We start from the raw sequence: 72,089 nt of genomic DNA, 5'->3' as shown, positions 1-72,089 counted from the left end.
GCTCTTGTAGACTATTCATGTGCATGCTACTGTAAAAATTCTCTTGCAGAACAATGGATCCTTGATTCCGATGGGTGGCTAGAGTTATGAGAGTGACTTAAGTGAGGGAGTATTGAGGAGGTGGAATACATGAATGCATGCAAACGATGTTTTGTTTCCCTTTATGGATTTTCCAGGTGACGTTCCTCGTAATCAACTCCCACCTCGTAGATACTTAGTTAACCACTTCTTGTGCTACTCCTCCTCTGTCTTTGAGTTTACTGCAACCACGTGTGGGACGACACCTAGTTTTGTATGTGATTACTGAACAAATGTGGCCAAGTTAACTGGACACCTTTTCACTTATAAAACAACTACCTCGTAACCTTTACAACTTTTGATCAAATGATGCATATGAGTGAGTGAGCAGGATAGTTACCTATGGTCTCGATGCCATGCTGAAGTTGTCGAAGATCAGCGGTGATGCATTGTTTATTTTCTACATGGTCACCCTTCTTCCTCCTCTGCTGTCTGTTGATGGTTTCTTGGATTTTGCAGGTGTCTGTGACTAAAGATATGATGTTTCTATTGTTGTGGAGCTCCTTGATCATCCTAGTTAAGACCTGTAGTTGATTATTGATATTCTACGGGATAGGCTGCTATATGATTTAACCAACCTACCATTCACCCTCAAATTGCTTCATGTACGTTTTCAGGGGATCCTGTAGGAATACATTGGATCTTGTAGAAAACACAGTCTTTACCTAAACTGAAGCAATGAAGTGAAAAAAACAATGGAATTGATGGAGGGATGCATGGTAAGGAGTGGAGGAGATGAATATATGTGAGGTAAGGTTCCCTTTGGATCTTGTATTTGCTCCTTGATTTTCATTCTCACCCATCTACAAATAACAATTATGTCTTTTTTCTCTTTTCCTTTTCCTTTTTCTTTTGAAAAACACCTAGGCTGCCTTAGAGAGGTTTTCACCCTAGACGTTTTCCCTGGGCACCTCAAGGAAGGTTTTCACTCAAGGATCTTCTTATTCTTTTTTTTTCATTTTTTTCATCATTGGGCCGCCTCATGAGGTTTTCAACCCAAAGATGGGACTCAGGCACCTCATTGAGGTTTTCACCTGAATCCTTAGTCTTTTTGTTTTCTCTTTTCCAGTGACCTGATGAGGGAGGAGCTGGAAATTGCCCCACCATCATCACTATCTTATTGATATTGTCATTGAACTCATGTTTTGATAAATTCCACTTGTTATAGACATTTTTGTGCCTCGCGTCAAGGAGCATGGAATGTCAATAATTACAGGGATCCTCAGTCCCTAAACATGTTGTTCTTACCCCTAAAAGAACAAGGTCATCAATCAACAGCACTTCCAATCAGTTCTCCACCTGAAAACACTTCAAAACAGGCTTATTTTGAATCATGTCAGCTGCTTAACTGAGCTTCTGCGCTGTAATGCAACTGTCCCACTCTGTACCTGCGCTGGAAGTCAAAAACAATGAAGGCTACCTGCGCTGGGCGGGATTGGCCAAGTGGCACAGTCATCCTGCAAGGTGTCAATTGCCCAGGAAGCTTCCAAACTGACACTTGGGTCATGAGATTCACCCTGTGATGAGTAAGAGGTACTTGATCACCATGTGTAAGCAAGGATCTCCAAGTGGACACAGGAACTGAAGATTAACTGAAGATGGAGAGGACACTAGTCAGCTATATGCCAGCCTCCAGCTGACTCATCCTTTCCTCTTCCCTCCTATATATAGAGCTCTTCTATGAGGTCTAAGGAGGCTGGAATTTTGTATAAGCAAGGAAGTGTTGTTGGTATACCGCCAGGATTATTGGGTGATTGTTTTACTAGAGGTGAAGAGGAGAGTTCTTGTTGCCGAGGAGGTGCTGCTGGATTGGAGCCAACATCATTGGTTGTAACTTCCTCTGGAACCCTGTTACTTTCTATCAATAAAGTTTGCATGTTCTCCTATATACTTGTTTTACATAGATGCTTTGTGTTTACATGTATATTTGATGCAACCTAATCCATGCTTCAATTATGAGTGCTTGTATCTTGTAGTTTGCTCTCTTTTGTTGTGCAGGTTCTGTGTGTAGCTGGATCGGCTTGGAGAGCAAAGAGCTGGGAGCAGGATACAAAGAGAGAAGGACAAGGATCGACTAAGCGCAAGACACCAGGTTGGTTGACCTTCTTTCCATTCTCTCTGTACTTTCATAAAGTGGAACATGAAAACTTTATCATTCAGTTGTTGCTAAAGACTGTCACCTTTAGAAAGGGTTAGTGTCATCCGCATCGGATACTTTTCCCCACAACAAACTGGCGACTCCGCTGGGGAAGCCTAGTATCTTGTTGTTGTTTGTAGTATTTTGCTATTCATTTCTTGAAGAAAAGAGTACCAAATCGAAAAGCTTTTGACTATATCAAAAGCAAAGTAGAGGGCCTGTTACTCTTGCTCCTTTGCTGAGCAAATTCAAGATTTAAAGAGCTAATCTACAGATGAATCTTTACTCTTTGTGATAGATCTTTATCCTCTTGATCATCCCTTAGCCTGTACTTGACCTATAGCTTTTTATTTCAGCAAAAACAGTGCATTTTTGAGCTTTTTATGACCCGGAATTCTTAGCAGACGTAACTCTCGTAAGTCAGTGCAGGCTGTCCACAGGCAGTCTGCATTACAGCGCAGGTAGTCCCTTCGGGAACTGCGCTGAGAGTCAAACTGGTGAACTAGCACCTGCGCTGGTCCAGTCAGCCTTAGTCTAGCTCAGCTCTTCCTCAGTGTCTTGGCCCTGTTTTCATTGTTTTGCTTGCTGATTGCTTGCTGGTCATTGTATTTGCTGTAGACCACTTCTCCTTGTCATTATTCCGCCTCAGTTGTGTGATGAAACTGTGAATGTTCTTTCAGTATTTCTTGTTTCAGTTCCAGTTTCCCTTCTTGAAAAGCGAACCAGTAGCTATGACCTCTTAGATCCTGAACTGTAAAAGTGTTTTTGTGATCTTATGAGTTAGTTTTATTACTGTTCATGGCTGTTTGAGTTTGTTTGCTGTTCATATTATGGTTTGAATTCACATATTTTAAGTGTTGAAACGAGTACCTGTAAGGTGTCTTTTTATTATAGACGAAACTTGTTTGTTTACGCTTCAAATTGAATTCAAAAGTTACACAACGGTTTCCTTTTGTTAGCATCAACGTTAAAGGAAAAGAAAAGAAATACATGCATCTTGCATTTGCATTTTGATAAGTTTGGGTGTCTGATCTAGGAGAAAGTGCATTAGTTTGTGCTTTGTGCTCTGTGTGGAAAGATATTGTGTTTCTCTCCCTTCAGTAGCTAGGATTTTCAAAGCTAAAAAGATTGTGAAAGCTTGCTTATCATTTTAGCTGCATTTAGGAATTTGTACCAATACATCTCATGGTGATCCTGAAAGACAAACTGATAAACAAGATCAACTTAAAATATATTGAATGAATCTAACAACGCATTGTAACATAACGCTCACAATAGAGGTCTAGGTAGAGACGTGTTCCGGCGTCGTTAAACGTAGTGACTGTCGATCTCTACGAAGGTGGGTGATTCCTCCTGAGGGACGATAGCACTAATACGGATTTGAGCTCCCGCGTACCGTCGCGTATATTGGGAGACCCCTATAGGCAATTATCCTTTATCCTTAGGAAGCCGTGTCGACCGCCCTACTGATCGCGATGCAGTGAACACAGCATTCACGAAGATCGACCACCCGTACCGTAAAACGTATTCTGTGGTTTCGCGAAAGGTTTGGCACACCCTCTGCCTAGATCTCCAGAGCAGTTTCTTTTGGCCCTTTTCAAACTCTATAACTGAAAAGGTCCAACCGAGCATTTTTCACTTTGGGCTCGTTAATACATCGAAGGCGACTAGAGTCATCTTTAGCTTTTTCTCGACTCTTAAAACATGAAAAAGCAAAGTTGTGTCTAAAAGCGTCTAATAAAATTCATTCAATACGGAAACATAATTCCCTTTTTGTATTTTAATTGATCAAGTAATCCGCAACCGTGGAGGAAATTCAATTAAAACGCCGTCATTCAGGGAGACTTGCGGGTCGACCATCTTTGTCTCCGGAACCGAAAGTAGTACGAGCAAAGCGATCTCGCTGGACCAGATCAAAATCTCCTCTTAAAGTTAGAACAGAAGTTCCAACAACATCTAAGATTCTGGTCACTCCCGATATTTCTGGAATCCCTGCCTCTATTGAAGAAGTTCAACGGCAACAGAAGGACAATTGTATTGATCCTAGTCTGAAAACAAGTACTTGTTTAACTGAACCAGTTCCATCTGAAACCGGTCCACAGAGTCTTGTTGTTCAAACAACTGTCGCTGTCGAAACAACCCCTTCTTCGGCACCAGAAATCTTTTACGGACCTGACGGTCTACCTCTTCCTCCTGGTTTGATCGCAATAGAAGAAATCGTAGAGGACCAGCAAGCAAATACTCCAATTCATTTTGGAGTAGGTACCCCTCTTTTTCCTTCTGCATCAGAAGTTTGTCTATCGCCACCGGAAGTTCCTGAAGAATCGTTAGGAAGTTTATTGGATAGACTTAAAATGTCTGAACAACCGTTGACATCTAGGACTGTGCCAAATGACACAGCGATAGCAGAAGCTCCTGCTGCCATTCCAACGATGTTTGCCGGTATACCATCCGTCCCAACTAGTTCTCATCAACTAGAAGGAGTCCACCCAGGGACTATTATGACAACTTGGTCTGTTCCAGTTTGTTCTACCGGTATAATACCCGGTAATTCTTATGTTGAAACTAGACAAATTGATCCCTTTGGGAATCAGTTTGGGCTATCCAGTCCTCAAAGGCAAGCTATACCCTTGAGCTCCGGATCGTTACCGTATGGGGGGCAATATGCCCTTGCACTTCCCCTTCCGGGGGGATATCCATACGGCAGTTTTCAACCACATTCAGGTTTGACTGAAGTAACGACGAGTAGTTGGGTACCTATGTTACCCCAACAACCAAGAGTTGTATATTCTATGCAACAATGTGTACCTATGTCTAGCATCCCGACGACGCCAGCAATTGTAACCGTGTCGCAAGTTCAATCGATGCCTGTTGTATGTCAACCACAAGTTGTAATGCAACAGCCAATTGACCCTGCAACACAACCACAATCGCCAACTGCCGGGACGACACAGATACAGACGGGAACTATAACCCCGCATCTTGGTCCGTCGGTTAGTGTTGCACAGCAAAACATGGCTTCACAACCATGGATGGCGCAATACCAACAACCTCAGTTTCAACAGGTGTATCAGGGGTCTGAGCAACAGATCTTTGCAAATAGTGGGCAACCCTATATTCAGAATGGGTTAAACCAACCACTTTACAGTGGCCAAGCCCACCAACCATATCAGTCATATCAACATCAGTTGCATTATACTGGTGTGCAAAGACCTACTGCTCAGACGGTTCCATCGTATCCTGGGTACGCCTCGCCAAACCTGAATCAGCAGTTGCCATTCGTGGCGACTTTAGAATTACCAGATTTACATCGATTGACAAACGATCCAATCGCCTATGCCCATTGGTGGCCAGCGATTCCTCACAAACTTCCTTCGGACATTCCTAAATTCAATGGAAATCCGGGCGAAGACCCGTCGAATCATGTGATGACATTCCATCTGTGGTGTTCGTCGAACACCTTGAATGATGATTCAATAAGGCTTCGCCTTTTCCAGAGGACATTGACTGGTCCGGCGGCCAAATGGTATATTGAATTACCTAGAGCCTCATTCGACAATTTTAGCTCCCTAGCCACGACTTTCTTAACCCACTTTCAGTTACCTATAAGGTACGAAACTGGAACTGAGATCTTGACCAATTTCAAGCAGACAACGGCCACACATATATCTGATCATATACATGAGTGGCGACGTCGTCGCAGAATGGTGAAAACCTATGTTCCAGATCAGCTATTAGCTGAGTGGTTTATAAAGTCGCTTCTGCCGGCAATTACAGAAGATGTGGCCAAGGGAGGTGTCGTAACAGAGGAGCAGGTTATTGCTCGTGCTCAATATTTGGACTTAGTATATACTCAGTCGGGCACGCTCTATGATAAGATACCTGACGCCCCCAGACTGGAATTTTCAATCCCTCCTCCTCCCGGATCGAATAGTGACTCTCATGCCGGTGATGGCGTGATTGGAACTGCAAACGCTAAGTCGACAAGGGATTCGAATAAGAAAGCCCGTAAGACTTCGAATCAAAAAGCAAATCAAGAGATTCTTGCTGCGGAGGTAAATGTTGTATCTACGGATAAAGGCAAAAACTCCGATCAACCAGGAAGCAAGAAGAATCAAAACAAAGAGAAGAAAAAACAAGGAGATTCGTCTCCTCGGAAAACTTCTTTTGGAAAAGGGAAACCCCCTTCGGGGTGTCATATATGCGATGAGGATCATTGGACAGCAGATTGTCCGTATAAAGCCGAGTTTAAAAAATTCTTAAAGAATTCACAAACCCCAGCTGTATTGACTGATCCGTTTCCCAATCCAAGTCAAAATCTGGTTGGTAATGGAGATACTTCCCGGTGCCAAGTACTAATGGTGTCGACCTCTGAACAGCAAAAAGAGGCTTTAATTTCGACAAAGTGCAAAAACTGCGGGGATCCGCAGTCATCGAACAGTGATCAACCAAGCAGTTCGACGACAACTTCGACAGAAGTTGTGCCACCATTCACTACGGGAAGAATTCCTATGATCCATGGAAACAATTGTTCTCTCCAAAATATCGGGTTCATCTTCCTAAAAAACCCTCCATCAATGGGTACTTTTGCCTTACCACCTCAAAGTAATCTGGCAGAAAAGGCTACAATGGAATATGAAACTTTCTGTTTCTAATGGATCTAAGGCTTCGAGGATAGTTCCTATCTCAAGTCAACCTCGTTAAAAAATGAAGAGATGAGGATAGTTCTTGTACTATGTCAACCTCATTAAAAAATGAGACAAGTCCCCTTTTCAAAATTCAAAGGTAAACCTTCATTCCAATCACCAAGTTGAATGCAATGAAGCTTGGGGGGCACCCTCCTTTGACATGCGTCATTATGATGCTGGGGGCATGCGTAAATCATCGAGCAGTTTTAGCGCATAGTTCATGCTCGTTAAAAAATAAACGCAAGATCCAAGCAGTTTTAGCACATAGTTCATGCTCGTTAAAAAATAAACATAAGTTGTGAGCAATCTTCCCCTAGAGTTCAAGCTCACCCAGAAAAAATGAACCGGTAAATAACCTTTTGAGATCGTAAATTCATCAGCCATAAAAGCCTTGGTCGTGTTTGTACACCGTCACCTCCACTTTTCATTTGGCCGATCATTCACCTCCATTTGTGTGTTTACCTCTTTTGAGAAACAGCTGCGAAGAGTGATTTCACCTAGCCATCCTTGTGACACTACCGTGATTGGAAAATTCCAATTTGTACCTGGAATCAGCTGCTACCCCTGTTTATCACTCGTTCCTCAAAAGACGAGTCTTCTTTGAGCTCTTTTCACTGACTCGTAAAATATGAAAAGTTTGCCGAGTTTTGGCCTTCCAGCTCGTTAAACGACCGGAACGCTATCCCTCCTCTAGATTTTAATCTTTTTGGACCTGAGGGATTATTACACAAAAAGATCGAGCGCTTGTTTTGTTCGGCTCGTTAAAGCAATCGAAAATTCATCCCTTCTGTATTGTTTTATACTTTTTCGGACTTAAGGGATTAGATGACGAAAAAGGAATTATGGAGTTGACTTTCTGTACCTTTTCAGACTCTCTAAAAATTAAAAGGACCGAGTTATCCTTGTCGTTAGACTCGTTAAATTCATTAAGTAGCGACAAACTTGTCTTTAGACGAGAACGAGTTTCCCTATCGCTAGGCTCGTTAAATCTTAGTGATGGGCTTGCCCGAAGGGCAGGTTATAGAACAAGCATATGTTATCCTCCTCAAGCTTGACAAAAATGAAGAGGTACTGGTCAGAAATGACTGGGGAAAAATTGGGAGAACATCAAAGTTTAGAGGTAGCAAGTCACTCTTGAACATGACACTTTTCCTCCGTATCACATCGGGTTGGGTTGTTTCATTCACCGGTCTCGTCACCATGGTCCTCACCACACCATCCATTTGGGGTAATGCTACCGATCCATCGCATCAGTGTCGTTATATGTTCAAGAGGGGTCATTCTGAAAGTGTCAACCGTGTCCCATCCACTGCCATACATTATCCTTCATCCATTTCATGATCGCCACCCTGAATCATATGTCACAATTTATTTCCACCTCCACTAAATCATTAGCTCCGTTCCGTGTCATTGATGTGGGATTCATTAAGGCCCTCCTTTGACGGATCGCTTCTTGTCGACATCAGCTCATTATCCAAGAAGTTGATCTAGGAACACCCCCATCAGTACTTTGAAGCTTGCATGCCTCAATGGCAAGTTTCTCACTTCCGGCGACAGGTATACCTCAATGACCTTCGACCAGAAGATTTTGCGTGGCGTTCGACACCAAGTCCTTTATTCACGCCACGTGAATTGTACTGCAGTACCTTGAGGGTCATTGTCATTATTGGTGATTCCTCTCGCGCTTGTTAACGGTTTTCATTATTGACCGGTAATCAAGCGATGTCTTTCCATGTTCGACTTCAGCGCAATTCTCACATGGATCGACTTGTACTTAGAGTGAAGATCGAATGAGTTTGAAGACCCCGGATCTAGTTTCATCCATCCGGGCTGCGATATATTCAGGAAATATAAAAACATTTGCAGTGTACATCATTGCAGCAGATGATCATCCTATCAAAGGATGATAATTTCAGCGGAAGATTATCAGTCTATCATCAGACGATCGTCTGTCATATGTACCAAAATGTATTTATAAAATCTGAGCATGGGAATGCCCGCCTCAGCTAGACCATGAAATTTGAATGAAAGATAATGTATTGTATTGTATTGTATTACAGGGCACTCTCCTCAGCACTGGAATGAACTTCGGACCCTCTAGCTAAAGCATTTCACCCGATAAACGGCCTCATACTTTAGGAGGGGCAACTGTTATAGACATTTTTGTGCCTCGCGTCAAGGAGCATGGAATGTCAATAATTACAGGGATCCTCAGTCCCTAAACATGTTGTTCTTACCCCTAAAAGAACAAGGTCATCAATCAACAGCACTTCCAATCAGTTCTCCACCTGAAAACACTTCAAAACAGGCTTATTTTGAATCATGTCAGCTGCTTAACTGAGCTTCTGCGCTGTAATGCAACTGTCCCACTCTGTACCTGCGCTGGAAGTCAAAAACAATGAAGGCTACCTGCACTGGGCGGGATTGGCCAAGTGGCACAGTCATCCTGCAAGGTGTCAATTGCCCAGGAAGCTTCCAAACTGACACTTGGGTCATGAGATTCGCCCTGTGATGAGTAAGAGGTACTTGATCACCATGTGTAAGCAAGGATCTCCAAGTGGACACAGGAACTGAAGATTAACTGAAGATGGAGAGGACACTAGTCAGCTATATGCCAGCCTCCAGCTGACTCATCCTTTCCTCTTCCCTCCTATATATAGAGCTCTTCTATGAGGTCTAAGGAGGCTGGAATTTTGTATAAGCAAGGAAGTGCTGTTGGTATACCGCCAGGATTATTGGGTGATTGTTTTACTAGAGGTGAAGAGGAGAGTTCTTGCTGCCGAGGAGGTGCTGCTGGATTGGAGCCAACATCATTGGTTGTAACTTCCTCTGGAACCCTGTTACTTTCTATCAATAAAGTTTGCATGTTCTCCTATATACTTGTTTTACATAGATGCTTTGTGTTTACATGTATATTTGATGCAACCTAATCCATGCTTCAATTATGAGTGCTTGTATCTTGTAGTTTGCTCTCTTTTGTTGTGCAGGTTCTGTGTGTAGCTGGATCGGCTTGGAGAGCAAAGAGCTGGGAGCAGGATACAAAGAGAGAAGGACAAGGATCGACTAAGCGCAAGACACCAGGTTGGTTGACCTTCTTTCCATTCTCTCTGTACTTTCATAAAGTGGAACATGAAAACTTTATCATTCAGTTGTTGCTAAAGACTGTCACCTTTAGAAAGGGTTAGTGTCATCCGCATCGGATACTTTTCCCCACAACACCACTTGTACATTTTCAATCGGTCTCCATTAACAAGCAATGGAATGGATTCTTCATCTATAGTCTTGATTTGCATTGAACCATTATCATGGCATCTTTCCACCACATAAGGTTCAAGCCATCTTGTCCTTAGCTTGCCCTTGAAGTCTTTATACCTAGAATCATATAAGAATGCCCAATCGCCCTCTTGACATTGCTTCTCCTTAATATGTCTATCATGCCAGATCTTCCTCTGAAGTTGAACTATCTATGTATGTAGGAGGGTATGCATTCTGAATTCATCCAAGCCATTTAAATGGAACAATATTTCTTTTTGTGCATGACTGAGATCCAAATCTAGTTGGGCTATCATCCTCAATGTGTTATATTCAAACTTAATGGAAAACAAATCCTTGTTCCCATAGACAAGCTCATAGGCTGTAAATCCAGTGCTGGTCTTCCATGTTATATTATAGCCCCAGGTGGCCTCAACTAATCTCTCTACCCAATTCGTCCTGCTACTGCTCACTACCTTGGTTAAGATTCTCTCTAGTGCCCTATTGGTCACCTCCATTTGCCGATTAGCTTGTGGATGATAGTGACTAGAGGTCCTATGCTTGATTTTTTTATGGCTGAGAAGTTCTTCAATCATGTTGGAGGTAAATTGGCTGCCTTGGTCTATGACTAGCTCTCTAGGGTACCCAAATTTGTAGAATACATTCTCCCTTAGGAACTCAACCACCTTCTCTTCTATTGTTGCCTTAATCACCTTGGTTTCAGCCCACTTAGTCAAATAATAAGTGCACACAATATTGTACTATTTTTTCTTTGATGGAGGGTTGATATGCCCAATGAATTCCATGCCCCACCTGTCAAATGGCTTGAAAGTCACTTGAGGTTGTAGGGAAGTTTCATATGTTGGAGTAGGCTTTCCCATCCTCTGGCACCGATCACACTGACTGATGTACTTCTTCACATCCTGATGAAGAGTGGGCCAATAATAGCCCACTTGTAACACTTTGAATGTTGTCCTCTTTGCTGCAAAGTTACCTCCACAAGGCCCATCATGACAGGTCAGAAGGATGTCAAAAAGTTCCTCTTCCCTTACATACCTTCTCAAGATTTTATCTGGGCTATGTTTGAAAAGATTTCCCCCAATCCAGGTGAAGGGGGCGCTTTTCTTGACTATATTTCTCTTTTATTTGGAGGGGCAAGTTGGGTGGGAGCTTTACTGATACCAAAAGGTTTGCTATATCAGCAAACCATGGGGAGAGAACTGAAATAGCAAACAAATGATCATCTGGTAACTGGTCATCCACCATTCCTTCTTCACCTGTAGGTAGATTCATCCTAGATAGAAAGTCTGCAACAACATTTTCCTTACCAGGTTTATCAACAATAGTTAGATCAAACTGCTATAATAAAAGCAACCATATTATAATTCTAGCATTCACATCTAGATTGTTAATTAAATATTTTATTGCAGCATGGTCAATATGCACAAATGTTTGGAAGTCTGTAATGTAATGCCTAAATTTTCTTAATGAATGCACAACAACCAAGAGTTCCTTTTCGGTCACAGTATAATTTAGCTAAGCCTTTGACAGGTTCTTACTGATTAAATAGATGGCATAGGGAAATTTATCCTCTACCTAACCTAAGGCTGCTCCTATGGTTTTGTGTGAGTAATCAGCATGAATATGAAAAGGAAGGGCCCAATTTAGGCCTCGAAGAATTGGTGTAATGGTTAACTTACCCTTTAAAATGTCTAAGGCCTCTTAACAACTTTTTTACCATATAAACTCAGAAATTTTGGCCAACAACCCAAATAAAGTAGAGGCCAACATGTTGAAGTCCTTTATGAACCTTCAGGAGTATCCAGCTAACCCTAAGAAACTTCTGACATCCATCTTATTTTGAGAAGGTGGGACCCTTTAGATGATTGCTATTTTGTTTGGGTCCACCTGCAGTCCTTGTTCAGATATTGAATGACCTAGCATGGTCCCTCCAGTCATTAAGAATTCACATTTTTTAGGACTGAGAGACAAGTTCATTTCAATGCATTTGTGCAATACTTTACCTAGGTTAGTCAGAGCTTCTTGAAAATCACAGCCATAAGGTGTAAAATCATCCATATAAATTTCCACCACATCATGTAACAATTCAGCAAAAATACTTAAGACTGCTCTATGGAAAGTGGCAAGAGCATTGCATTGGCCAAAAGGAAGGACCCTATAGGCAAAATTACCCCAAGGATAGGTGAATGTGGTCTTATCCTAGTCTTCTGGGCAAATTTGGATTTGGTTGTACCCACTGAATCCATCTAGGAAAGAAGAAAACTTCTTCCCTGCCAAGCCTTCTAGCACTTGGTCAATGAAGGGCAAGGGAAAATGATCCTTCTTTGTGGCTTTTTTCAACTCCCCATAATCAACTCAAATCCTCCACTTAACATTTTTCTTGGGAACTAACACTAAAGGAGAGACCCACTCACTTTCAGAGATAGGCTAAATGAATCCTGCATCTAGCAGTTTTTGTAGTTCTTCTTTGACTATATCCTTAAGAGTTGGATTCATCATCCTTTGTGGTTTTTGGACTAACTTGCAAAATTCTTTGATGTATATGTGGTGAGTACACACTGAGGGGTGTACTCCCTTCATTTCCTTGTAACTCCAAGTGAAGGTTTCTAGGTTTTCTCTCAACATGTTGCATAGATTTTCCTCTTTGAGAGCAGAAAGAGATGGATTAATTTTCAAAGTTTTCTCTGGGTCGAATTCTATGGTTTTCACATGGAGTGGGTTGGAATTGGCCAAGCATAAGTCAATTGGATCATTGTTCTGGGTTTCCCTTACTTCTTCTTCTAATGGTAATGAACTAGGAGTTGGACTTTGGAGCAGGTGTTCAATTAAGTCATCCTCATCTTGTTGTCCTCCTAAGCATAAAGTTGGGTTGAATAAACCTCATCTTCTTCCTCATCCTCCAACCATAAAGGTAAATCATGCTCTAGAGAAGGTTGAGTAGGAGGGTATAGGACTAACTGTTTGGACATATGCCCATTCTTAATGGTCATATTCCTAGCTCTCCAGCTGATGTAAGTATTAGCTATGGCCAAACATGGCCTCCCAAGGATGAGAGGGTAACCAGTAAGCTTAGCCTAAGGTTGGAGAACTAGAAAATATATAGGGTACTCCTAGGAGTTAATGGAGACCATCACATCCTCCACAATTCCCTAAGGGGTGACTGTGAAATGGTTTGCAACTTGCAAAATGGTTGTGGTCTTCCTCAACTACCCTTGGAGGTTGAGCTTGAGCATGGTGTCCTTGGTCTTCACATTAATGGAAGCCCCAATATTGATCATAGTGTGTGGGAAAATGGTGCCATTTATGTGCACATCTACTACAGGAATTCCAGTGTCCAAATATTTCAGACATATTACCTACCCCAACATTAAGTCAGCCAGCTGCCTAATGAAATTAATGGTAGGGGCATCCCTTTTCTTCTTCCTGGATGGTTCAAGAATTTCTCCTTAATGAACTTATTGTAAATGGGAACATATTTTATTTCTTGGAGAAGGGGAATCTTTACACATATATTTTTCAATTCTCCCAGAAGTTCAATTTCTTCTGGGGTAGGCTAGAGTGGTTGGGATAATCTCTCAGGAAAGGGTGGATTTACTTTAAGGTTTCTTTCCTCTCTTTCTTCATCAACCTCCCTATGTGGAGAGGGGGGTTGGTTATCTGGGATAATTCTCCCAGATCTTAGGTTGATCTCCTAGATTTTTACAACATTAGTTGGGTATGATGTCTCTCCACTGTATACTTATTGAGCCTACCTTTTGTTTGGGTTCGGATTTGGCTAGGCAAGCATATGGGGTTGCTTGGGTGGAGCATAGTGTAGAAGTTATGGTTAGTTAGGTGGTGGAGGCAATAGAGCTGGAACATTGTTGTATTGGGCCATCCATCCCTTGAGTGGGAACAATGTAAACTTTGAAACGCGAACCCATATTGTTACCCATTTTGTAGAGATAGCAAAAATGTGACCCAATTTTGAAAAGGGGTGATGCAGAACACACATGTGTTTTTTAGAGCTTAGTTTTTGGCACTATAAATTCTTTTGTGTACATTGTGTTTTATAATGGTAGTGTTTTTTATGTTGATTTAAAAACGTGGTAATTCTACAGCAGGCCCTTTTTTTAAAAGGTTTTATTTTTTTTTATTTTCTAATGTATGAAATGTAAATAATTATTTTGTAAATTTAATAATTTTTTAAGTGGTCTTTTTCTTCATATTTTCTTGTTTTTATTTAAATTTCATTTTTTTGTAGTGAGGTTTTTATTGTTTCGCATATTTAAAGAATAAGGTCAATATTTCGAATTTTCGATATTCTACATATTTATACATCATTAATTAATTTTTCAATCCACAAGAAATAATTGTTTCTAAAAAACAATATTTTTTAACAATGGACATAAAAATAGACATTTTTAACATAAATATAATTAAAAAACTACACATTTTGATAATTTTTTGCTATAATTGACATGTGAAAATCACAATTTTTATACGAAAATTTTAACTAAAAATAGTTAAATAATAGTGCTTTTTTTATGAATTTCATGTCAAAAAAATAATAATAATCACTTTTTTCTTCAAAAAATAATTATTAACTTAAAAATTAATGCGAAAATCACGTATTACAAATATTGAACGCATAACAACCTTAATTGAGTGTATATTCTTCTCATAAAATGTCAAAGTGAAAACATTGCAAGTATAACTACTTAATAGTTACAAAAAATGAGCTTCATTTCGAAGCATAACTTAAATTTAATCAACAATGTCACATAACCCAAACTTTTCGTCCTCTAGAGTTTCATCATTGTCTTCTTCCACAATATTTTCTGCTTCCTTTTGCTCATTTTCATCCTCTAATGGATCTTTGATGTCTGCGAATCTCGCAATGTATGTCTTTCCAAACATCCCATGTAATGGTGGTTGAGGTTCCTTTGCCTTTTTTGCCACATGTGATTCACTAAAGTCCCCTTTCTTCAACCTAATTTCTTGCATTGCATCTGGAAGAAGTTGAAGAGAATTAACTCTTTGTTGAATGAAATTGCACTATAATGGATCTTTTTCAATTGCAATGAAATTTCTTCCTTTTTGAAGGTAGCATGCTAGTGTTGTACCTAATTATCAAGCACAAAAGAAATAATGAAGTAAATTAGTACAATGACATATTAATTAAAAAAATAAAATATTGAAATTCAATTCTATATAAGAAAACTTACCTGAGCCAGAAAATAAATCCAGGACCCAATCTCCTTCATTTGAACATATGTCTATAAGATAGTTAATAATAATTGTGGTTTTTGATAAATGTTAACTATCTCTCCTTTTGATTCTTTGTCTTCATATGTTAGTTTTCTCACAACAACATCATAAGTCAGTATTTGGCTATGACTCTTTCTATCTACCCGATTAAAAATCATAGACATATAGCTATCATCTTTTGCCCAACTATCAATATGAATGAACTCACAATCATTTATGAATACTTGATCATCACGGTTAAGAAGATTTGACTTTTGCCTATAACATGAAATAGTAAAAGTTCAATCAACTTGTACAGAAATGATTTTTTCAACATTAATCAAATATACATTTTAAACGTCTTACCATGTAAGCTGCATCTGTGAATTTGTTTTTCCTTTGAAGCTTGACAATATTATTTCCAATTGTGTGTCTGAATGAAATGTCACAAATCTCCATAATGGTGATGACGTGACTTTTACAAATCCTGCAACCACTTTACTCAGAGCTTGATAAGTATAAGGGTCACTATCATAGTGAATGTTTGGAATATTGAAACCATAGGGAATATCTGCAATAACTAGGGCACACTCCCTTTTAGGTATGAGTTTAGCAATGTCTTCACAGTCACCTTGTATTACTTGATATTGAACAGTGTCTAGCCCATTCCAAATGAAATGAGTAAGAGTTGGATCAAGTTCAACATTCTTAACATGTTGCTTCCTCAGTCTTTCGATCTTTATTTTTTCAATAAAGGTTCTAAAGCTAGTTGGCGCTCCATTATCATCCTTCTTCATCTTTTATAAAATAAACAAATATATGTGTAAGTTATAAATTAAAAATAGTACATAGAGGAATAAAAATGAATGTGTAAATCAAGATACCTTTTTAAATGCAAGATAAAAAGCTCTTAATGTTGATGTAGAACTTGAATCTGGATAGTTGCGTACAACATCATCCCAACTATCTTCATTCAATAATCTAACCACTTGTTCTTGAATTTTCATGTAAACTTTGTAATTGCATAGATAAAGTAACAAAAATTCAATATAATGATATGTATAACAAATACTACCAAGAGCAACATGTTTTATTTAAAAGAAAATTATAATCTAGAAATAAATAAAAATAATTCAACAAACTTACTTTTGAAATTCCTCATACATTTCCTCCAATGATAATTCCCCTGACTTCACATGAGATAATATTTTTTTGATATTTTTCTCATCTTTCACTCCTTGCATTGCTCTCCAAGGTGTGATAGTCATATCTTCTGGAAGCTGCTTCAATTCAGGACCTGATTTAATGCCGACACATATCAATGGCTTAGACTTCTTGACCTCCTAGTTTTTAATGCCAATGTTTTCCCACATGCTAAAAATGTCATCAATCAACTTCCAAACATCTCCAATTCTAAATGCCAACTGAAAAATGTTATCAACACCTCTAAATATATCACTAGGAAGATTATGTTTTCCACCTTTTGAATTGGGTTTCTCTTCAATTTGATAGCCTATTTCCATACAACATTCCCTTTGGAAATCTGCAATAACATTTATCCTATCCCCACCACATTTTTTTTTAAATTCATTATGAATAAATTTAACCCTTTGGATGAAAGTCATAGACATCCTATATTCATTATTTGAATTATGATCCCATGCCACTAACTTTGCTTCTGTATCCGATAAACCAGCATAAATGATACATTTCATTGTTTCAAAACATGGGTTATTAGGATATTCCTCCATCAATTGTCTTTGAGCTTCTACAGAATGGTTCCCCCCAAGCACATAATAATTCTATTCAAAACATTTTGACTTATCAAATGCTTCTTTGTTGGGAACTTGAACTGGATCAATAAGAACCACATGAGCATATGGATTGTACCTCATCAATGTCTTCAAGTTGTGAAATGTACGACCACCATCAAATAAGTTTTTCTTTGTCAAATTATGTCGAATGGCATTTTTTTTTTGTTTTGATAATGCCATCCTCTAAATCAGCTCCTGGCATAACGATTTCTCTTCTTTCTTTTGAAGTTTCACTAGGTTCTTGACTGCTTGTGATGACTACCTCAAAATATTCAACTTTACTTTTCTTCGTCGTAACATTCTCAACAGATTTATTCTCCAGCATTGTTACTTTTGGTCCTTTACGGCTCTTCTTAGTTCCAATGTCATCTTCAGTAACGGAAACATATGCTTCACTGTCAGTTTCAACTTCATCGCCCTCAAAAGTAACTTGTCTACCCTTGCTAGATTTATCCACTAGAGGCCTTTTTCTGATCCTTTTGATGTAGTGTTGTAGCATCATCAATTACTACATTTTGCTTGTTTTCCATATCTTCTTCTAACACTGAGTAAAAACTGCTCACAACTTTCATGATATCGTGCTCTATGAAATGAATGCCTCCCAACCTAATTGAAGAACTTCCAACAAAATTCTGCCAAACAAAATATCATATGTCAATAAAAACAAAATTAAAAAAATATAGCGAGACACTTTTAAGAAAGCAAAATACAAATATAAATAACAATACTTACGATGTTTTGTTTCATCTCATTTACGATTTGTTTACACAACTTTGTAGATACCTCTCTCATGTCATACAACGAATATGTTAGTCGATATTTAATCCTTTCTTGTGACTTGGGAGCTTTTGTAAGTATGTAAACAACTTCAGTGTCCGCTACCGAACACATATCTATGACTCTTCCCATCAGCTCAAAAATTTCATTTTCATTCGGTATATATATATATATATTCACATTTTGGCTTTCTCTTTCTTTCACATACCAGATTCTTGATGGAAATTTCACCTCTTTTGAATTCTTCCAGTCTGAAATCATCTTCTTATCATTTGAGGCACTTGAAATATTTGTAGCCATGAGATTAGGTGGAGATCATTCACCAATTCTTTTGAAGATGCACCTTTAAGAGTCTTTGGTCCAGACATATTTACAGAAATCTTCTTTGATCCCATTTTCCTAAAAAAAAAGAAACACATAAATTAGTAAAAAATGAAAACATATTAACTTAAATCCACAACAAAAATATATCATAAATTTTTAATTTGTATAATCAGATAATTGAAATTAAAAAAATATGAACACTAAGAAATGGCAGAAGCCCACTGACACCACCCCGTCCATCCACGGAGTGGTGGGTGATTTCCCCACCACCTACCTCCCATGCCCCCACTTACCCCTCTTCCCCCCCAACTGACCCACACCACGCCATGCCAGCCCACCCCACAATCGGATGGCCATCCAACCCCACCCTTAACCCCTTCCACCCCTTACCCCTACCCCCACACCACCCCACCCCCCAACAACTTCCCCCCCACGCCCCAAACCCCTACAGCCTACCCCCCCAAGGCCCTCCCACACCCCTTCTCCCCTACCTGACACCCCCCAACCCCCACACCACTCCACCCCCTTCCCCTCCACCCCCCAACCCCCTACAGCCTACCCCCACTTCGCCCCCAACTGAGCCACCCCACCCTGCAATCAGATGACCACCTTAGCCTACCATTACCCCCCTTCCACCCATTCCCCCTCGCCTCCTCGCCCCCCCCCCCAAACCGAGCCACCCCTCCTTGCAATAGGACGACCACCCCATCCCACCCTTACCCCACTTCCACCCCTTCCTCCTACTCACAACCCCCCCCAACCCTCCCTCCTACCCACCTCCCCCACCCCCTTACCCCCCCTCTCCCCCTCTCCCTCGGCCATCCCTCATATCCCTCCCTCCCCTACGCCCTCTCCCTCGGCCCTTCCCCCTACCCCCCAACCCTCCCTCCCATCCCCCTCTCCCCTGACCCTCCCTACCACCCCCCTCTTCCCCGACCCTCGACGCTCCCTCCTAACTCCCTTCCTATTTTCGGGAAAAGTGTCTATTTAGAACGACCCTATCCCACAGGGTTGTGACAGTGACCTCAGAAACAAACAAGGAAAACTACTCTTGTATTCTTCTTTATGAACTATAAACGAAGATGATTAAGATGAATCGATCTGTGTCTTGCGCTAGTTGTTCAATCCAATCTATCCTCTCTTTGACAGCTTCCACCAATCTGCTCCCTCACTTGCCCAGCGTCACCAAGTTCCTGCAAGTTCACAGAAGAGAGAAACTACAAAAAGACATAGATTTATGTTCATAAAAAGCTTAGGATCAGATTTAAGCTAAACATACAAATATAACATACATCAGATATACAAGCATGTAGGAGAAACTCAAGTAGTTTTATTGATAAAACAATAAGATCCAGGAGGAGTTACAACCAATGAGTCCTGATCCAGCATCAGCCTCCCAGCATAGAATCCCTTCTTCACCTCCAACAAAGCATAAATCACCCAATACTCTGATATCAATCACAAAACCAACAGCAATTCTCTGCAATGTACAAAATTCCAGCCTTCGGATCTCTTGGTGAGGGATCCATATATAGATGTATGCAAAGGGGATGAGTCATCCCATGAGTTGATTAGTGGCTTCTCTCTGTCAGTTCTTGCTTCCACTTGGAGACAGAGAGCCTCTTACTCATCACTGGTCGAATTCAGTGAGGCAAGTGTCATTGGAGAAGATTCTGGAAGCTTCCATTATCTTTCCACCTCGTTGAATGACTCTGCCACTTGTCATTTCCCACTCAACGCACCCTGGTAGTGCATTCAAGTGCGTTGGAACGCACCTAGCCAGTGTATTTGGGTGCTTTGCAACGCAGGCAGCTAGTGGAGCACTTGAAATGATCCTGTTTTGACTAGTTTTGAGCAGTTTCTGGTGGAGAACTTCTGGGAGAAGCTATAATTTGTTGACCTTGTTTCTTTAGGAGATGGAACAACATCTTTAGGGACTTAGGATCCCTTGGTTTATGGACATTTCATGCTTATAGCTGTAAGGCACAAAAATGTCTATAACAGTTGCCCCCTAAAGTATGAGGTCGTTTATCGGGTGAAATGCTTTATTAGGAGGATCTGAAGTTGTTCTAATGCTGGAGAGGAGACCTGTAATGAGATACAATACAATACATTATTTTCATACTTTTTTCATGATCTAGCTGAGGCGGGAATTCCCATGCTCAGCTTTACAAATTCATTTTCATGTACATAGGACAGACAATCGTCTGATGGTAGACTGATGATTCTGGTGAAGTCATCATCCTTTTGGTAGGATGATTATCTATGCTGCAATGCTGTACATTTCAATGTCTTTATTTTTACTGAATATATATCACAGCCCGGATGGATGAAACTAGATCCGGGGTCTTCAATCTCGTCCGGTCTTCACTCTAAGTACAAGTCGATCCATGTGAGAAATGTTTTTGAAGTCGAACATGGAAAGACATCGCTTGATTACCAGTCAATGATGTAAACTGTTAACAAGTGCGAGAGGAATCACCGATAATGATAATGACCCTCAAGGTACTGCAGTACAATTCATGTGGTGTGAATAACGGACTTAGCGTCGAACACCACGCAAAATCTTTCGGTCGAAGGTCATTGATGTATACCAGTCGCCGGAAGTGAGAAACTTGCCATTGAGGCATGCAAGCTTCAAAGTACTGAAGGGGTGTCCCTAGATCAACTTCTTGGATAATGAGCTGATGTCGACAAGAAGCGATCCGTCAAAGGAGGGCCTTAATGAATCCCACATCAATGACACGGAATGGAGCAAATGATTGTGATGGAGGTGAAAACGATTTCGTGACATACGGTTCAGGGTGGCGGTCATGAAAGAGTGAAGTATAATGTATGGTAGTGGATGGGACACGGGTGACTTTTCTGGATGACTTCTCTTGAACATGTCGGCGACACATATGTGATGGATCAGTAGCATTTGCCCCAAATGTGGATGGTATGGTGTGACCATGGTGATGTGATTGGTGAATGAAACAACCCAACCTGACTCTGGCACGGAGTGGAAGTGTCATGTTCAAGAGCGACTTGCTACCAATAAAGTTTCTTTGAGTTTTCTTCCTAATTTTTCCCCAGTCATTTCTGACCAGTACCTCTTTATTTTTGTCAAGCTTGAGGAGGATAACATATGCTTGTTCTATAATTTTCCCTTCGGGCAAACCCATCGCTATGTTTTAACGAGCCTAGCGATAGTGAAACTCGTTCTCGTCTAAAGACAAGTTTGTCGCTATTAATCTTTTTAACGAGCCTAACGACAAAGATAACTCGGTCCTTTTCCTTTTTAGGGAGTCTGAAAAGGTACGTAAAGATAACTCTGGAATTCCTTTTTCGTCATCTAATCCCTTTAGTCCGAAAAAGTATAAAACAATACAGAAGGGATGAATTTTCGATAGTTTTGATGAGCCGAACAAAACAAGCGCTCGATCTTTTTGTGCAATAATCCCTCAGGTCCAAAAAGATTAAAATCTAGAAGAGGGATAGCACTTCCAGTCTCTTTAACGAGCTGGAAGGCCAAAACTCGGCAATCTTTTCATATTTTACGAGTCAGATGAAAAGATCTTAAAGAAGGCTCGTCTTTTGAGGAACGAGTGATAAAACGGGTAGCAGCTGATTCCAGGTAAGGGTTGGAATTTTCCAAGCACGACAGTGTCACAAGGATGGCTAGTGAAATCACTCTTTGCAGCTGTTCCTCAAAATGGGTAAACAATCAAATGGAGGTGAATGATCGGCCAATGGAAAAGTGGAGGTGACGGTGCAAACACGACCAAGGCTTTAATGGCTGATAATGTTACATTCACGGTGGTTATTTACCGGAGGATAGTTCATTTTTTAACGAGCTTAAACGCGGATTGAAACACTTGCTCGGTCTTATGTTTATTTTTTAACGAGCATGAACTATGTGCTAAAACTGCTCGATTAATCCAGTCATATGATAAGAATGTCTCACTGAAGATGCCATTTTTTATGGAGCTTGCACCTTACAAAGCTTTTCCCCGCATCCTTTCTTTATGCAAGTTCGGAAACGACTAATCCTACGAGTTTAAAGGGTTAGAGGTCCTAAAAATTTAAAAAATAAATAGCCTCCCCTTGCTTGCATGCAAAAAGGTTTGCATGCCCCCAGGTATAAAACAGAGTTTCAAAGTTACCCCTCAATTTGTAGACAAAACATTTGTTCTATCAGGAGAGGCCTACCTCTTACAGGTTACCCAAAGATTGTTCTATTTACGGCGTAAACAAAACACTTCTTCGATGATGTCTACCGAGATAAACAAAGGTGAACGGATGATATAGTGAGACCATCCCTGATATAACTTTGACAAGAGAATCTTATTCTAGAACAACCCCTCTTCCAATCACGGACGGGGTACGGACTAGTCATATTCTCCTGCGGAAACCTACTCTATACCCGAAGTTTTCCTGCCGAAGCAAACCAGGACGCATGCCCCCTGGGTTTTAGTCATATCCCTCCGAATTACTCGCGCTCATCGGGAGGACGGACTGGGACTTGAGACATTTCTTGCATGAAGAGACCATTTAGGGACGGTATATGACTATTTGCTATGCGTGATCCAGGAAATGAAAGCTGGTCCACGAGCTTGACCACTCTTCCTTTGTGCAGAAAACACATTACTCTAAAGAGTGAGGAGACGATGGCTCCCATGCAATAAATATAGTCTCGTCCAAGGAGTAGGTTATAATCCAAGCTTCCTCGAACGACCATGACATTCAGGCGAACTGTCTTCCCTCTCAATGTTATGGGCACATCGGGAAGGATCTCTAAAGGTCGACTGGTTCCTTTATCAAAGCCTGACAGATTTCTCATTTCAGGCAACAACGATGGCGAACCAAGTGCTTTCCAAGCAATAGAGGAAAGGATACTCACAGACGCCCCCTCATCTATGATGGTGCCAGCCATGACCATTCTGTATATTTGAACGATAATTCGGAATGGTATGCTCTCTAGCAAACGAGGTCTGCCTAATTGGTTCCAGTCGAAGGATACAACTAGGTTGCTTGGTGGTGGGACCGAGTAGACGGCCAGGTATGGCTCTGGCGAACTTCCTTCCTGCGATAAAGGAATGGGTGGATTGCCCCCGTGTTCGTCGGAGTCTGTGTTGATGAAGAGAATTTGGACGGTGTCATCCTTATCCTCTTCAGTGACTGTATCATTCGAAGATAAAACCTCTGAAGGCAAGACCGGGTCAACTGCTGCCTCGACCTTTTGACTTTCGTCTGGTATGGATTCAGTTGGTTTATCTTCAATGATAGACGCTTCAGCCGACCACTTGAGCGGGCCAGCTGGGTTCTCAACTAGTGACAGACTTGGCAAGAGTTTTTTGTATCCAGGAGGAAGTCGTAACGGTGAAACCGGACGATCATCCAAAACTCTTTCAGCCTTGTCTAAGAAGGGACAACGGTGGAGGGCATGGTCGCCTTCGCACAGTCTACAAGGCAATTTAGCTTTCCCTTTTTGTCCTGGGGCTTCACTTTCACTAGTTGACGGTGTGCTTTCAACATGATCTCCAGAGGTTGATGACACCGGATTGTGCAAACGAGGAGACCAGTCCCTTAGTATCCGGGGGATGCAAGGACAATCTTTGTGAAGGTGGTCTCCTCTACAAATGACACATGGCGATTTAGGCCTGGTCAGTGCTGTGTGTGGATTCTCATTAGACGACACTTGTTTTCCCTTATTTGCCTTTGGCTCCTTCTTCTTTTTCTCTTTCTTCTTCTTTTCCTTCTTCTCCTTAGGAACTTGGTTTTTAGCTTTACCAGTCCCGTCAAGCGAAGAGGAAGGAAGAGAGGAAGAGTTAGAGGAAGTAGAAGGTTGGTGGGAAAATCTGGGCTCGTCTAACTACTGATTCGACCGTTCAGGAATAGTGGTGTTCTGAATAACATTGGTTGAGAAGAGCCAAATTGGCAAGCCAATTGTCAGTCCTGGAAGCGACAATGTGGCCATATGGGGCGCACCAACATCTCCCCAAGAGGAGAAGGGACTAGGATTTCCACCAAGGGGAATTCCTTGGTTGGTAGGCTCCATTTTTCTCAACCAAAAGATCAACGCAGGAAAAAGGGGGATGAATCTTCCGTTTAAAATAAATTTTAACACGCTTTGACACAACTTTGTTTTTTCAGTTTTAAAGAGTCGAGAAAAAACAAAATATGACTCTAGTCTCCTTCGATTTTTAATGAGCCTGAAGTGACAAGTGCTTAGATGGACCTTTTCCGTTAAGGAGTCTGAAAAGGAACGAAAGGGACTGCTCTGGAGGTCTAGGTAGAGGGAGTGCCAAACCAATCGCAAAACCGCAGAATACTTTTTAGGGTACGGGCGGTCAATCTTCCCGAATGCTGTGTTCAGTGCATTGCGATCAGTAGAGCGGCTGACACGGCTTCCTATGGATAAAGGTTTTATGCCTATAGGGGTCTCCCAATATATACTCGACGGTACGTGGGAGCACAAGTCCATACTGGCACTTATCGTCTCAAAGTGGAGGAATCACCCAACCAACAGTGAGGACAACAGTTACCCGGCTTTACGACGCCGGAATACGTCTCTAGCCTAGACCTCTAGATGTTGTGCGTTAAGTTACAAAGCATTGTTAAGTTCATTGAATTTATTTTAGGTTGATCTTTCTTATGAAGTTTGCCTTTTGGGTTCACCACGAGATGTAGATGTAATTCCTAAAATGTAGTCTAAAGATGATAAGCAAGCTTTTATCTCTTTTCAGCAATGAAAATCCTAGCTACAAGGGGAAAAGAAAGACACAATCTTTTCTCAAAGAGCAAAGAGCACACTGTAAATTCACTTTTCCTAAATCAAGCCATACAAACTGTCAATATGCAAATGCACTTGTGCATGTATTTGTTTTTCACTTTCTTAATATTGATGCCTAAAAAGAAAGTTGTTGTACAAATTTGAATTCGATTTCAAGTGAAAAACACAAACAAGCTTCTTTTCGAAATAAAAAAGTAGAGACGATTACGACACTTTATGATTTTGAAGTAAACACTTGTTTCGACACTAGAAATTCACAAATTCAAACCAAAGGCAAAAGTAAAAGTGTAATCAACTGTCAACAGTAAATAAACTTTCCCCTAAGATCAAAACGACACTTACGACAGATCTAGATCTAAGGGCGACAGTATGACCAGTTTACTTTTGCAATGGGAACCTGTAAATGACATAACAAATACACAAAAACAAATACCATTTCTTTTATACAACTGAGGCGGAATTAAGGCAAAGAAAAGGGGCTTTTAGACAGACAAACACACTGATTATAGGCTGCAAAAATCAGAGGCAAAACTAGAAAAAGTGAGCAAAGAACCTCAGCTAGGCAGGGCTAGGCTGATCAACGCACCTGCTACACAGAGAAACTGAATTGCAATGCAGGTAGCCCTCTCGGGAACTGCGCTGAAATGCAGAGTCTCTTCACAGAGCCTGCGCTGAAGCAGAAACGAGAATTTTATGTGGGTTCTGGGTCACGGTTTGCAGTTTAATCTATGGTTTTTGGCCGGATAAAAGCAATCAAATGTGCAAAATCAGAGGGTTGATTTACAAGAGGTTTGAGAGCTATCACAAAGGGTAGTTAGATCATTTGTGAGTCAACTGTTCAGATCATAAACAAGCCCAGTGAATGGACTACAGTAGCAGATCTCTACTTTGCATTTGTAAATGGCAAATGCAGTTCGATTCGCCACTCCTAAGTTTATGAGATGAACAACAATAGAAACACAAATAAACTAACTAGACACAATCCCCAGCGGAGTCGCCATTTTGTTTTCGGGAAAAGTGTCTATTCAAAACGACCCTATCCCACAGGGTTGTGACAGTGACCTCAGAAACAAACAAGGAAAACTACTCTTGTATTCTTCTTTATGAAATATAAACGAAGATGATTAAGATGAACCGACCTGTGCCTTGCACTAGTTGTTCGATCCAATCTATCCTCTCTTTGCCAGCTTCCACCGATCTGCTCCCTCACTTGCCCAACGTCACCAAGTTCCTGCAAGTTCACAGAAGAGAGAAACTACAAAAAGACATAGATTTATGTTCATAAAAAGCTTAGGATCAGATTTAAGCTAAACATACAAATATAAAATACATCAGATATACAAACATGTAGGAGAAACTCAAGTAGTTTTATTGATAAAACAAGAAGATCCAGAAGGAGTTACAACCGATGAGTCCTGATCCAGCATCAGCCTCCCAGCATAGAATCCCTTCTTCACCTCCAACAAAGCATAAATCACCCAATACTCTGATATCAATCACAAAACTAACAACAATTCTCTGCAATGTACAAAATTCCAGCCTCCGGATCTCTTGGTGAGGGATCCATATATAGATGTATGAAAAGGGGATGAGTCATCCCATGAGTTGATTAGTGGCTTCTCTCTGTCAGTTCTTGCTTCCACTTGGAGACTGAGAGCCTCTTACTCATCACTGGTCGAATTCAGTGAGGCAAGTGTCATTGGAGAAGATTCTGGAAGCTTCCATTGTCTTTCCACCTCGTTCAATGACTCTGCCACTTGTCATTTCCCGCTCAACGCACCCTGGTATTGCATTCAAGTGCGTTGCAATGCACTTAGCCAGTGTATTTGGGTGCTTTGCAACGCAGGCAGCTAGTGGAGCACTTGAAATGATCCTGTTTTGACTAGTTTTGAGCAGTTTCTGGTAGAGAACTTTTGGAAGAAGCTGTAATTTGTTGACCCTGTTTCTTTAGGAGATGGAACAACATCTTTAGGGACTTAGGATCCCTTGTTTTATGGACATTTCATGCTTATAACTGTAAGGCACAAAAATGTCTATAACACTTCCCTACCCCCCATCACCCTTCCCTTCCCCCCCTAACCCCCTACCCCTCGGGAACCCCACCCTACCCCACCTACCCCCCTCAGCCCCCCTACTCCAACACCCTACCGCCCTACCCGTCCCCCCCACTCCAACCACCCTACCCGGACCCACCAAGCTACCCCTTTGCCCTACCTGGGCACCCCTCCCTACCCCACTACCTGCCCCCCCCCACTGCACCCCCTTACCCCACTCAGCACACCCACCCTACCCCCCTACCTGGCACCCCCACCTCACCCCCCTAGCTCACCCCCTCCTGCCCACCCTTCCTCGCCCCTCCCCCTCGGCCCCCGCACCCTAACCCCCTACCCAGTCCCCCCTCCTATCCTACCACCCTAACTGCCCCCCTTCCCTTCCCCCTGCCCTCTTTGCCCCACCACACTACCCCCTACCTGGCACGCACCCACCCCCTCCTTCTCCCCCCCTCGGCCCTGCCACCCTACCCCCTACCTGGCCCCCTCCCTTCCCCCTCTCCCACCCTTCCCCCTCCCCCATTGGCCCCCACTCGCCCACCCTCCCTTCCCCCTCCCCGCTTGACCCACCTGCCCTACCCCCTACCCGACCCCCCTCCCTTCCCCCTCCCTACCCACCCCCCCCTACCCGCCCCCTACCTAGCTCTCCTTACTCGCCCCCTATGCACACCCCCTCCCTTCCTCCTCCCTCCTCGACCCCCCTACCCGGCCCCTACATGAGCCCCCTCCCTTCCCTCTGCCCCCCCTTCCCTCTTCCCCCTACCCGCCCCCTACCTGGCCCCCCTACCCGTCCCCCTCCCTTCTCCCTCGGCCCCCATTACCCGCCCCCCTCCCTTCCCCCTCCCCCCTTAGCCTCTTCCACCCAGCCCCCAGCGCTAGTATTGTAACAAGGATGTTGCAACTCCTGGACTACCAGCTTTACTTATCAACCTGGGGTTTGTACAAACTTGGAGGTGACAGTGCTATATGCACAAGTAGAAGTGAAGGTCCTGCCTGTTGTCACTTTTTCATCTGGTGAGAGACCCCAGGGGTTCCAAGCCAGACTTCTATAGAGTTAGAAGAAGCTTGATTCTTTGATGGAAGAAGAGAAAATCTATTCTAAGAGAGCTACTCTACTACAATAATGAAGAAAACAACATGTAATGCTAAATCACACCATATTCTAATTAACGATTTAAACAGCTATGCTAAGTAGAATTGCTAAATCAACATTAACCTAATGCTTCTATCTATGTTATAGAAGTAAAGAGCATCAAACCAAACTAATGAGTAAGCAAGGAAACTAAACTAAATCCATTTTCACTTTCTTGGTTTTTTGATGATCGGATAGTGTTAGAGTTCTAATTGAATAACCAAATCGAAGCTCAGAAATGGTAGTGCTTAAATGATATGCAGAACAAAGTTCAGGAAACAGTGAAGTGGAAAAGCAATCGAAGATTGAAATCAACAAAGGGAGGATGTAATGAAATAGCAATTCATATGAATTGTTGGATCGATCAGCGAACAGTAAAAACAAAAGATGAGTGGCGGAGATCTTATCGCATGAGATTACATGAATAGATGGACGAACATGATTAAAGGGACATGAATGGTGGAGATCTTATTGTAGTGGATTAAGTGAATAGATGGACAAATATGATTAATGGAAGATGAATGGAGGAGATCTTGTTGTGGGACATTAAGTAAATAGATGGATGAAGAGGATTAACAGAATATGAGTGGCAGAGATCTTATTGCGGGGATTAAGTGAATAGATGGATGGATCAATCAATGAATAGGATTAACGGAAGATAAGTGGTGGATATCTTAATGCAGAGATTAAGTGAGTAGATAGATGGATCACATCAAGTCACATGTCGGCAGAAGGGTGGAAAATGTGTGGAATAATGGAGCACTCTTCATAGGCGGTAAGTAGTTTTTCGTGCACCCTCAAAGCTGTAAGCTATATTTCTAAATTTCATGTAGCACAGGAAAACCACTTTGCTCGCATGCTGTTGGGCAGATATTGGCCGTGCAAGAATTTGTGCGAGATTGCGTGATAGCTATTGGATCATGCGGGATTGATCAATAGTTGAGATTGGCTAAGCTATTTGGTGATCGGATGACGCAATATCCATTGGATCAGGCGAGGTAGATCAACGACGGAGATTCGGAGCACCTAAAGTCAAACGTTGAAATGAATACGCATGTGATCAATGGTGATTGGAAAATTTTATTGTGGATCGGACAGTAAGGAGATCTATGGGTATAATCTGATTAAGACATGATTTATTAGCTTTCGCTTAAGAATTTTGTGCTGAAGGAAATGAGAATATGAGTGAGATCTATTATAGAAAGAGAGTGATGGAAAAAGATGACTTTGAAATGAACCAGGTAGTGAATCAAGACAACAATCCCCAAAGCTCATGCGATAACTAGAAATCTATGTTTTTGGGTTCCTGAAGGGTCTCTTCCTCAAGTCTTGGTCCCAGAGGGAGGAGGTGAGGCCGAGACACCTACTAACAACCCTATGGTGACATTTTTCTCCTTGCTAACCTGATAACTAAAATAAAGGCACAAATGGAAGCAAACTAAGATACAACCAATCTACACTACACTGTTGTAATGGAAATGTAGCTACTTAAGCAAATGAACGATTACACCATGAATATATGCACTACACTACGGTAATGTAAATGAAACTACTTAAGAAAATAAATGATTAAAATATGAATCTATGCTAGAATACATGTACAATAAAGAGGAGCCTTAGCTACTAGGGTTGGTCCCTAACCCAAGAGCTTTATCCCTCTTAGTTAACTCACTACTGGCTCAAAAAAAAACTCATTCTTATTATCAAAATAATGGATTACATCCAAAAAATGTCACGAGTCTTGCAGCTCGAAAATAGAGTATTTTTTACAATCAAAAGTCGGAATCATACTGAGGTGTTGGGCCTCTCTACTTATTCCTCTAAAGTCTCCAAAGAATTCCTTAAAATTAGGGAGGCTTGGCTCGCAAACTCAAGATAAACTGGTGCTTTGACTTTTACTTGCTTGGCTACCTTCTAGTCCTCATGATTTGGTTGTCTACACTCCGAGCTGATGGAGGAATATTTGAATGGATGGGCAGTAAATGAGGAGGATTTACCTCCTATAATTCCTCTCCCTTGTCCCATTTGATTTTTGATGAAGGTCTTTGCCAAAATTCCTTGCTTTTATCCTTTATTCCTGCATTAAATGCACATTATACCACAAAGAAAAATATCCAACTCTAACTCATATCATAAACAAAATATAATCAAAAGTATGCAATAGGTAGTGAGAATAGTTCGTGAATTAAGGCCAATATAATTACCCAATGACGAGGCTCATCAGTTAATAAAATAAAAAATTCAAATTAAACCTGTTTCCATACCCTGCACTTCACACATTAAACCACCATAATCTAATTTAATTCCTTGAGATGTATGAATTGGGGGGGCGCGGGGGTACCTATTCACCTTTTGAGCTACCCCCCCGCCCCCCTGCAAAGTTGTTTCAATTTTACTACATTTTACAACTATCACCCTCTAGTTGATTGTGTACCCCTCCCGCTCCAAAACCATTTACCAACTCTCTTTGCCCCCCAAGAATGTTATAAAACCATTTTCTACATTGACTTAAATTTATAAATGTCAATCGGGAAGGTCTACGAATTATGCAAGAAAAATATTTATATTATAAATTGCGTATCAAGGGAAATAATGAATGGAGCATTTTTATAGTCATATTTTTCTTAAATGAGGTTATGGGTGTATTGGATGCAAGAGGAGACTGAGTAAAATGAGGTAAAATGAGGATGGAGTTTCCAATGCTAGAGAGATATGTTTCTCCCTTATGAGATAATTTTACATAGGTAAAAGTAAAATTTTAAAGAGCAGAGAAATAATGTTTTATGCTATGAATTTAAGGAGAAAAGAATCCATAAAGAGAATAATGTTCTATGCTATGAATTTAAGCAGGAAAGAAATCATAAAGAGGAAAATGCATGTGAGCATAAAATTTGGATAAATTATTATCAAAAGATTTTAGAAAAGTAAAAAGTGAAACTAAAAGATATTTTACCAATCATGGCAAAACAAGACATGGTTTTCAAAACAAGACATGGATTTGAAACAATAGATGGTTTTACTGGATAAAATCATTTGAGGAAATATTTTAAGATTTCATTTATGAAATGCTTGAAAATAGAGAAATATGAGTTTACAGATTTAAAAATATTTGCGAAATATTTTATCATAATATTTTCCTCTTACGACAATGGTTAAGCACTTCAAAGATAATGAAGGAAAATATCGTGGACAAAAACGACAACATATAGTTTGGTTTAAACAACTGCAAAATAAAAAGAATTCTTTGATTGACTAGGTGCAAAATCATAATCAAACATGACATAATTTTCATAATTTGAACATAGAAATATCAGTGAAAGGGATAGCTAGTTGATATAAGTGGTAGAGTTCAAAAAGTTTGAAGGGAAGATAATAGCTTCTGTGAAAACAACTTCAGTGACTCCAGGTTTCAAAGCATAGGACCAACATCAGTAAATCAGTTTTCGATTTAAGGACATATTTTGAGGCAACACTTGTGCATTGGTCCCAAGGATAAAGGAAGCTAATTTGAAGTCAATGAAGAAACCTCATATTTCCAGGGAAAAATCTTAAACAACTTTAGATTTCCTAAAACAAAATCAGAAACCAAAAGATCGCTCCCAAATTTAAAGGCAGAAGATTTTCTGCCATTTTGACATTTTCTGCAACATATTATATTTTTAGTTTATTTGATAGGGTTTGTTTACTATAGACTAGTAACAGGTTGAGGAAGATGCTTTCCTATATATTGTTTCAATTTCATTGTAAAAGAATTGGCTTTTGATGCTAAACCTTGCCATTTTTATAAAGAATTTTATTACAAGAATTTAATGAAAGTATTATGGCTTTAGCTCATGACAAAATTTGTTTCTCCTCTCTAATTTTTTCAAGTTCTTTCATACTTTATTTCTACATATGTTTAGGGTAATATACGAGCTAGGGAAAGGATAGGTTAAAGTATTGACCTCCATGACACCCTACTACAAAGTTATTATCATTAGAGATATTATATTAGTGAACATTTTGTTTGAAATAATATCCTCTACATCTTTAAGTGTCGCCTTATGGCATCTCTTGAATGTATATTTGTCTGGCTGTAGAAGTCTTCTACACACATCTATTATATTTGGTTGATGACATATTTAATATGAGTACTTAATTATCATACTTTCTCTTTTCTTCCTCCATCAAATTCCGTAAATTCATGTCAGTCTGTCAATGCTCGATGCCGACACTTTGATTAGGTTTTAGCAAGAGAGTGCTTTATTTCTAAGTAGAGATTGGATAATCATCAATGACCACCTACAAAAAATAATAGATTTGGCCATTGTGCTTCAATGTTTGTTGTCTAGTGAAAATGAAAAATGTTATAAAAGGGCCTCGTAACACCTAAGGGAACCCCCTCTGCTTCGAGGGCTAGCTTGAATGTAAATATTAGTCAACTTGGTTTCTTGGCATAGTTTTGCAGTCAAGAACTGCGTACGAGAAACAAGTACAACATTTGGCGTTGTTTCCAAGTAGTGAAGTAACAAAGAAATATTTCCTTAGAGAATGATAATTGACTAGATATGTTCCTTCTTCATGAACAAGGAGTAGGAATTTGATATTGGTTGCAATCTCTTAACCTGGCAGCTCCACTTTGTCACATGGTGATTCCACTGGGTTATCGATTCCACTCGTTCAAGATCTCAACTCCATCCACTAATGTGATAGCTCAAGGTTCATTGTTGGTTGCATGCATATGCATGATTTTATTCCTTGTGGAAATGACAAGAACCTTTAGATCTTTGAAAAGGATGCAATCTTCAAACATCACTTATAAGTATCAATTGCCTATGGAGTTTATGTTTCACATTGTAAATATTTTTCAAGTTTTCAGTTGCATACAAGGTGTTATGTTAGTTAATCCACTTTTCACATGGTTACACTGGAATTTTTACTACACTTAGCAGTGTAAAGTTTCAGTTTAGTAAAGTAGGAGTGTGTGAAGTAGATTAGTGAGTTTGCAGTTTATGGATTAATGCAGTAGATCACCAGTTATTTTAGTTTGTGTTTTAAGTTTGCAGTATGAATTTTGGTTTGGCTTAGTGTAATTACATGGAGGGGATTGAAATGATTAAATTTATTGTTGATTCACTGATTGAATCCATAGCCCAATCAATTAGGAATTGTTGTGCTTATTGCCACTTGCAGTGTCATTTGTTTCACTTCAACAATGTCCAATTTTTGGATTTTAGCGTGAATCAGTGTTTGGATTAATGTAGGCAGTATGGTTTCAGATTTGCAGATTACAAGTTTATGAACTGACTCCATGCCCAAAAAAATTCAGGGAAGTTGGTCTACTAACTTCGTTGTGTCTGACAAGGGGAAGAAGTCCCCGGTTGGAGTCTGTGTTGTATCTTTTACTGACACCTTTAAAAGTTACATTTTTTCTTTAAAATTTTCCTCCTTCCATGAATATTATCCTTGCCTTGACAAATACCTTACTTTAAATATAATTCCATCTAACCCTTTCCATTACTAAAGGATGAATTGTCTCTGAGGTTTTTATCAATGTCTTTGAGTTCTTTTTAATAATTTTTATGTCAAATGAAATTTAATTTTATAAAAAATAGATAATTATAATTTTTATAAAATTATTTATTTAAAATATTAAACTTAATTTCAAAATATCAAGTCAGCCTAATCTCTAATGTATGAGAACCACATATTTTACCATGTTATATATGCCATCCAATAATAATGATTCACAAGTCAAATTATATCTATGTCCCCAGCCCGCACTTCACACATTAAACCACCATATTTTAAATTCCTCGAGATGTGTGAAATGATAAAATGCCTATTTGAATTTTAAGCTAACCCCCCCGCAAGATTATTGTAAAACAATTTTTCACATTGATTTAAATTTTTAAATGTGAGGAAGGTCTACAAAGTATGCAAGGAAATTTTTATATTGTAAAGTGTGTATAAAGGGAAATAATGGATGGAGCATTTTTACAGCCATATTTTTCTTAAATGAGGTTATGGGTGAAAGAGTGGAGGTAAGAGAAGACTAAGTAAAATGAGGTTAAATGAGGTAAAATGAGGATGGAGTTTCCAACACTAGAAATATATGCTTCTTCCTTATAGGATAATTTTATAGAGGTAAAAATAAATTTTTACACAGCAAAGAAATAATGTTATATTCTATGAATTTATGGAGGAAAGAAATCATAAAGAGAAAAATGCACGTGATCATAAAAGTTTGATAAATTATTATCCAGACACTTTACATAAGTAGAAATGGAAACTAAAATATATTTCACCAATCATGGAAAAACAAGACATGCTTTTCAAAAATGGGAAGGAGATATTATGAAATATGCCTATGAATTTTATTTATTCATAAATATATAAATTCATGGAAAAAAAAGACATGGATTTCAAACCAAGACATGGATTTGAAACAATGGATGGTTTTACGGGATAAACTCATTTGAGGAAATATTTTAAGATTTCAATTATGAAATGCATGAAAATAGAGAAATATGTGTTCACATGTTTTAAAAATATTTTGGAAATATTTTCCTCCCAAATATTTTGCAACAATGCTTAAGCACTTAAAAGACAATGAAGGAAAATATTATGGAGAAAAATGTCAACATATAGTTCGGTTTAACTCCAAAAAACAAAGAATTCCTTGATCAACTGGATGGAAAAACATAAACAAACATGAGATTATTTTCAGATTTTTGACTCAAAAATAATAGTCAAAGGGACATCTAGTTCATATAGGTGGCAGATTTAACCAAGTTTGAAGGGTAGATAACAGATTTTGTGAAAAAAACTACAACCACTCCATATTTCAATGCAGATGACGAAAATCAGTAAATAAGTTTTGGATTTAAAGGCATATTTTGAGGCAACACTTGAGCAGTTAGTCCTAAGGATAAAGGAAGCTAATTAGAAGTCAATGAAACAACCCCAAATTTTGAGGGAAGAATATTAAAGAACTTACGATTTCTTAGTAGAATAATCTGAAACCAAAATATCACTCCCAAATTTAAAGGCAAAAGACCTTCTACCATTTCCATATTTTTTGTGGCATATTGTATTTTTATTTTATTTGATAGGGTTTGTTTCCTATAGACTAGTGACATTTTGAGCAATATGTTTTCTTATATATTATTTCAATTTCATTGTAAAAGCGTTGGAGTTTGATGCCAAAACCCTCCCATTTTTGTAAAGACTTTTATTACATGAATTTATTTAAATTATTCTAGCTCCAGTTCATGACAGAATTTGTTTTTCCTCTGTATGTTTTTCCAGTGGTTTCATAATTTATTTTCACATATGTTTAGGGTAACATAGGAGCTAGGGAAGGGCTAGGTTATACGATCGACCTCCTTGATATCCTAATGCAAATTTATTATAATTAGAGAGATTAGCTTATTGAACATTTAGTTTTTAATAAGCTCTTTTGCATATTTAATTATTGCCTTCTGTCATCTCTTGAATGTATATTTGTTTCATTGTAGAAGTAATCTACATGTATATACTATATATGTTTGATTAATTATTCAGTATGACTACTTAATTATCATATATTCTCTTTTATTCCTCCATCAAATTCCCTAAAGTCATGTCATTCTGTCAAAGATGGATGTTGGCACTTTGATCAAGTTTCAACAAGATAGAGCTATATTTTTTAGCAGAGTTGGATAATCATCAATGAACACCTACAATAAATAATAGATCTAGCCATTGTGTTGCAAAGGTTTTTGTCCAATGAAAGCGAACAACGTTAAAAAATTGCTCATAAGACCTAATGGATCCGCCTCTGGCTCAAGGGCCAGCTTGAACCTAAAGTTTGGTCAGGTTGGTTTCTCAGCGCAGTTTCACAGCCAAGAACTACCTTCGAGAAATAGGTACAACATCTAGCGTCATTTCCATGAAGCAAACTAAGCAATAAATATTTCCCCAGAGAACAATAACTGACTAGATATATTAATTTCTAGTGAATAAGAAGTAGCCATTTGATATTGGCTGCAATTTCTTCACCTCGCTGCTCGAATTTATCACATGGAAATTCCATTAGGTTATCGATTCCATTGGTTTGAGATTTCAACTTCATGCACTAATATGATAGCTCAAGTTTCATTGATGCTTGCATGGAATTACATGTTTTTCTTCCTCATGGTAATGAAACGAATCTTCAGATCTTTAAAAAGCATGCAATCTTCAAACATCATCTGCAAGTATTAGTTGCCTATGGAGTTTATGTTTCACATTATAAATAATTTTCAAGTTTTCAGCTACATACAAGGTGTTACGTCAGTTAATCCACATCTCACATGCTTCTACTCAAAGTTTGACTACACTTAACAGTGTAAAGTCTCAGTTCAGTAAAGTAGGAGTGTGTACAGTAAATCAATGAGTTTGCACTTTATGAATTAATGCAGTATATCAACAGTTGTCTGAGTTTGTTTTTCAAGTTTGCAGTACGAAGTTTGGTTTGGCTGACTATAATGACTTACAAGGGATTGAAAGGATTAAATTTATTGTTGATTGGTTGATTGACTCCATAGCCTAATGAAACAGGCATTGATGTGCTTATTTCTGTTTCCATTTTCAATTGTTTCACTTCAACAATTTTCAGTTTTCAAATTTCAGTGTGAATCGGTCTCTAGATTAAAGCAGGAAATATGGTTTCAAATTTGTAGATTACAGGTTTATGAACCGACTCCATGCCCAACATTTTCAAGGTATCTAGACTACTATGTTCTCTGCATCCCATATGGTGAAGCAGTCCCCACTTGGAGCATATGTTGTAACTTTTTTTGACACCTTGAAAAGTCACAATTTTTTGTTAAAAATTTGCCACCTTCCTTCAATATTATCCTTTCCTTGACAAATACCTTCCTTAAAATATCATTCCATCTAACCCTTTCCATTCCTAAAGGATGAATTGTCTATGAGGCTTTTATAAATGTCTTTGAGTTATTTTTAATAGTTTTTATTTTAAATGAAATTTACTTTTATAAAATATATATAATTATAATTTTTATAAAATTAATCATTTAAAATATTAATCTTAATTTAAAAATATTGAGTCAACCCAATCTCTAAAGTATGAGAACCACATCTTTTACCATGTTATATATGTCATCCAATAATAATGAGTCACAATTCAAATCAGAAATTCAAAGTAAACCTATGTGCCCATCCCACACTTCACATGTTAAACCACCATAATCTAAATTCCTCAAGATGTGTGAAATGATTAAATCAATGCTTTGCAGAGGGGCTTCTTGTTCGACTTTTAACCTACACCCCACTCCGCAAAGTTTTTTTATTTGTACTACTTTTTACAGTTGCCATCCTCTAGTTGATTCCAGATCCCCCCACCCTACAAAACCATTTACTAACTACCCCCCGCCTCCCCCACAAGATCATTGTAAAACCATTTTTTCATTGATTTAAATTTATAAATGTCATGCAAGAAGGTCTAAAAGGTATGCACGGAAATTTTACATTGGAGAGTGTGTATCAAGGGAAATAATGGATGGAACATTTTTACAATCATATTTTTCTTAAATGATCTTATGGGTGAAAGATTGGAGGTAAGAGGACACTTAGTAAAATGAGGTAAAATGAGGATGGATTTTCCAATGCTAGAAAGATATGTTTCTTCTTGATGTGTTTTCCAATGCTAGAAATGAAATTTTAAAGAGCAGAGAAATAATGTTTTATGCTATGAATTTAAAGAGGAAGGAAATCATAAAGAGGAAAATGCACGTGAACATAAAATCTACAAGACATGGATTTGAAAACAAGACATGGATTTCAAACAATGGATGGTTGTATGGGATAAATTCATTTCAGGAAATATTTTAATATTTCATCTATGAAATGCATGATAATAGATAAATATGAGGTTACAGGTTTTAAAAATATTTGCGAAATATTTTATCAAAATATTTTCCTCCCAAATATTTTACAACAATTGTTAAGCACTCGAGAGATAATGAAGGGAAATATTATGGACAAAAGGGTCAACATATAGTTTTGTTTAACTTCAAAATACAAAGAATTCCTTAATCAAATAGGTGGAAAAACATAAGCAAACATGAGAATATTTTCATATTTTGGACTTAGAAATAGCAGAAAAAAGGGACATCTAGTTGATACAGGTGACAGATGTAACGAAGTTTGACCGAAAGATAACAGATTTTGTGAAAACAACTTCAACCACTCCAGATTTAAAAGCAAAGGACTAGCATCAGTAAATCAATTTTGGATTTAAAGGTATATTTTGAGGCAATTCTTCAGCAGTTAGTCCCAAGGATAAAGGAAGCTAATTAACAGTCATTGGAACAACCCCATATTTCCAGTGGAAAATATTAAACAACTTCAAATTTCTTAGTAGAAGAATCAGAAAGAAAAAGACTAGTCCCAAATTTAAAGGTAGAAGACTTTCTACCATTTCCAGATTTTCTGTAGCGTATTGTATTTTTACTTAACTTGATAGGGTTTGTTTTCTATAGACTAGTGACAATTTGTGGAAGACGTTTTCCTATATATTGTTTTAATTCCATTTTAAACGCATTGTATTTTGATGCTAGAACCTTGCCAGTTTTGTAAAGACTTTTATTACGTGAATTTAATTAAAGTATTCTAGCTCTACTTCATGATAGAATTTGTTTTTCCTCTTTATGTTTTCCAATGCTTTCATACTTTATTTCTTCATATGTTCAGGGTAACATAGGAGCTAGTTCAAGGATAGGTCAGAGTATCAACCTCCCTGATAGCCTACTACAAAGTTATTATCATTAGAGAGATTAGTTTATTGAACATTTTGTTTGAAAGAAGCTTCTATGCATCTTTAATTGTCACCTTCTGCCATCTCTTGAATGTATATTTGTTTGGCTGTAGAAGTTTTCTACATGCATATACTATATCTTGTTGATTAAGTATGACTTCTTAATTATCATATATTATATTTTATTCATCCATCAAATTCCCTAAATTCATGTCATTCTGTCAAATATGGATGTTGGAACTTTGATCAAGTTTCAGCTAGAGAGAACTTTATTTCTGAGTAGATATTGGATAACCATCAGCAACAACCTACCACGAAAAATAGATCTTCCCAATGTGATTAAAAGGCTATTGTCTAGTGACAATGAATAGCGTTAAAAAGGGCCTCGTAGCACCTAAGGAACACCGCTCTAGTTCAAGGTACAACTTGAAGCTAAAGTTTGGTTGAGTTGGTTTCTTAGTTTAGTTTCGCAACCAAGAACTACCCACGAGAAACAGATACAAGATGTTCAATGGTAGGTACAAAAATTTCTGATATAGATAATCTTCCATCTACATCTTCCACAACTGGTAATTTTTGTCATTAAATTTATGGATCCTAAACCTACCATCTTCTGGCATTAATCCCACTTGAACCAAGAACCCTTCTTTCCTACAAGTTTATCAGACAAATATACCTTTGGCTCCAATACCATTTGTTATAAATTCATTAACAGATCAATTAACTACATAAAAGTATTAAGGAAACACAAATACTGAAACACATAAAATAAGGGAGACACACATATATATGTGGTTCACGCAATTTGGGCTACGTCCACAGTGAAACAACCAATCCTTCCTTTTATATTATTCAAGAAAATGAAGATATACAACCTATAGAAAATCCACTATAATTTCCTCTATGCTCTCACACAACCTCCTCTCTCTCTCTCTCTCTCTCAGAATAAAAATCCAAACCACAATACAATTCCCTGATATAAACCAAGGCTTTCTTTATAGGGAAAAAAACCCTAAATTAACATAAGTTCTACTGTTAGGTCATCTTCCTAATGAACAACCCAGATTGACTACTTAATTACAATATTTTACAAGGTAGTTTTTCATCTATTTTTATCTTCAGGGTTTTTCCCGTCAACTCCAACTAATGGGGGGCTCATAAAATTCATTGTTGTTCCCCTTGGACCCCCCTAATGGAAATTAAATAGGTATCACTTCCAACCCGTTAGGAATAGGGATCCAACATGGCTGAAACAAGATTCCTCTGAAAAATCAGGAAGATGATCAGGATCCACATCCAAAACTTTGGCAAATGAAGTCATAATGATTGTGAGGGTGCCCTCTTTATATCGGTCTTTACTAGGGCATTTCTTCACTATGGACAACCATCCTTCGGGGTTCATACCACATGACTATTTGATCCTTCTAAGAGTAGGATAAGTCAAAAAAATGATTTTATTATTTATTTTTTAATGTAATGGTATATTTTATAATTAATTTTTTGTACAATGTGCTATTCACTATTTAGTGTCATTATCTTCTTCTCATGTGTGCGTGGGTGAATCCTGACCTCCCCCAATACCTATGACGTTCCATATATAGATCATCCACATTTGTACATTGGATCATATCAAAGGAGATTCATATGGATAGAATTCCAAAAGGGCTTTAAGAGATAGTTGAGATTGTTTGTACGTTTGAGAAGGAACTACCAACGAGTTTCATGGACTTACAGATTCATCTTCTAATTCACCTAGTAGAGGAGGTTGCATTATTTGGGGTTGTTTCTATTGGGAAAAAGATTGAGGGGGGGATGTGAATTAGTATTTGAAAAGCCACTTAAACCTTTCAATTTCTTAATCAGATTTATGTACACTACTATCATTAATTAAAGTAGTGTATGTACATGACTATGATGAGGGAAAACAAAATATATCCAATTAACTAACTTTTCATATATTTCATCATTTGTTATACTTTAACTAGTGTATCATTACTTCATTATCCTTTAATTAAATAGCAACCTTTAATAGTAATAATATAATAAACCATCACACATAATAAACACAACAACACATGTGGACACTAGGGTTTTTAGGTGGAAACCTAATGTGGGAGAAAAATAATGTTTTCATTGTCTCTATCTTCATCTTTTATTATAATGGAAAACATCTTAAAATCTTTTATTGGCGTAGACTCATACTACTACGCAGGAACCCACCTACAGAAGGATACAACCTTCTCTTGTTCTCTAGCACCCACTGGACGGGAGCTCAAACCCCTTGATATTTTTCACTGACACCAACTGGAAGGGACCTCCAACTCCTTGAATGTATTTACCAGCTACCACTAGAAGGAAGCTATGAATCCCTCACTTAAGGCTCCAACCCTCAACACCTTTTTGGACCATGTTTCATACTGGATCCACCTGACCCAAGACATCAAACCTGTATGCCACTTTTCATCATATTTTTAGACTGGACCCACTACCATCATTTTAGCCCAATACTAAATAACAATACTGAAATCAATCACTATATAAAATCATTGAACCAATTGAATCATCAAATCAATCACTAAGTCTCAATAAGCTATTGTAACTAGATCAAACTAAACCATAACATATCATATCAATGCACAACTACTCATCAATATACCAATTCAAACACTATTACCCATCACAAAAACCAATTGTTGTTATTGCAAACATTAATCAAACATAAATCAGAACATATATGCTATTGTTTTGCAGCATAACCATGTATGTATGTGTTTCTCCTTAAGAGGACCTACGTACAAATCTAAAAATAATGACCAACCGAGTCTAAATAACTTTCACACTAAATCAATCACTAAATCACATACTGAACCCATCACATATCGTTGAACCAAATATATATCAACTCATAGTAGCATCATCCTAGCCAACATATCATTCCATAAATATTTCAACCCAACTGACACTATCAAACAAAAATTATCATAAGAAAGACTACATCGATAGACAACAAAAAACATAACAAAACTAATCAGACATCACTAACAGATCATATTGAAAAATCCTAGTAGAAGTACATGGCTCTTATAAATAACACCCACGTATGTATGTTATTTTAATACTTGACACATGCGTACATATTTTGTACCTTTTCATAATATATACGCGACTCACCCAAAGTAGATTCATGTATGTATGTGACCTCTCTAAAGAAAACCTGTGTACATATGTGTAATAATTGAATCATTCCTTTGTTGTAACCAGAAAATATACTTCACAATCTTAGTGTCACATGTTCATGTTAGAGTATCATTACCATCACAAATATACCATTGTTAGTCATAATCGTAAAAGATAAAGGAGGCATGTTAGTTATTCACTACAAAGCTTTCAGATCTATCCAATCTGATCCTCCTTCATGCTCCTTGATGCACACATGTTTCAGATCAAATCATTCATCAATAACCATAACTTGCACACACAACATTTTGATCTCCATCTCCTTATATATCTTAGGCCTTAGCAAATACCTTAGGCCAATATCTTAGTAATGCTTATGGTATTCTTTGACAAGATCAAATATCTATTTTTGCACTCATTACTATGGACCAATATGATGGTAAAGATCCCTGGTATTGACAATACCATGGTGCAAAAATTGTATGCGACTTTTATTGACCATATCCGCGTATACTTCGCAAATTTCACCTTTATCATTCCTTTCTCTCTGAACTAATATTCCTTTGCGTATCCCACTTGTAGGATCTACATAACCATCATTTTGACATATTTATTATGTATGTTTCCATCAAGGACAAGACATTAGTCATAATTCCAACAATCTCCCCCTTTGGACTTGATGGAAACCACTTTGGTGTTTGGTCACCACCACCTATCCATATGTTAGTACATGATAACACACCAAGCCAAGCACCAAGAAACACTAAGAATTCTTCTCCAAACACCAAGCTACTCTCCCCCTTTGACATCAATGGAAAAGTGTTGACCAAAGTTGAATGAAGACTTTTCTCTCCCTTAGATGAGCACTATAGATATGATCTGTTGAATATGAACATTGTATACTGACCATGCTCCCCTTGAGTAGATGTTGAATCTTCTAAAAGATTTTTAATGAAGTACATGAATTTATAACTCAACCAAGTATGATCATTCCTATAACCATCGAATCTTTCTTACATTAGTCACCCAAGATAGTGGGGTTACATATTTTACTCAACATTAAATCAAATGCTTACAATAATGACATTACATACATAATTGACATAACTCCAATAGTACAAACATGACTAAATATTACAATTACTACATCAATGGTATTAGCAAGAATTTTTCATCAAGAGATAGATATTATACTTATAACCAAAACCAAAGAACTTAATAGTGAGGAAACAAGACCATGATTGTCTTTATCAATAATCATACACCATATAGGATCCTGCAACATGAACAACATAATCATGAAGTAATATAGGATAATGTAGCATCAATCTTCATCAACATCAACATGTGACCAAATATGTAATTCTTTCAAGCATCACCAAGCACTAAAGTAGAAGTGCAATAATGTTTTGTCAACAACTCATCCCCTTGACCTCATATCATCAAGGCCAACATGTTATTTCCATTTGTAGGAAGATCCACAATCCACATACATCAAATACATATAGAACATATATTTTCATGCATCAACATCATATGTGAGAACCAATAATATCACGTGCAACAACATCATAACAATTTTTCACATGAAGCTCAAACAATGTATAGGAATCATCTATAACTTCGCCATATGAAACCTATGCATCATTGGAGATATAATTATAGAAACATATAAGTCATCAAGGAATCATAAACTCATCATCATCAACTAATTTCACTAAGGACCATAGAATGCACATCCCCTTCATCAATTGTATTATGTAGGATCAACTTGACTAAGTGGAAATTAAGCAATATATCCAAAACTTTGGCAACACTATGTGTCTTCAGCAACATCACCAATGATATATATTATTCATGCACACCATTGTGCAATAAGTACTTCTCAAAAAATCATATAATTCCAACAATGTACTATTAGATGCATAATAAATGCCCCCCAAACCTGTGCCTGCTATTCATAGTCAGTTCTAATCATATCCATCTTCATCAATGAGTAAAACCATAAAAAAAAAACCAAAGAAACAATGTCATATTACAACAAATCATAAACCATCATAAGCCAATGCTACTTCTAGGTAGTATATAGGCATCAACAGACTATAACCAACCAATGTTAGAACTAGAAAACCAAATAATAACTGATTGAAGCATATCAAAGACTTTCCTTGTTTTTGTCCCATTATTTCTTCATCTTAGAGAAACATATGCAACTCTATCGATAAAAACTCACAGATATACGCGACTATCCTTTATAATATCCATGTATAGAAGGTAAAATGCTAAATTACCATAAGCACAACTCCCCCTGAGACTATATTGTATGTTCTTGTTTTATTGTTACTACATCAGATGCATTTTCAGTCATATAAGCAACATGAATATTGAATCGACATGGGATAATCATCAAGATATACATATGTATAGCTCCCACTAAGACCACACATCATTGAACTTGAGGACCTGGTAATAATCTCCTTCTCTTCATGAGGTCATGTACCTCACATTACTTCTGAAGTCACTGTGAGAAGTAAGATTTAAAAACAATGGACTACAATAGGGCCATTCTTCCCTACATTTCTGATTGATGTTCCTTCTTCCTCCATATCTTCTTGAAATTTATAATTATGTTCTGGAAATTATCCCATCTCCTCATTCTAGTCTGCATACTTGACCTGCAATTAGTGGACTTATGCCAAAATGAGTTACAAGAGAAACAATATCCATAAAACCATCCTTTGTTCCTAGGGACATATCTTGACCTTGATCTAAGATCTTTTCTTTCAGATGTGTGGCTTGATTCATTATTCCTTTGAACAACACTATATTGGTTTTTGTCATCACATTGTGTATGTGAAGTCACGTGATTGTACCCAATTCTAGTCGTGATCAAAGGAGAGTGTTGTTCATTAGTAATATTCTCTAGATAAATAGATGCCTTTTCCCATTTGTTGATCTTCTCATAATATTCCTTTAGGGTCATAACTTTAGATTCTAATGTTTCACAATGATTTTCCTTTTCTTGAAGTTGTTTTCTTATGCTTTATGTTCTTCTATTGGTTGCTTCTAATTCCATATCTGACATGTTTATTTCCTCAATCATATTGTTTCCTTTTGTTTCCAATTATTTGTTAGCATTCCCAAGCTTATCATTCTCTTTTAGTGATTTCATTAATTCATCTACCTCACAACAATCTGACTCATTAATTTACTGGTCTTCAAGATCCATAAAGTATATGATAGCAATTGTTAGAACCCAAATGTGAATTTTTGTAGTCATCAGATATGTTATGACTATCTTCATTAGAGTAGAATATTTTCTTGTTAGAGAAATTATTTTTAGCAACATTCTTTCCATTCTCTTTATGATTTTATTTATATGGACATTTGGATGCATAATGGCCTACTCTTCCACAAGGAAAAAATCTAAAGGAAAGCTTACCTCTGAATTTTCTCATTCCTATGTGCAAGCTCCTCATGAAGTTTGCTTCTTCCTCATATGATATGTAGCTTATATCTTTTGGGGATTCCTTCTCTTTCCCTTTATGTGTGGCTTTAAATGTTGCTTATCTCATATTTGATGGGCCTCCTTTTCTCATCTCAAAGGGTATTAGGACCCCATGGAGTTGTTCAACAGTGAGATTTTTCAAGTCTTGCATTTCTTCTATGGTAGAGAATTTGGAATCTAAGTTCACAGTTAGTGATCTTAAAATATTTTCAACAATAGTAGCATCCTTTATTTCATCACCAAGATTTCTCATTGACTTAACAATCTCATCTATTGCAAGGAAAAATTCTATAATTCTTTCATCATTATGCATTTTAAGTGTCTCATACTAAATTCCAAATGTTTGAATTTTATCACATTTTACCTTGCCGTCACCTTCATAGCTTTGGATAATCTCATCACACATTTTCTTTGTGGTGTTCAACTGCATGGCTTTCACAAATTCAAACTCGGCCAAACTTCCAAAGATGGAATTTTCAACCTTTGCATTGGTTTCATATTGTTTCTTCCCTATAGTATCTATGGAAATATAGGTTGGATATTAACATCCACCTTCAACAAATTCCCATACATCTGTTCCAAGTGCCTACAAGTATTCCCTCATTCTTAGTATCCAAAAGACAAAGTTGGTTGCATTAAATAAAGGTGGCCTGATAAAAAATAATCCTTCTTGACTACTCATCTTGATAGTTCTCTGTTAAGTGATCAAGCTTCTACTGAGGTACTTGGAGCAGCTTGCTTTGATACCAAATGTTCGGAAAAGTACCGGGGGTGTGGTGGGGGTGTAAAATAGTATTTAAAAACACACCTAAACCTTTAAATTTCTTAATAAAATTTTTGTATGGTATTGTCATTAAGTAAACTACTGTATGTACATGACTATGATGAAGGAAAAACATATTATATCAAGTTACCTAACCTTTCATCTATTTCATCATCTATTCTACTTTAACCTATGTATCATTACTACATTATCCTTTAATTAAAGAGTAACCATGATAAGTAAGAAAAACATAAATCGTCACATATAAGAAACATAGCAACACATGAGGAAACTAGGATTTTTAGGTGGAAACCCAATGTGGGAGAAAACCACCATTGTCGTCATCTTTGTCTTCATCTTTTATTATAAAGGAAAACATCTTACAATCTTATACTAACACAAAATCTTACAAGTACGCAAGATACCACCTACAAAAGGCTACAATCTTCTCTAGTTATCCAACACGCAATGGAAGGGAGCTCCAACCCCCTGATATTGTTTACCAAAACCCAATGAAAGTGAGATCCAACCCCCTGAACAGATTTACCAGCTACCACTGGAAGGAAGCTATGAATCGCTTACTGAAAGCTCCAACCCTCAGCACCTTTATGGACCACATTTCATAATGTTTCAAACTCGATCCACCTAACCTAAAACATCAAACTTGTAGGCCACTTTTCATCATATTTTCATACTAGAACCACTACCATCATTTAAGCCCAATACCAAACAAAAATACTCAAATCAATCATTGTATCAAATCTCTAAACCAACTGAATCATCAAATCAGTCACTGAGTCTCAATCAACTATTGCAACCAGATCAAACTAAACTAGAACATATCATATCAATGCTCAACTAATCATCATATACCAATCCAAACATTATTACCCATCACAAAAACCAACTTCTACTACTCCAAACCCTTATCAATCATACATTAGAATACCTACACTATTGTTCTGCAACATAACCACATATGTATGTGCTTCTCCTTAAGAGGACATGCGTACATATACCAGAATACTGAACAACTGAGTCTAAATCAATGTCACATTGAATCAATCACTTAATCACATAGTTAACCCATCACAGATCACTGAACTATTGGACATATGATGGTGTGAAGGCGGCTGGTTATGGGTAAAAGCATGTTAATGTGTCTCATTATATGGAAAAAGCAAAAAAAATACTCAAATGAAAAGAGATAAAAAAAATGAGTTGAGTTTCATACTTGTTAATTATAAAAAATAAATGCTAAATTTGTAACAAAGCTAACTCACAATAAATTTTGGTAAAAGCTATAGTGAACCTATTTAATGGGTTCAAAAAATATAAATAATGTTATAAAAAGTAAATACTAAATTTGTAAATAAGTCAAATGATAGTAAATATTGGTAAAAACTATGGTTAATCAGTTACAAAATATAAATAACTTTTTTAAATATGCAGGTTTAAATTTGTAAAGTTAAATGAAATGCTAAAACTCTTTAAAAACATATATAAAAATAAAATTAGAATTTCTAAACAATTAATTTTATATATTATATTTTGAATAATATAAAATATGTTATTATAATCATATTTAAAAATTTTATTATAAAAAATTTCAAATATATTTTAAAAAATTTCAAAAAAATAATTTTAACATTTTGTTATACGTTATTTTCAAATTTCTATTAAAAAAAAATTATTTTATAAACTTGTAAGGATAGTTTCTTGGGTTGTGGTTTTATACATACAAAAAGATTATCATTTTTACTAGTATTCTAATAATAATTAAAAAATATGTTTACTTTTTATTTTTAAATTTGTTTAGCAATCTCTAGAATGTTTACAATACATCTCTTAAAGAAATTGGGATTAAAAAACATAAATCAATAAAGAAATGGGGGGTCGCAGTTTTGTCACTACTTAAAAATTTATGTAAAATATTAATGAATATCTTTTAAAGAAAATGAATAAATTAGATACAAATATATATATATATATATATATATATATATATATATATATATATATATATATATATATATATATATATATATATATATATATATATATATTAAATTTTAGAAAAAATATGACATTAAATTGAATTTAAATTGACATGTTTTGTCTTCTTTTACCACCACCTAATTCTTGATGATTTTGTGAATTTAAGAGTCAACATTCCAACTCCATTTATTTTTATAAAACTTCTTTGCCACAAAAAGGGAAAAAGTGATACACATTAACATGCTTTTACCCTTATGTAAGTGTTAGCATTAATGTCAAACAAGGTTCAACCTCATGATGGGGCTTCATGACATGGTGGTTGTGATTCCATCTAGGTAAAGACTTTGGAGCCTTCTTTTGAGGAAGAATATGGGCATATTAGATAATCAGACTATTTTCATTGGAAATTTCTCTAGAAGATATTTCCAACAGTATGCAGGAGTCGAGAAATGGACGTGATTTGAGAGATATGGCTTGCTGAAGCTTAGGATGATTCATGCCTTGTGTAATGAGGAATATTCGAGATCGGAGATCTCAACGAATCACAATCGGAGGTCTTGGCCAATCGGAGGTCTCGATGAATCAAAGGTCCCGGAGAATCTCATGTCAGAGGCCTCGATGAATTGCATATTGGTGATCCCGCATTTCGGAAGTCTTGCAATATCAGGGGATAAGCTTAGAATATACATTCCTTGTTAAATCACCAGGGATTCCAAAAAGGAAAATACAAAGGAAATTGATGAAAAAACTAGAGTGGGCGAGGTCCCTTTCTCTCTCCTCCAGGCAGCATACACATAATAATACAATTAGCTTTGATAAGGACAAAAGGTAGCATCAGAGGAGCTCCAATGTGGACAAGTGACAAGATCTGATTGATTCTAATAAGTGACACATGGTTTCTTACGTCAGCATGACATCCTGGTATAGAGGGACATGTGGCAAGATACTTAGGTGTTTATGGATGGTTTAATGGGCCATCTCGGAGTGACACATGTCACTAGTAAGAAGTGCCACGTGGCATTAGATGTCGTCACTTCAGAAATCGGTGATCGAAGATTTCAGATAGACAACACATTGTCACAAAGTGGAAATCACCAATAAGGGGCTTCAATGTGGTAAGCACATGGTCTAGAGGAAAGAAAAGAGGCCAAGGGCTAGACACTTTATAAGGGAACCAATGGCCCCTCACAGAGTGTTGAAATACTTAGCACCTTAAGGCCAAGCCCCTAGTCACTTCCCTCGGTCCTATGGTGAGAACTATGTGGTAAGGGTTGAGCAGAAGAAGCTTGAAAATCGAAGATCAACAATCACATGTTTGGGGTTGCTGGTACAATGGCCACAAATGAAAAGGATTGATATAGGGGGCTCTGATATGGTTGGCACTCGGTCACCAAACCAAGTCATATGGTGGAGATATAGTAGTGGTCTAATGAAAAAGGGGCTAGACTTGATTGGAGGTCAGCATTTGACTATTTCATAGTGTTATATCACCATTACACAACACTGTGATGAAAAGCTCTGATATGATGGTATGGGGTACCATTAAGATGTATGAATTGACAGTTGTGATTATAAATGCATAGCTATAAGGTTGATGGCCAAAGACCTCCCATGCACACATTGTAAATAAATGAAAAACATAGACTCCATGACGTTGTACAGGTAGATCTTTGCTAACCATAAAGAAGCATGGGTAGCCTTTTTGAAATATGTAAGGACTGAGAGTTAATACAAAACATGGAGAGTCAGTTTTATGACAGAGAAGTGATCATTGTCCATCCTTATGAGTTTAATGCAATGATTGAATTGAAGTTTGTGTAAATCAATAGAATAATGGGGTGTCATGCCTGGGGTACATGCATGGGCATAATTGATGATGATAGTGACTACATCAAGCCAAGAGAAGTAGAGGAGAAAAAATTTGAACCTCCATTGAGCTAATGGGAGTGTGGGAGTATACTTTCATGAGAGAAGAGAAGTGAGATGTGTACTGGTGTAGAGTGTTGCAAGGGTAGTGTTGTGGTGAAATAGTGGAGAGCCTTGAGTAGAGAAAGAAGAACATATAGTAGAGTGTTACAAGGGTAGTGTTGTGGTGAAACAGTGGAGAGCCCTGAGTAAAGAAAGCATAGCATAGAGAAAGTGTTGTAGTGTGAATCAAGAGGAAGAATACCACAAGTGTTCAGAAAGAAGAGTGAAAAAGTTGAATCTGCAGATAGTCATTAATTTGGTATTTTACTTGTAATTTGTATGCTTCTGTTTTTATGAAAATTGTATGAAATAGTAAAACAATGGCAGTGAAAGATTAGTGCCTGCACACTTAAGAGGTTGGTGCCTCTAGGCAAGTTGGTGCTTGCTAAACAAAAGAGGTTGGTGCCTCTTAGAAAGTTGGCACCTGCTAAACAAAAGAGGTTGGTGCCTCTTGGCAAGTTGGTGCTTGCTAAACAACATGGGGTTGGTGCCTCCAGTGATTGGTTGCTCAAAAACAAAGAGATTTAATTAAGCTGCTTCTTAAATTACATTATAAAACAAACAACAAATTGGTGGTTTTTCCCTTTGTGTTTCGACGTGAAAACACTGCGTCAAATATATGTTGGTCACGAGATTGTTTTTTGAGTATGTTTTCTAAAATTTTATAATATTTACTACTTTATGAATGAATGCTTTCACATATGAAAGGACATATGAAAGAAATATAAGCATAGTAAGAAAAGAAAATAAATATTTTCTTAAATTACTGATTCCCCCCCCCTTCCTCTCTAGAATTCCTTAATTTGAACAATTGGTATCAGAGCCTAGTTCCTTCAGTAAGATTTTAACCACTCGAAGGTATATCCTTAAGCAATTATGAATATGCAAGGGAGTCAAGAAGTTTACACAAGTAGGGTACCAGTCTTTGATGGAGCCAATTATGCCTTTTCGAAAGTAAGGATGGAAACATATCTTATCTCCTTGGGGGTATATGTTTGGACCTCAGTACTAGTAAATTACAATGTCCCAGATATTCCCCCCAGAGATGTAAATGGAAACAAATTGTATCTAAGCAATGGTAAATCCAAGCATGCCATTCTTGCTAGTATCAGTCAGTCATAAGCTGCGAAGGTTATGCACTATAAGTCTGCTTATCAGATGTGGGAGAAGCTTAACCAATGTCATGAAGGAGATGACAAAGTGAAGCAAGAAAAACATCATACTTTCAGAATGAGGTTTGAAAGCTTGAATATGACTGAGAATGAAAGCATAGATGAGTACTTCCTCAGAGTTGATGAAGTAGATAATATGATTAGAGGACTTGGTGAGGACTTCAAGGAAGATTTTATCATTCAAAACGTATTAATATCTCTACCCATGAGATTTAATGCCAAAATCTCAGCTATAGAGGAAATGATCAACCTAAAGGATCTCAAGATGGATTAGCTACATGGTACTCTCACATCCTATGAGATGAGAGTAGGAATGGAGAAATATAAACCAAAGGAAGATGAATTCAGAGTATCCAATAAGGGAAAGGAAATAGAGTTCATCAAGAATTCTCTTGTAGTGACTATGATCATGATCTAGATCCACTAGCCAGAAAACTGAAGCAATGCTCTAGTAAATATAAAGAGAAGTTCCCTTTAAGTGTTTCGACCATGGAAGATTTGGACATTTCTCTTCCAAATTCCCTTACAAAGAGGGGACTGAAAGAGAGGAAGGTATAAAATTTCAAAATAAGTCTCAAACATTTTAGAAGAATAAACCCTATAAGAAGAAGGGGTTCTATTCCAAAGAGGATAGTTCGGACTCGGAATCAGACTGTGAAGACTCATCGGAAAATGAGTCAAATGAGTATCTTTTTATGGCCCTTGAAATAGACTCCAAGAACCCGTGTCTTATGGACTATAAATAGGAAGAAGAGGAAGGAGTGGTAGATCTTGAGGGAGAACTCATCAGTTCCCTTGATGAGTTGAAGAAAGAAAGGAAGAGAAACAAGCAGCTAAAGGAACAATTGCAGCATGCAGAAGAAGGAATGTATAACTCTGATAATGAGGATTTTCATATCAGATTTTTTTTTTTTGAAGAGGCTATAAAGAGAAAGGATAGTCTAGCTCTTCTCCTGAAAGGAGAAAAATGAAATCATGAGAAGCTAGAAGAGTAGAAAAAGCAACTGAAGTAAGAGTTTCTCAAGTTGAAAAAGGAAACAACCTCAAAAATATGAAAAGATGATTTTTGTGTTTAAAGGTTGAGCTAGAGGAAGCCACATGAAATGAAGAGGTACTTCAAGATATGATTAAAGAATGGGAAGAAAACTACCAAGTATCTTGAAGCAGAGGCAGTCTCTCTAAGAACTTACATTGAGAAGGAAAATACTGATACTGGTTTAAGTGAGAGATTTGTTGAAGGGACTAGAAGACTAAATTAGATTGTGAGCTGTCAAAGGTCCTCAGGAATCAGAACCAAACTGGGGTACTCAAAGGAACAAGAATATTCTACCAGGAAGAAGAAGATAAAATTCAGGTCCACAGGAGTTGAAGAACCATAGAGTTATAAGAGGAATCATCATGAAAGAATTCATGAAGACAAAAGAGAAGCTAGACAGAGAGGAGACCGTTAATGGAGGATGATTCAAACAAATAGTCGACCAAGGTATTTCTCTACTAAACCTCATAATGTTTTTGACAATAGGTGTGTCTACTTATTTTATGGTCATTGCTACAAGTGTCATATATTTGGACAAAAAGTTATTAATTGTAGAAGTGTTAAAATTGAAAGAGATGAAAATCTCAGGTTTAATTCACATGAGACTGCTAAGTCACAAGATTCCTCTTTTAGGAATTGTAATGCCTTCAATCCCCTACAAAGTGAAGTTGAATGTTTTAAATGTAATAATTTCAGGCACAAGGCCAATGAGTGTATAGGTAGGTTTGTATACCTATCTAGATATCAAACTGACATACATACTCACATACAAAAAGGATGAAAGAAGTTGGAAACAAAAGACCAAAAAGAGCATGCCATGTGGGCTCACCTTATCAATGCATGATAAAGAAAACCAATGGTATGTATATAGTGCTTGTTCCAAACACATGACTGGAGACAAGAGCAAGTTTCTATCACTAAAGGAAAAATATAGAGGAGGCAATGTCACCTTTGGCAAAAACGCTCTAGCAAGAATCAAAGGAAAAGGAGTGGTCAGTCTTTATCAGAAGACAAAAGCACAAAATGTGTTGTATATGAAAGGCCACAAAAACAGTTTGCTAAATGTCTGCCAGATTTGTGACAAAGAATATGATGTTACCTTCTGATCTAAACATTGTGAGGTCTGAAATATGAAAAAATGGAAAACTAGTGGGTAAGGTAGTCATGATTCACAATAATATTTATGTTTTCGATGACTCAAGGGTCAGATGTTACTTGAGAAAAACCAGCAAAGAATGATTGTGGCATAAGAGGCTTAGACACATGAATGTTGATAGCCTAATAATGATAACCAAGATAGGTGTGGTAAAAGGATTACCTAAATTTCCAACACCTGAGAACACAATCTGCAAGTTATGTCAGTTTGGCAAGAAGACTAAGACTCATTTAAAAATGAAATAGTTATCCTCATCTAGACCTCTTGATCTTATTTACAAAAATATATATGGCCCCACAAGAAAAAAAACATCAAAAGGAGAAAGGTACTTCCTGCTTTCATTGATGGTTACACGAGGGCTACTTGGATTCTCCTTCTAAAACAAAATTCATAAGCATTTGAGCAATTCAAGAAGCTTAAGGCTCGGGTATAAAATGAGAAATATTTGAAGATAAAATGCTTGAGATTGGAAAGAGGGGGAGATTTCACATGAAAGGATTTTGAAGAATTTTGTGAAGAGAAAGGTATTAGAAGGTAGTTCTTAGTGGCCAGAACTCCTAAGCAAAATGGAGTTATGGAGAGGAAGAACCGAACAATCCAGGAAATGGCCAAAGAAAAGTTAGATGAAGCAGTAGTGGCTCACCACTTCTAGGAAAAGGCATCTTAGGCAGTAGTATACTTGTCAAATATAACTCATCTTAGGCCCGACAGTGACAAAACTCCATATGAATTATGGAAGGGTAGACCTGCATTAGTTAAACATCTGAAGGTGTTTGCGAGAAAGTGCTTCATTAAAAGAAATGAAAAGAACATTGGGAAGCTTAACTCACATGATGATGAAGGAATACCACTTGGATACTATGTAGAAGAAAAGGTTACAGATGCTACAATAATACGAGAAGGAAGATAAAAGACTACATTGACATAGTGGATAATGAAGTAGGCTCACAGCCTGAACCCTCTAAAGGTAACTTGGAATTAGATGATGAAGAGAGTTTAGAGTTGAGAGATTCATATCTGAATGAAACAAATTCAGACAATGAAGGTGAGGAAGCAAGCACATATTCAATTCCAAAACCACATCCCAGCCATGTACAAAAGGAACACCCTAAGAGTCAGATTCTTAGAGATCAAAAAAAGGGTGTCTAGACTAGAACGAGACTTGTGGAAAATACAAATCATGCAAATTAGGCTCTACTATTACAAATAGAACACAAAACCCTATATCAAGCAAGTGAAGATAAGTTATGGGTGAAAGCCATGAATGAAGAGCTATACCAAATTGAAATGAATGACATGTGGGAGCATGTCCAAAGACCAAAAGAGAAAAATGTTATTGGAACCAAGTGGGTTTTCAAGAATAAGCTAAATGAAAAAGGTCAAGTAATCAGGAACAACGCTTGGTTGATTTGCAAAGGATACACCCAAATATAAGGGGTAGACTTTGAAGAAACCTTTGCACCAGCAGCCTGACTTGAAGCCATAAGAATCTTCCTTTCTCTTGGCATTCACAAGAACATCAAAGTTTATCATATGGATGTAAAGCTTCCTTTATCAATGGATACTTAGAAGACGAGGTTTACATTGAGTAGCCTGAAGGTTTTTCACTATCCTTTGATGAAGGGATTCTATGTAAATTGTAGAAGGCTCTGTATGGTTTAAAAAAGGCACCTAAAGCCTAGTATCAAAGGATGGATAAGTATCTCGAACAACAAGGTTTTAAGAAAGGCTCAGTTGACAAAAATCTCTATGTAAAATCTGAAGATGATGATCTATTGATAGTGGTTGTGTAAGTGGATGACATCATATTTGGAAGTGATGTGGAGAATTTGGGGAATCATATTGAAAATTGTATGCAAAAAATGTTTGAAATGTCCATTATTGGTGACCTATCCTTCTTCTTGGGTCAGAAAACCATTTAGTCCCCACGAGGAGATTTTATATTTCAATCTAAAAACCTCAAGGAAACTTTGGATTTTTTTGGAATAGAGGACTGCAAACCCATCAGCGCACCCATGCCTATAGGTTATAAATTGTGCAAGGAAGATCCAACACAATAGGTAAATCAAACTAAATATAGATCAATGATAGGAAGCTTAGTGTATTTGACAACTCCAACGCTAGATATCATGCAAGCAGTGGGAATTGTGAAAAGAGTTTAGGATTGTCCACGAGAAATTCATGTGCTCGATGTTAATAGGACTTTCAAATATCTTCAAGGTAGAATAGAGTATGGGTTGTGGTATCCCAGGAGTAAAGACTTCCATCTAAAGGCCTACATGGATGCAGATTGGGCTAGAGGTCTAGATGATAGGAAGAGTACTTCTAGTGCAACTTCCTTTTTGGGTGATTTCTTCATATCGTGGGTTAGCAAGAAGAACTCCATCTCTCTATCGACTGCTAAAGAAGAATATATTGCTACGGTGACTTGTTGTACATAGACTCTATGGATGAAGAAAACCTTAAATGATATACAGGTAGAATTTCCTAATCCCATTCCAATAATGTGTGACAACACTGGTGCAATCAACATCTCAAAAAATCCAATCATGCATTCAAAAACCAAGCACATCCCTATCAAGTATCATTTCTTGAGGGAACAAGTTGCAACCAATACTGTTAAAATTGTATATGTTCCCACTAAAAAGAAACTAGCAGATATCTTTACAAAGCCACTTGAAGGAGAACCATTTGAGTATCTCCGGAAATATATAGGATTTGTAACTCCTCCATCCAAGTGAATTAATCTTGGTAGGAGGTGGAAACTACTTAGCATAAGGAAATCATGGCAAAGTAGGCTTCATTGGTTCAAGGAGAGTGCAAGTGAAGTTTTCTTTGCCACTGATGTCAAAGGGGGAGAAGTTTGGCATCAAGGTAGACCATGCAAAGCTCAGGGATAGTTTGTAGTGTTTCCATCAATTCCAAAGAGAGAGATTATTGGACATATAACGGTATGAAGGTGGTTGGTCGTGTAAGTGTTTCCATTGGTTTCAAAAAAACCTCAGCCTGATGATGGGACTTCAAGCCTTGGTGGTTGTGACTCTAGCTAGGTAAATACTTTGGAGACATATTTTGATGCAGAATATGGGCTTATCTTCTAATCAAAATCCTTTAATTTTAAAGTTATTTAAAGTTCTGGAATTCAATAAATGGACTTGCAGTTTGAGAGATATGGCTTGTTGAAGCTCACGATGGTTCAAGCTTTCTGCAGTGAGGAATATCAGAGATCGGAGGTCTCAACGAATCGTAATCGAAGGTCTTGACCAACTAGAGGTCCTGATGAATTGCATATCAATGATACTGCATTTCGAAGGTATCACAATATTGGGGGATAAGTCGGGACTATACATTCCTTTTTAAATCATCGGGGAGGCCAAAAAGGAAAATACAAAGGAATTTGGTGAAAAAACCAGAGTAGGCGAGGCCCCTTTCTCTCTCCTCTAGGCAGGACACATGGAGGCATCTGATTGGCTCTGATAAGGATAGAATAAAGGGACACGTGGAAGGTTGTTTTAGTGTTTATGGATAGCCTAATGGGCCATATCTAAGTGACAAGTGTCACTAGTTATAAGACACCATGTGGCATGAGATTTTGTCACTTCGACAATCGACGATCGACGATTTGTGATGGAAAACACAATGTCACAAAGTGGAAATCACTAATAATGGGATTTGATATGGTAAGCGCATGGTCTACAGGAAATTCAAGAAACCAAGGGCTCAACACTTTATAAGGGAACCAAAGGCCCCCACCAGAGTGCTAAAAGACTTATCACCTTAAGGCCAGGCCCTCAGTCACCACCCTTCGTCCTATGGTGAGAAGTGTGTGGTAAGGGTTGAGTGGAGGGAGCTCAAAAATCATAGATTGACAATCGCATGTTTGTGGTTTCTGGCACATTTCCACAAATGAAAATTTCTTATATAGGGGTCTCCGATATGGTTGATGCTGAGTCACCGAACCAAGTCCTATGGTGGAGATATCGCAGGATCCTAATGGAAAAGAGGATAGACTTTATCAAAGGTCGGAAACCGACTATTTCATAGTTTTATATCACCACTACAAAGCAATGTGATGAAAAGATTTGCTATGATGGTACAAGATGCCATTAAGATGTATGAATCAAAAAATATGATTTTGATTGCAGAACTGTAAGGTTAATGGCCGAAGACCTCCCATACACACATATAAATAAATGCAAAACATAGACTCCATGATGATGTACAGGTAGATATTTGTGAACCATAACGAAGCATGGGGAGCCTTTGTGAAATATGTAAGGAGAATTGAGAGTTAATACACAACATGGAGAATCAGATGTATGATAGAGAAGTGATCGTCACCCATCTTTATGAGTTTAATTCAATGACTGAACTGGAGTTTGCATAAATCAGCAGAAAAATGGGGTGCCACGCCTGGGGTGCATGCATGGGAAGAATTGATGATGACATTGACTACATCGAGACAAGAGAATCATAGGAAAAAAAATATGAACCTCCATTGAGATAATGGGGGTGTGGGAGTATACTTGCATGAGAGAAGGGCAGTGAGTTGTGTATTGGTGTAGAGTGTTGAAAGGCTAGTGTTGTGGTGAAACATTGGAGAGCCCTGAGTAGAGAAAGAAGGGAACACAATAGAGTGTTGCACAGGTAGTGTTGTGGTGAAATAGTGGAGAGCCTTGAGCAAAGAAAGAAGAGCACATAGCAAGTGTTACAGTTGGAGGAAAGAGGAATACTGCCACAAGTGTTCAAAAAGTAGAGTGTAAAAGTTGAATCTTCAGACAACCATTAAGTTGGTATTTTACTTGTAATTTTTATGCCTTTGTGTTCATTATGAAAATGGTATGAAATAGTAAAACAGTGGCAGTGACAAGTTCGTGCCTGCAGACTTAGGATGTTGGTGCCTTTGGTGAAGTAAAATTATGAGTGCAGACAAAAACAATTACTCTAGATCGATAATGGGTCTAGCCACCATCGATACATTTTATGGAAGATTTCCTTAGGTTAGAACCAATTAAGAGGGCCTACCTCTTAGTACGCTTATCCCATTTGGTGATGACCTTGCTTGCTCGCTCCAGCAATCTCTCGTTTCCTTCTTCAAACACCTAAAACAAGTAAACAACGAAAAACAATAGCCATGATAATAGACAAATTGTAATTCAACCTACTTAACAAGTCAAAAAACATTAAGCCATGAACATTTAAGATGGCACATCATGTTGGAAATCAATCAATAGTTGCATATATATTGAATCGGGAAGAGATTACAACCATTGACATGATGTTGTCGTTCTCCTCCAACAAAACCAGGTTCCCACACACTTCTGCTAGCATTCCATGATGGCCTAAACAATAATAGTTTTAAGGATATTCCCTTTAGGCTTAAAACTAAAACAAATTCACACTTATCCCTCACATAACTAGAGAGCTACAACTATGAATAACTTACTGTTTACTCCAAACTTAATTAACACTAGCACACCAATATTAACACTTCAACATTGGCTTATGCTTGGGAAAAATGGAGGTTTATATAGCATGAATGGATGGGAGATTGATCCTTTTCTCATGGGATAAGGTCTTATCAATTGAGGTTGTTCCATCCTTATAAGGTAAAGGAGCCCAAACTGACATCCTCGACCCCATCCGGCCAAATCATTTACCAAACTTCTGTTATGAAGCTTCTAGAGATGGAAGCTTAAGATCCTTATTTAAAAAACTTTCCATAAGAGGACTGGCATGACAGGAAAAATGCTCAGTCACTTTGATTGGTGCTAGGGACAGTGTTTATCCTTACATATCAGTGCAAGAAGGACAAGGGCCATTAGTGCCGATCTTGTAAACTAGGAAAAATAGAAGATTTTGGGGAAATGGTGCAAGAGGGAATTTTTTTTCTCATGAAGAGGGACACAATGGGAGTTTCTTCATGAAGGAAAGCATGTAGGGTTCATTTTAAAGGTCCTCCAGGATCAAGTAAATAGGACTACAGGGACAATGACAAAATTTTGTGTAACAGATGCCCCCTAAAGTGTGAAGGCAGAACTAGAGTGAGGGATGAAATGCCTTATGAATTAGTGCAGGGAATTGTATTCTGTCGTTGAAAAACCTGTGAGAAAGTATAAATACATATACATAACAGGAAACATTGTCAAATGATACATGAATCATGGTATGGACATAGCCACATAGAGAATGATCATGTAAATGGATCCAGGTATGGGAGAAACCATCCTATAAAGAGGATCATATCAAAACCAAGGTATGGTCGCAGCCATCCAAAAATGAGAAGGATCACATATGGTAACTCATGGTATGGTGGTAGCCATCCATCTGAGAGAGACATGTATATCAACATAATCATGCCAAAACATTTCACAATCTACACTTTTTTAATATGAGCTCAGGGTCTTGCGCTCCAACACGACCTTGATCGAAGTACAAATTCTAACATGTGAATAGATGTGTTGATGCCGAAGATGCTAGAAAGCCACTTGATTACCAGTCAATGATGTGAACTATGAACAAGCATGAGAGAAACCACCAATAATGACAATGGTCCTCAAGGTACTATCAACAAAATCCATAGAATATAAATAGAGGAACTGAAGTTTAACACCCGTGAAATCACTTGATTAAAAGCCAATGATGTGAACTTGTCGTCAAGTGTGTAGAACTTGCCATTAGGGTATGCAAGCTCTAAGGTACTGGAAGGGAGTCTCTCATTCAACTTCCCAGATGATGAGTTGAAGTTGATGGGAAGTGACCACATAGAAAGAGGGCCATAATGTATCCCATGTCATCGACACGAGATAAAAGGATGCAAAATGATTTTGGATGATACAGAGAATCAGAGGTAACTATAACTGGAGAACGATAACTCTTAAGCATATTGGTGACACAACTAGAAGTTTGGCAGCTTTTGGATCCATAAGATTGGTGGTCATAATGACGTGGCAGAGATCAAATGGAAAGAAAAAATGAATGGCCCAACCCAAGAAGGTCAATGATACAAAGGAGGATATCCCAACTTGACATGAAGAAGAAAGTGTCATGTTCAAGAGTGAGCTGAAGACAAAACTGATTGGATTTCCAAATTTTCCCCCACCATTTCTGGCAGGTACCCCAATTAGATTTTAATCACAAGCTTAAAGGGGATAGCATATGCTTGCACTAAAAGTTCATTCTTTGGATGAATCTGACCTAGTAAGTTTAATGAGCCCTAGGAAGGAGAAGCTCATGTTCGTCATGGTGATGAATCCGATGTTTTTTAATATTTCAACGAGCCTGACAAAGGTGTAACTTGGTACCTTTTTCATGTTTAGAGAGTTTACAAAAGACACATAAAAGAAAACTCCACATGGTTCCTTTTTGTACATTGGTGTCTCTTGAGCCCGAAAATGTAGAAAATGATACTTGAGAGAACCACTTGACCATTTCAGTCAAGGAGTACCTTTTTTGTAAATAGTGCATGCTAGCCCGAAAAAGGGGTAAACTTATACCGGGCACACAATGTTTCACATCCGCTATCAATTTCGAAACAACAAGGGCTTGGCTATCATTTCACTTTTAAAGGGTTAGAAAAGAGCTTGAAAGAAGACCCCCCATTTTATTTTTGTTTACGAGTCAAAAGGGAAAAATACTCGGCAATCTTTTCATATGAGTTTTACGAGTCGAGAAAAGAGCTAAAACGTGACTCGGCATCATCGTCGAACATCCATCACCTGTCGTTGCGCGAAAAGGTAAAGTCATTATCCAATTATTGAGGAAAAATAGGTCAAAATATTTACAAAACCTAATATTTCATGAAAAACTAAATAAAAGGGAGGACAAATAAATATTTTTTACCATTTACTATTTTACATTGTTGTGAAAGACTTTTTACTTACTTTTTCCCTAGTTTTTTTAGAGCAGATTGTGAGAGATCTGGGAGGTCATTCGTTGAGTTGTCAGTTACAGGTAAGAGACAAGCCCCTAACCATCATTTTCATACCATTTATTCTTGTTTTTAACCATTTTCGGGATTTTTGAGGCAGGATTTGTCAAAAAAATTTCACCCTCGGTCGGTGCAACTTTCGGGCATGGAATCATGCCGGACGAGGGTAATTAAACTTGGCTATCATGCCGTCGGTGCAACTATTTTTAAAACAAGCATTCTGGCACCATGAATAGTGAAAAAAACCAATTTCCCCTCAAAACCACCATTGGAATTTGAAATTTATGGGTCAAAAATGATTATTGACTTAATTCTATGGTGTTTGGAAGAAAGAATCGCTGAAAATGGTAGACTGGAAATAACATGAGCATGAGGATGTGTTCACCCAGTGACTGAATGATCCAAATTTCCTGAACAGCTTCAGCAACTGTGGGCTCCTCAAATTCTTTCTCACACCAGGAATGCGGCCCCAACCTGAGTTGCTTTGATACCTGATTAGTCTCAGGGACATAAATTGGGAAATATTCATCATTGGTGACCAGGAGTTGGAGTTAGAAACTTCAGATATATATTTCATCATAGGACTGTCCCAGAGAGGGGAACCAGTCAGCTTATATGGGCCATAGCCGATTGGGGCAAGCATATCCATGTTGCTTGCCGAACATTGCCCTAAATCCCTTCAATCCAAGAGTGGAAAGGTTGAGATTTCCACCATCCGAGAACTGACATTGAGAGTGCTACTATTGACTATCAATAGAGTGGTGAGGTCCGAGGCAGTGCATGAGACTAACAAGTCAAAATTCCTATATGCCATTGACTACACAACACCGATGATCTTCAATTGGGTGAAAGCCACGAATATCAGCATAAAACGCCAGCTGACCAAAGCTAAGGCAGAGAATCTGAAGAAATTTTTCTTTGAATCCATACTAGTGAACTTTTTCTTGGAACGAGTGCCATTGTTCTAGTACCAGTTGACTAAGGTAGGTCCTCCCATGCCACGTGACCCACGGATGGTCCACTAGAGTTGTTTGATGCCTAGGATAACTGGGGGCCAACACATGTCATACATGCCTGCTTCCTTTTCATGGCTATGACAACAAAAGATCATCGTGGAGGACTAGCCATACAGTGGAATTGACTTTCATAGAGATCTGAACATGCCGCTACCATATGGAGAGGATTTTGATGATGAAGGTAAAAAATCAATTTTTTTAATTTTGTAATTTTTTTTAATTGTTTTTTATATATATGGGTTTATAACATTTTAATTTGTTAATGCAAATGTTGGACCAGAGCATCCTTCTGGGATGTCCCTAATAGCCAAGCACGTCACCCTCTAGTTTTTTTTTGTCGCTCCTTATTAGGAGGGGAGTGAAAACAAGGAGGAGAACGCGAGGAACCTTGATGGGTTGACTCGTGGCATCCCAGAGTATGCTTGGGTGGGAGACGTTCCTCACCATTACCAAAGACACACGGTGGGAGTATCGGATCGGATCCACCAATTGATGACTCGTGTTGCACAAGCCATGTCATGCTACCATGATCACCATTCTAATTAGTTCCTGGGTTTATCGTTTTACATTTTTAAGGCCTCCGTGCCATGGATATATGAGGCCCGTGAACCGCTGATGTTATTTTCGACACACATATTAGTTTTTGGGGTTTTGATGTACCAAACGTTATCACCATATATATATGTTGTATTTTCTTGGTTACTATGGTATAAATGATTTATTTTATCTTTTCACATGTTTTGTAAATGTTTATCCAACACATAGTTAGCTATTGCATCTATCAATCTATTCATGTGTCTAGGAATATGATGACATTTAATATAATCAAAATTCCTTTCTAGTAGATGAATATGGAGATATATTCTCAATATTTGAGGCTTTCTAGCAGAATATTTCCCATTCAGTTGAAGGACGACAAGTTGTGAACCTAGGTTAATAACCAACTATTGAATGTCAAGAGAAATGACTTCTGACAACAGTTCAATGACAACACTGTATTCAACAATATTGTTAGTTGTGCGACCTAAATAGATACCTTGGAGATCAATAAACTCACCATGAGGGCCATAAATAGCCCATGCCGCAGATGATAGGTTCCAGGTACTACGACAAGCACCATTAGCAAAACTGATGTGGGGAGTCACAAACATATTCAAAGCAAGGAAAACATAGTAAACATGAAATTTGTTTGAAAACTAACACACCAAACTACACTGCACAAAAATGAATGACACACTAATATACACAAGTAACTATGCAAGATGACCTAAGCATAGTACTTCTTGAGAGAGTCCACGGTGGGACTCTGGTAATCGATCAACATATATGAACACAAGAGTTTTACCATTGACATGATGAGTAAGCATCAACTTGGCAAAATAATATAGTAGAAATCATATAAGGTGTTGCCCCCATGCCCCCTTAGCGAGGGAGTGTTACGAGTCAGATGGAAACCCCATGGCAAGAATTGGCAATCGGTAAAAATTCAGGGAAGGAGAAAAAAACCTAAATCCATGAAGGGATAAAGATGCCCTTAGTTGAAAGATCTTGACAACGGCAAGAGAAACTGACATTTCAATAGCCGAATGAGAAGAAAACTTCTCAAGACACATAGACATGACCGTCAAGTTAGGCAGGAATGAGGAATGAGGATGAGGATAGTTCCATGGAAGTTCCTCGAGAGACATTACTTCAATGATACCTTCGTTTGAAGGAAAAGTCTCGGCTAAGGAATCAAGAGATTCCAAAGAACCAAGACATCGAGGTTGAGAGTATGTATCAAGAGGTGTCTTCAAAATAGAAGAATCAAAGGATGCGGAACTTGAGGCTAAGAGAATTTCCATGTAATTGATTTCGGTAGGACTAAGTGGCATAATGTCACCCTAGGTATCAACAACATCTAGTGAAGGTATGACCCAAGCGTCAGATTTGATTGAGATCATGTTGGCAGAGGCAACATGAGGAGGTGGAAGTGGAAAAATTCCCATTAAGGTAGAATCTTTCAAAATACCTACCCCGACACTCTCATATGGAGCACCATTGTCCTTGATGTACAGAACATTGCCATCTGAGGAGGAAGACACAAAGAAGGACAGCTAGTCAACAGTGACAATCTTCCCTTGGTGGGGAAAATGAATCACGTGGAATAGGGAGGAGGCTACAACATGCATATCATGGGTCCAGCTCCAGCCGAGTGAAAGATTATAATTGAGATTAGCATCAACAATATCTACCTCGACTTGTAGTGTCTTGTTGTCCAGAGTAATGGCAAGGTTAGGTAGGACACCGAAGGGTCTCGAATTGCATGCATCGAAAGCTTCGAAAATGTTCGATGATTGGTTCAAAGCAGGAGAACCAATGGCCTTTCAACATGCGATTGACATGATGTAGGTGGAAGCACCTTCATTGATGACATTCCTGTGGATGGGCTTCTCATTGATGATCACTTGAATGAGAAAGGAAATCTGATGAGGTTGGCGCGGAACATGGTTCTCTAGATCAAAACATATCAAATTAAAATCGGTGGGATCAATACCCCCGATAGCCAACAGCAAAGATTTCTGATGTGATGGGAAGCTCTGGAGCACCTCAAGAGCCGACATAGCAGACGAAACCTGAGCCAAATCCTCAACAATATTGTAGTGCTAAGTGGCTCGAGCGTTGGGATTATACAAGGATTTCCTTATCACACCTCGAGAGGGTGGCCATATAGCAGAATCAGGGGTAGGGCGCTCAATATGAAGAGGGCTAGAACTTAGGGCAGAAGAAGAAGGGGTGGCTTCTTTCTCTTTCCCGGTTGTCGAAGTAGGAGTTTGGTAATCTTTTGATCTAATAGTGACATTGAAAGGCATACTCATCATGAACACTTGAGATCTTGAGGAAGTAGAGGATTGAGGTTGGTCTACCATTTGGGTCTGATGAGACGGAAATGGCTCTTTTAGGACAATTGGGGTCCCTTTGAGCAAACGACTAACTTCGGCTCATCGGGGACAATCCTTGGTATAGTGATCCTCCTGGCAAATGAGGCAGGGATACTTAGGTTTCCATTCTGAAGTTTTACCAACAGATGATTTAGGAGAACCTGGTTTGGGGCATCCATTTTACCCTTTCCTTTGCCTTTCTTCTTACCTTTCGAGGATATGTCCACTGCAGTAGACTGCACAACATGGATCTCTGAGGTTTTACCAGGGCCAGGTCGATTCTAGGAAGAACTATTGCAAATAATGTTTGAGACTGACTTCTGTTTGGAAGAAAATTTAGAAGGGGTCTGGGACACTGAACCAATGACTCCATCAACAAGGGGTGTAGCTTGTAAGTTCAATGCTGTGGAATTGGATGATGGCCATGGAGCATCGGGTAATAACTCATACAAAATGTTAGACTGAGAGTAAACTAGATCTAAGTACTGGGCACGAGAAGTGTCTTGTTCTTCAGTAGCGCACCCACCCATAGCTATATTGCGAGCAATCAGGGCCACGAATGACTTAATGAACCATTCGGTGAGAAACTCATCAGCAATATCGAATTTGATCAAGTGACATCTATGTCTCCATTCATGGATGTGATTGGAGATGTGTGTCGTAGTATCTTTCTTAAGCGATGTGAGCAAATAGGTTCCAATTTCATAGCAAACTGACAGTTGGAAATGTGTGAGGAAAGCCATGTATAAAGAGATAAAGTCATGGTAAGTACTTCAAGGAAGCTCGATGTACCATTTGGTCGCAGCACTTTTGAGGGTTTGTTGGAAAAGATGGAGATGAATGGAATTGTCAACGTAAGAATTCAAAGAGAACTAGAGGTGATATGTCATCACATGGGCTTGAGGATCTTCTTTTTCTTTCCCATAAAATTTCGAAAAATCACTCGGGATCTTGGATGGAACTGGAGGCCAGTATGGCAAATGAAGAATTGGATCATTCATAAGGCGAGACACATATGGAAACTCTAGCATGGTGAAGAATGGAAATTGAGTATTAAAAGGCACTGGAGGTTGGTAAGTGGGTCCAAGCGAAGGCGCCCGTCACTGTTGGTAAGAATTTTGGCCCCACAATGGGGGATTTTGGCCATATGGCATTTGATTTTGCCCCCATTGTGGGTTACCTTGGCCGTAGGCAGGATTTTGACCTTGAATACCTTGGAACTATCCAGTGATAGGTTATTAATAGGAAACGTATGGGTTAAGAGGTTGTTGAGCTTGTTGACCTTGGACATATGGGTATTGTACCTGTTGTTCCTAAACATATGGGTGGTGAACCTGTTGCCCCTGAACAAGAGGATTTTGGACTTGGTGCCCTTGGGCATAAGGATTTACACTTTTTGCCCTTGGACATAGGGATTATGTACCTACTGCCCTTGGCCAAAATGATTATGGACATGTTGACCTAGGACATTAGGATTTTGAGCTTGCTACTGCAGAAATTAACCTTGGCCTTGCCCTTACAAGGGTTAACCCTGCTGATATGTATATAAGGGTTGTTTCTGCCCGAGTTGGTTTTGTTGCTACAAGGGTTGGCCTTGCGGCTACAAAAGTTGTCCCTGGGCTGCAGAGGTTGGCCCTACAACGACATGGGTTGGGACGTTTTTTAAGCATATTACATCAACTGTTACATGGTTTGTTGCAACGGTTGCGAGGGCTGCCCCTACGGTTGTTGTAGTTAACCTTGCTGCGGGATCATTTGTCCTTGATGTTGCACGGACAACTCTTGCTGCATCAAAGGTTTCCCTTGGTGTAACAAATATTTCCATTGTTGTTTTAGAGGTTGTCCTTGCTTTTGTAAGGGTACTTGAATGGTTCCTAGAAAATTTCTAAACTAATTCTAGCCCTAGCCACCCTGGAAAGTGGATGAGCCAGGCTGAATGTACTTCCCAGAATAAGGGGAATAAGGTGAATTAACCATTCCTTGAGAAACATATGGAACATAAGGAGTTTGGTATTGGACCTAAACCTCATAAGGTTGTTGATACTGGACATTGTTTGACCGAGATGGACCAACGGGATTTTGAACCTGTTGATACTAGACATTGCTCGATCCAACAAGATGAGCAGGGTTTTGAATAATACCAGAAGAAGGTTGGTTCATACCAAGCATGTGAGCCTGTGAGCCACACACATTGGTGGTGCCTGACACCATATAAAAATTCAAATTTTACCCCCTAGGAAGTGGCACAGCTTGGCCACTGACCGGAGGGATTAAGGAACTGACAAAGACATTCTTCGAGATCTTCGGTTGAACTAGACAAGTGATTGGGATGGACAATACAAGAGGGTGCGGAATGGTGGGTTGCACCAGAATTGAAGTAACGACCTGTTGGGAGGTTGAGTTTGAAATGAATGGGCCTGTAGTAGGCATGGATCCAGAAACCCAAATAGGATTATGGTAAAGCGATGAGGCACTAGGTGTAGCTGAAACCAATTGTTCCAAGGATACATAATTAGGTGGAAATTCTCGATACACATTGATGGGAATTCTCCATTTATGGGGGAAACCTTCAGGAGGAAATGGATGTTCTTCCTCCTCGACTGTGTGTGGAGTAGAAACTTCTGACTCATTTGGAGAGGTGACTAGAGAATAGCATTTGAGTTCCATATCTCGGAACAAACGACAATGAACGCCTGAAGAAGTACGAGGGGATAATTCCAAAGGAACACCCAGTTGATTGTACGGATTGTGTGAACATTGCGGTAATATCACAACAGGGTCAAACAAAGGATTCAGAGGATAGATAACCAGTCTAAGTTGACTGTTAGTGGTCACCAAACTCTCAAGAGTTTGAATAGGATTGTCCAGAGATTCTGGGCCAAAATCAATAGGTTACCCAGTATCTGAAGTAGGCAGAAGACGTGATGAAAAAGGTTGAATGATCAGAATGATTCCAAGTTCAACACCTTGATCCTCGAGTGACTTTCGTAATTCAGGAAATGGCTCCTTAGGTAATCTTTTAGATGGAGGAGAGGAAGAGCAACTAGGTGAACCAGATGGTTCAGCCCCGATGACCTTGTCTTAGTTAACATGAAAAGAGAGAGATAAACTTCAAGGCTTTAAAATTTCATTAAGGGAAACTCATGGTTTGGTTAAGAAAAGACTAACAGGATGTTATAATATTGTGGGCAATCAATTTATTAAGACAGATAAATAAACTAGTGCTCTTTCATGTTTTAAGAGTCAAGAAAGAAATAAAGATGATTCTATCGCTTTCAATTAGAAACGAGCTCAAAAGGAAAAACACTCGAATTATCTTTTAAGTTTAATCAGTGAAAAAGATCAAATGACTTCTCTGGATGGTCTAGGCAAAAATTATTACTAGGAAACCATGAACTGCAGAATACCTCTTGGCGAACTGAGAAGAACGGGCATGAAATCTCCCCGAATGTTGTGTTCGGTGTATCACATTTGCAAGGCATCGAACTCAGCTTCCTATCATTAAATTATTGAAGCCTAGAGGGGTCTCCCATTATATACTCGATGGTACAGGGAGCACAAATTCATATTAGCATTGTCTAGTGCCGAAGCTAATGATAGCTACTAGGTTTAAAGATGTCGGAACACATCTCTAGCATAAACCTTCTAGATATCATCGTTAGATTTCAAATGTGCCTAGGTTAATTGACTTCATTTTAAAGTTTATCTTGAGTTATGTCTCAGTTTTTAGGCCTTAGTGGTGTGACTCAAAAAACCCTAAATGCAACTAAATGAGACAAAACCATTTCAATTTGATGAATTGTCTACACTAGAGAGTGTAGAAAACATAGAATCCAATGCAAACAACCAAGCAATTGAAAGAAAAATGATTTTTCACTACTTCACTTTTTGAGAAAATAAACTAATGAAAAATACATTCCAATTCCTAATTTCCTGACAAGTACGTTTCTAACTGTCCTTTTAAAAGCAAAAAAAGTTCTTTTTCTTTTCAAATTCCAATGCAATCCTAGTCTTTAATGATTCTAACTATCGTAACATACTCATGCAACAAACTAGAATTTCATACTTTTCATGAAACGATGAAATGAATTTTTGGCATACAACACTTTAATGAAAATGTTTTTGAGACAATTAGCTCCTCAAGCAAATAGAAACTCGTTTAGACTAATGAAACGCTGAATTCACCAGAAATAAGACAAGCAATGTGATCCATGCCGGAAAAGAAATGTTTAGACAAGAAAACAAAAACTTTTCAAACTTGTATAATGGGGTCAAAAGTCATCGCAGGACCACAAACAAAATGCAAGAAGTAAATGCACCAACAACTCGACTCACTGAGTTCACAATCAGTTGAATGGATGACAATCTAGATGGCCTAGTGCCATTGACCATCCAATGACCTAAGAAATCAAGTAGAAATATGACAAATCAACAATTAGATGAAACCAAATGAAAAGCATCTTTCTAGTCAAGGAGAAAATGGTCTAAAAGGCTTACGGGGTCGAAATCATGAGAGAAAAACACACTGCCAAAGATTTTGGAAAAACCCTAATCCTCACTTAAAGACATGGGCGCGTCTGCCTAACTGATAGCAGGTGCCAGAGGGAGGTCGGCGCGACTGTTTCTCAGCATATGGCATTGATCAAAGCAACTGTCAGCGAATTAAGCCCACTAAGCAAGGGAGCTAAGAAAAAAATATTTTTTTTTTATGCTGGGACCAAATTTTCTACTATAAATTTCAAACTCATACCAATAAGTAAGGGAAAACAATAATAACCAAAGGGAAAAATTGGACCTAGAAAAGCTTACACAATATCATGAAATCTCAAAAAAACGAACAGAAGCATTGGCTCCCCAGTGTGGTCGCCAATTTTTGGTGAAGTAAAATTATGAGTGCCGACACAAACAATTCCTCTAGCTCGATAATGGGTCTAGCCACAACAGATACATTCTATGGAAGATTTCCTTAGGTTAGAAACAATTAAGAGGGCCTACCTCTTAGTACACTTATCCCATTTCATGATGACCTTGCTTGCTCGCTCCAGTTATCTCTCGTTTCCTTCTTCAAACACCTGAAACAAGTAAACAACAGCAAACAACGACTGTAATAATAAACAAATTGTAATTCAACCTAATTAAAATGTAAAGAAACATTAAGACATGAACATGTAACATGACACATCATGTAGGAAATCAATCGATAGTTGCATATATATTGGATCAAGAATAGATTACAACCATTCCCTTGACATTGTCGTTCTCCTCTGGCAAAACTAGGTTCCCACACACTTCTGCTAGCATTCCATGATGGCCTGAACAATGATAGTTTTAAGGCTCTTCCCTTTAGGCTTCACACTAAACCAAATTCACACTTCTCCCTCACACAACTAGAGAGCTATGACTATGAATAACCTTTTTTTACACAAAACTTAATTAGCACTAGCACACCAATATTAACACTTCAACACTAGCTTGTGCTTGGGAAAAATGGAGGTTTATATAGCATGAATGGATGGGAGATGTATCCTCTTCTCATGGGAGAAGGTCTTATCTCTTGATGTAGTTCCATCATTATAATGGAAAGGAGCCAAAACTGACATCCTCCACCCCATCCAGCCAAACCATTTATCAGACTTTCATTACGAATCTTCTAGAGCTGGAAGCTTCATCTCCTTAATTATAAAACATTCTATAAGAGGACCAACGCTACTAGAAAAAAGCTCAGCCACTTTATTCAGTGCTAGGTACAGTGTTAATCCCCACATATCGAAGGAAGGAGGACAAGGGCCATTAGCGCCAGTCTTGTAAACTGGGAAAAATAGAAGATTTTGGGGAAATGGTGCAAGAGGGAATTGTTTTGCTCATGAAGAGGGACACAATGGGAGTTTCTTCATGAAGGGAAAGCATGTAGGGTTCACTGTAGAGGTCCTCCAATATCAAGGAATGGGGAGTACAGGGATAGTGACAAAACATTCTGTAACAGTGCCTCTTAGCAATTTCGTGCTTGATGAACAAAAGAGGTTGGTGGTCACTATCAAGTTGGTGCTGGTTAAACAAAAGAGGTTGGGGCCTCTTGGAAAGTTGGTGCTTGCCAAAAAAAAAGGGGGTTGGTGCCTCTAGCGAGTGGGTTCTCATAAACAAACAAATGTAATTGAGGTTGTGCTTAAATTACATAATAAAACAAATAAAAAATTGGTGGTTATTTCCCTCTAGGTTTCCAAATGAAAACACTATGTCAAATGTATGTTGGTCATGAGATTGTTGTTTGAGTATGTGTTTTGAAAGTTTATAATATTTACTGCTTTATGAATGAATTCTTTCACATATGAAAGAATATAAGACAAAACTATAAGCACAGTGAGAAAAGAAAATAAATAATTTCT

This window comes from Pinus tabuliformis, chromosome X (genome assembly GCF_031772625.1).
Source record: "Pinus tabuliformis cultivar Carrire ecotype Pingquan chromosome X, CPIR1, whole genome shotgun sequence".
NCBI lineage: Eukaryota > Viridiplantae > Streptophyta > Pinopsida > Pinales > Pinaceae > Pinus > Pinus tabuliformis.
This window is presented reverse-complemented; position numbering follows the sequence as displayed.